General features: G+C 54.2%; 3 protein-coding genes across 19 annotated transcripts; 2 read left to right on the forward strand and 1 right to left on the reverse strand.

Moving 5' to 3' along the window:
- The first annotated feature begins 9,831 nt into the window (after window positions 1–9,831).
- On the forward strand, window positions 9,832–45,900 carry MLPH (melanophilin). 6 transcript variants are annotated; one of them, XM_036319573.1, is made up of 16 exons: window positions 9,843–10,579; window positions 11,851–12,029; window positions 14,812–14,945; window positions 24,184–24,405; window positions 24,558–24,670; window positions 27,190–27,293; window positions 28,469–28,603; window positions 29,924–30,128; window positions 33,355–33,494; window positions 39,019–39,201; window positions 39,455–39,610; window positions 40,289–40,381; window positions 41,194–41,271; window positions 41,682–41,739; window positions 42,250–42,350; window positions 42,743–45,900. In XM_036319573.1, the coding sequence occupies exons 3-16, from the start codon at window positions 14,836–14,838 to the stop codon at window positions 42,767–42,769; spliced, it is 1,725 nt and encodes a 574-aa protein (XP_036175466.1). In that variant the 5' UTR covers window positions 9,843–10,579; window positions 11,851–12,029; window positions 14,812–14,835; the 3' UTR covers window positions 42,770–45,900. The 6 variants fall into 6 exon arrangements, with proteins under 6 accessions (XP_036175467.1, XP_036175469.1, XP_036175466.1 ...); XM_036319574.1 differs by lacking the exon at window positions 11,851–12,029 and having other exon boundaries at window positions 9,832–9,971; XM_036319575.1 differs by lacking the exon at window positions 11,851–12,029 and having other exon boundaries at window positions 9,844–10,579; window positions 42,837–45,900.
- Window positions 45,901–46,719: 819 nt separating this feature from the next.
- PRLH (prolactin releasing hormone) lies at window positions 46,720–49,176 on the forward strand. The gene is given in 4 exon segments (XM_036320513.1): window positions 46,720–46,821; window positions 48,335–48,493; window positions 48,996–49,090; window positions 49,093–49,176. Coding segments are annotated over 4 exon segments (333 nt in total). The 5' UTR covers window positions 46,720–46,808; the 3' UTR covers window positions 49,159–49,176.
- A 6,273-nt stretch (window positions 49,177–55,449) lies between these two features.
- Window positions 55,450–68,596, reverse strand: RAB17 (RAB17, member RAS oncogene family). Of its 12 annotated transcripts, none has more exons than XM_036320335.1 (8): window positions 67,990–68,596; window positions 65,235–65,312; window positions 63,085–63,090; window positions 61,142–61,295; window positions 58,039–58,190; window positions 57,058–57,183; window positions 56,265–56,358; window positions 55,450–55,792 (listed from the first exon to the last, which is right to left on the reverse strand). In XM_036320335.1, the coding sequence occupies exons 4-8, from the start codon at window positions 61,290–61,292 to the stop codon at window positions 55,464–55,466; spliced, it is 852 nt and encodes a 283-aa protein (XP_036176228.1). In that variant the 5' UTR covers window positions 61,293–61,295; window positions 63,085–63,090; window positions 65,235–65,312; window positions 67,990–68,596; the 3' UTR covers window positions 55,450–55,463. The 12 variants fall into 12 exon arrangements, with proteins under 12 accessions (XP_036176228.1, XP_036176224.1, XP_036176223.1 ...); XM_036320331.1 differs by having other exon boundaries at window positions 63,085–63,145; window positions 67,990–68,595; XM_036320330.1 differs by having other exon boundaries at window positions 63,085–63,145; window positions 65,124–65,312; window positions 67,990–68,595.
- Window positions 68,597–69,121: the final 525 nt, after the last annotated feature.

The following is a 69,121-nucleotide window of genomic DNA, read 5'->3' on the forward strand; positions in this document are numbered from 1 at the left end:
CAGAGAGGCAGAGCCCCTGGGGACAGGACTGAGAGCCGCCATAACTGCTCTCTCCGGCCCACCCTGTTGATCCTGTGTGACCCGCCCCGCCCAAGCCCTGCACAGAGGCATTTGCCGGATAGCCTCAGGCAAAGGCTAGATTAGCACCTCCCTAGAGGACAGAAGTTCTCTCACAGCTGACACAGCTGATTCTCATAGCCACTTGGCCTGGAGGTCAAACCCTCCCTGGAATTAGCTACAACAATCAAGATTTAACTATAAGACTGCGAACAAAGACCACTAGGGGGTGCACCAAGGAAGCATAACAAAATGTGGAGACAAAGAAACAGGACAAATTGTCAATGGAAGATATAGAGTTCAGAACCACACTTTTAAGGTCTCTCAAGAACTGTTTAGAAGCCGCCGATAAACTTAATGAGATCTACAAGAAAACTAATGAGACCCTCGATCTTATATTGGGGAACCAACTAGAAATTAAGCATACACGGACTGAAATAACGAATATTATACAGACTCCCGACAGCAGACCAGAGGAGCGCAAGAATCAAGTCAATGATTTGAAATGCGAGGAAGCAAAAAACACCCAACCGGAAAAGCAAAATGAAAAAAGAATCCAAAAATGCGAGCATAGTGTAAGGAGCCTCTGGGACACCTTCAAGCGTACCAACATCAGAATTATAGGGGTGCCAGAAGATGAGAGAGAGCAAGATATTGAAAACCTATTTGAAGAAATAATGACAGAAAACTTCCCCCACCTGGTGAAAGAAATGGACTTACAGGTCCAAGAAGCGCGGAGAACCCCAAACAAAAGGAATCCAAAGAGGACCACACCAAGACACATCATAATTAAAATGCCAAGAGCAAAAGATAAAGAGAGAATCTTAAAAGCAGCAAGAGAAAGAAACTCAGTTACCTACAAGGGAGTACCCATACAACTGTCAGCCGATTTCTCAACAGAAACTTTGCAGGCCAGAAGGGAGTGGCAAGAAATATTCAAAGTGATGAATACCAAGAACCTACAACCAAGATTACTTTATCCAGCAAAGCTATCATTCAGAATTGAAGGTCAGATAAAGAGCTTCACAGATAAGGAAAAGCTAAAGGAGTTCATCACCACCAAACCAGGATTATATGAAATGCTGAAAGGTATCCTTTAAGAAGAGGAAGAGGAAGAAAAAGGTAAAGATACAAATTATGAACAACAAATATGCATCTATCAACAAGTGAATCTAAGAATCAAGTGAATAAATAATCTGATGAACAGAATGAACTGTTGATTATAATAGAATCAGGGACATAGAAAGGGAATGGACTGACTATTCCTGGGGGGGAAAGGGGTGTGGGAGATTCGGGAAGAGACTGGACAAAAATCGTGCACCTATAGATGAGGACAGTGGGTGGGGAGTGAGGGCGGAGGGTGGGGCGGGAACTGGGAGGAGGGGAGTTATGGGGGGAAAAAAAAGAGGAACAAATGTAATAATCTGAACAATAAAGATTTAATTAAAAAAAAAAAACACCGAGTGGTGCAATCACAGAGCCAGGTATTGAGGGCATGTTGAGTTTTGTAGGAAACTGCCATGCTCTTTTCCAGAGGGACTATCCCTTCTATATTTCTACCAGCAAATGCTTTCCCTCATTTTTGCCATTCTTATAAGCAATATCTCATTGTGGTTTTGTTTGCATTTACCTAATGACTGATGATATTGAACATCTTTCCAGGTGTTTTTACCATCTGTGTGTCCTCTTTGGGGGAAAAAAAAAAAAAAAAAAAAGCAAGCCTGTTCATTGTGTCTTTAGCCCATTTTCTAATTAGATGTTTGGGGTATGTTTTACTGTTGAGTTTAAGAGTTCATTATATATCCCTTAGATACTAACCCCTTGTTGGATGTGTAGTTTGCAAATATGTTCTCCTGTTTGTAGCTTTTCTTTTCACCCTCTTAATCTTTCACAGAGCAAGAGATTTTAGCTTTCATGCAGTCCAATTTATCCATATTTTTGCTTTTATGAACGGTGCTTTTGGTCAAATCAGGCAACTAACTCCTTGGTCCAAAATATTTTCTCCTATTTTCCTAAAAGTTTAGTGGTTTTATATTTTAAGTCTGTGATACGTTTTGAGTTGGTTTTAGTTTAATGTGTAAAGTTTAAGTCAAGGTTCATTTCTTTGTCCACAGATGTCCAAGGGCTCCAACACTATTTGTAGAAAAGGCTCTGTTTCCCTCATTGGGCTGCTCTTACACCTTTGTCAAGTATCAGTTGGGCATTTTTGTGTTCTATTTCTGATTTCTCTATTTTCTTCCATTGATTTTTGTGTCTACCCATCTGTCAATATGATACAGTCTTGATTATGGTAGATACATCATAACCCATTCTTTTTTAAGAAAACAAAATAAATTGAACTAAATGCCTATGTAACTCTCCTCATATCCTTTGAAGATCCCACCAGAGCTGGGACATAAGTTGGAGACAAGAGAGTGGCAAGTATAGTCCTGAGCCCAGTCACACCTGGAGAACAAAGGGTGGGTGCAATCCTTGGGCAGGGGCATGGGAAAGGCTCGCGAGCCACATGCGGCTCTTTGGCCCCTTGAGTGTGGCTCTTCCTAAGCCTTAGGAGTACCCTAATTAAGTGGGTGGGAGTGGGGTAGGGCTCTAGGCCCAGGGAACTGGAGCTCTGGCAACCAGGGCAGGACATTTCGGCAGAGGCCCTGGCCAGTGGGCCTCAGGGACACCGAGCACAGGAGGAACTACAGGGGAGGGATGTCATCAGTGCCATCCCTCTAGCATTTATCTCTGGCTATGCTACTTACTGGTAACCCAAGACTTTATACCTGAGGCATCTTCCCCGCTGGTAGGAGCCTCCTCCCTGATGGACAGGGAGTTGGTGGGTAAAATCCCAGCTCCCTCAACTCAGGCTGGGATAACTCCCAGGCAGGGCTCAAGTTGCCCACCGTGGTAACTGGCTTCATAATACTATACTTTATCACCTCAGTTCCCTGGGCTAATTCCCCTGTCCCTCATAGGGGCTCCCCTGGGGTCTCCTCCAAAAATAAAGTATTTGCACCAAATGTGCTCAGGGACACAAACCGAGACAGGGCCCCAGAGCTGACGTGGGGCTGGTTGCCCTTGACCTGCAGTCCGCTTGACACATGGAGCCTTCACTGCTAGCCTGGATTCTTGCACACCGGGTGCTCCCAGCAGGTCAGACTCTCACCTGGGGAAACCGCCTGTCTCAGCCAACAGCTTTGGCATGTTTACCTGAAGGGTGGGGAAGGGCTATTATTAGAACGCTGTGTTTTATTCTTATCTTATAACAGATGAGTAGTGTTGATAACTGAATGCTGCATGTGTGTCCCCAAAATTCATGTTGAACCCTAACCCTCAGAGGGACTGTATTTGGAGACAGGACTTATCAGGATGTACATAAAGTTTAATGAGGCCTCAAGTGAGGGGCCCTGATCCGATAAGAGGAGGGAGAGGGACCACAAATCCTTCTGCAGGCAGACTCCCCGAGGAGAGGCCATGTGAGGGCACAGCGGGAAGGCGGCCATCTCCGTCAGGAAGAAAGTGATGGGAACCTTGACCTTGGATATCTAACCTCTAAAACTGAGGAAATGAAGTTCTGTTGTTTAAGCCACCCAGTCTGCAGCCCAAGTGACTAATACAAGTAGTAATAGAAAAGAAGAAAGTGGGGGGAGGAAGGAAGGAAGGAAGTTAGTTCATACTAGTGATAAGTCTTTTTAACTCGATGCAGCTGAGCCCATGATGGCAATCTTTAGAAAGACTAGCAGCCGGAGTCCTTAGCTTTGATAACACTCATAGGACCGAAAGAAAAGAACCAAATTAAACAACAGGGTGGGATACTAGACCTACTTCAGTTAAGATGGAATTGTAGAGAGGCACGGCCATCGTCTTCCCTAGGTCTTTTGCAACAAACTCTCAACAAGTGAGCTGCTCAACTTGGAAACAAGCGCCTTGTCTGAGAGAGGGAGAGAGGGAGGCGTGGGAGCGAGGCTCAGCGCCCGGGAACAGCTGGCTGGACGCAGGGACACCCACGCACCTGGCGGGCACTGACACCTGCCTTGAGAAGCCCCAGGAGGAGTGCTTTCCAGCCCAACAATCGTCCATTCCCGATTTGACACGAGGGACGTTTTGGCAGAAGTGCTGACTCCAGCAACCAGACATCTGAGATCATTCTGCCTGTGAAATCAACCATAGACCATCAAGCTGAAACCAGACACCTAGAGACGTGGCAAGCCCTCCAGCGTAAGCATAAGAATAAAAACATTAAAGCGCTCAGGCCACCACATAGGTCTGCTCAATGACAGAGGCATCTGCCATTGTAGGTGCTGCAGACACTAATGGAGATCAGATGGCGCTGCCTCCTGACAGCCACCCAAGCACCTCGCGGTGGGCGCGGGCAGGGCTGCGTGGGCTCAATGCGGGCTCCAGGTCAGGGTGGGCGGACAAGTCAGTAGACACAAGTCTGTGGTGGCTGCTCTTCCTGAATGCGCCCCTGGGCTGCAGGGCCAGCCGCAGTCACCCCCTCTGGCCAGGAGAGGGCACCAGAGGGCAGCGGGGCTGAGCTGATAGCACAGTGAGTCAGGCTGGCCTGGGGGGTCTGTCATTAAAGGAGGGGCTGAGTGTGCCCAGGCTCAGCAGGAAGCTCTCCCAGGAACCTGGTGAAGCAGCTGGACACACAGAGGCCAGCAGACTCATCGGGCTCCTGCAGACTGCCCTCTGGGACAATGGTTCTTCCCTCAGTTCCCAGATGAGCCCCGCACCCCCACCTCCACCCCCGCCCGGTAGGCACAGATTTCAAGGTCAGGCCTGTGACCCCAGGACTCGAGGGGAGCTCCCAGGGTAACTGTCTGCTACACTCCAAGGTCAAAGGAGGCACAGAGGGATCCTGCACTAGGATCCCTAGAGAAGGTGGAAGGGGGTCAGGTCATGGAGTCCTAGAGAGAAGAGTGACTCAGAGAGTATGTTTCTTACAGCTGAGGACAGTGGAATGAAGGAAGGGCTTAGAATAGAAGAAGCAACAGGAGAGAGCCCAGGCGAGCTGCTTTGGCCCCTACAAGGCCAGGACAAGAGTGTGGGCTTTGTTCTCAACTGGGAGCCCCTCACTTCACTGTGGGGCTAACAGTGTCCCACTGGGTGGGGCTGGAGCACAGGACAGACCAGATGCATACAATCCAGGTGTAAGGCAGAGGTCCCAGAGCTGCCTAGGCCCCCACCCCCGCCCCACCCCTACTCCTACCCCCCACCCCCCACCCCCACCCCCTGGCGAGCCCCTCAGTCATAGGTTCTGGGTGTGAACAGACAATGAGGAGAGCTTCTCGAAATACTTCTCTACAGAGCCCTCACTCAATCGCCTAGAACCCAGGGCACATGTTCCCACAGCCATAGCACAGGCCCCACGCCAGAAACCACACAACCCACGGATGATTCAGCCGTCAACACAGCCAGTTTCCCATTGTTTCCTAGGAAATAGCAGACCCAGGTCCCAGCCATCTGCCTCCAAGACCTAGAAACGATGTCTGGCCCCCTCCCCTACCAGGCCCCCCTGGCCCACCCTGCCCCTGCCCTGCATCTGTGGCCTAAGTGAGTCTGCCTTCTGCTCTGGCCCAAGGAAGAGACTGGGCCACCTGTGTTCAGGCCAGAAGGGAAGGAGCTGGGAGTCAGAAGGATTTCCCAGCAGTAGCTGCTCATTGGGGGTGGGGAGGGAGAGGGCAGCCTGGCCTGGCCTCAGACCCAGTGGCTGTGGGGACGGCTATGGGAGCATCCCTGGAGGCCCCCCGGACGCCTCTGCATCCTCCTGGCCCTAGGGCTGCGATGGGCTACAAGCCAGGATCTTGACTCTGGGATGGGCTGGAGGGAAGGCCCAGCGCTCCTGACTCCCCCTCCCTGGGAAGTTCAAGGGCTCCCTTAGGGGAACTCCAGGAGCAGAAAGTCAGGATGCAAAGCACTGATGTGGCTCCCAGTAGTCCTGAGTAACAACCCTGCCGGGGCATGAGTTCCTAAGAGACCCTGCATACCGGGACTTGGGCCACCAACAAACCAGGCAGGGACACCAAGAAATGAGAGCTTTTTGTAAAATTTGCTATTAAAAACAGTCTCAAAATAAGCATTCAAATAACTACTGTGGATAAAAGCTCTTATGGAGGGCTGGACTTCCCTAACATCCTTCTGGCTCGGTCTGGTTTCATTCGGAATCAAACACGGGGAGGGAGAAAGAACAGGTCACCTGATGTATGCAGAGGTCCGGGGTTAAAGGCCCAGGTTTCTACTGGCTCAGGTAGCAGCGCGGTTTTTCCTGAGGGTCTCCTCGTGAAAGGGCTGGGGGCTCAGAGGCCCAAGAAGGAGTTTAATGCAGCCGGGTGGGTGTCAAGGGGCCCCTAAGGGTCCTGAGTAAGAAGGACTGGGGGGCTGAGGGCCTGGATCCCAGGTCTTCCTGCAGCCACACTGGCTCCTCCTGGGGTGGGGGCCCTGGTCCAGCCCCACCCCACGGGTCAGACGCGGAGGCGGGGCGCCTGCATGCTTGTGAGGGACTCACCGCCAGCAAAAACCGCATCCCTGCCTTTAATTATGCGTTTGAGTTAAGCTCTTTGGCCACAAACGGAAAGCCTTTGAGTCCAGATCCAGGCTCAGATGGGGCGGTGGGTGGACTCAGGGGGAGGCGTGGAGGACGGAGACCCGCTTGTGAGGGGGTGAAAGGCGACCTCCGATATTATTCGCGCTGGACCGAGACCTCGCCTTGCATGGAGATCTCATTCCCGTTTTGCATGGAGACCTCACCCGCACTACACTGCACTTCACCAAAGGCTCGCCTTGTCTTAGGAGCTCAGACCTCAGAGCTCAGGAAGGGGCCCCGTGTTCAGGGTGGGAAACTGAGACCTCCCAGAAGAGACCGGGCTCCAGGGTCCGCCTCGGGGGTTAAACGCCTGGCCCTGCGCCCCTTTAGAGCAGGACGTTGGGCACGGCGCGCCCTGAGAGCCTCCCGCTATCTGCCTCTTTCGCCCTCTGTCGGTGCGGAGGAGTCACGGCAGAAAATGACCAGAAGTGGCTTGAGGCTGTCCTGGCCATAAGGCGCTGTCCTGACCATAGGCTTCGTCCTGCAGGGTCCACTCTGCCCATTCTCAAGCCGATATCCAGGGCCGGATGTCCAGAGGAACAAGACATCAGTTTGGAGGCCGCCAGCCCTGGTGATGTCAGGGACCAGCCCTGGAGGATGCCTCTGACCTTCATCCTTTGCTGTATCCTCAGCAAAGGTAGACGGGGGTCAGCATGCAGGAAAGAGGGAAGAAAAGAGAGGAAGTTTCGCTGTCCTAAGGACAGAGGCCCACGGCCACAGCACACTGTTCGCTCAGCGTCCCTTCTTTAGTAGACGGCCTCTGGTGAGCGCTGACATGAGATGCAAGACTCACACATGATTCCCACTCCCGAGGTCCCACACGTGCCTCAGTCTCCAGTCTTCCCATCCTGGGCAGAACCCTCCCACGCTCCGAGCCTCATGCCCACCTATCAGCCTTCCAGGTCACTTGCTCAGGGGCTGGTGAGGGGAGGGTCCTCTGGGCCCTCAGGGAACAGAGTCCTGGTGGAGTGTCTGGTCTTACGTAATACATCCGTTCTCTCACTCCTGCCCCATAAGCCTGCTAAGCTCTTACTCCATGCTCTAGCAAGGCAGCAGCATCTGCACCTCTTTTCCATTGCGCCCACACTTGCAGAGCTATCTCAGCAATGTACTGGGATAATTTCCAAGTGTCCTGGCCAGGGAAACAAGTCTTGAGATAAGGAGATTTCTCCCAAATCAGTAAACTCAATGCAGTATCTTCGAGGTCTATCTGTACACATTTCCCCTGTGTTTGGTGATACTCGAGGTCTATCTGTACACATTTCCCCTGTGTTTGGTGATACACAGTATCCAGGACCATGATTTTGTCAGTGAAAATGCCATTTATTCCCAGAGCAGGAACTTTATTCTCCCACCTGGGCTTTGCTGAGACCTGGCCCTAGTCGTTGTTCTAGAGGAAATAAGGAGAGATGGGGACAGGTCTTGGGAACAAACATCCTATTGTAAGGCGTCCTTCTCAGGGGAGGTGTTCGCACAGTGTCTGGGCACCAGCACCTCTGGGAAGAGGAAAGGGGCTGCTCCGTGCCCAGAGGAGTCTGGGTAATCAAGGGGTTCAAACTCAGACTCGTCCACCCAAATGTCCCCATCCCAGGGCACAGGGCTCCACCTATCAGGACGTTGACTTTGGCATAGGAAACCTTTTCAGGGTGTTCCCGTTACAACTCTGGGGTCTATACAAGATTCCCAATTCAATTTGAATTTCAGAAAAATAAATTATATTTTTTATAAATAAGTATACCCCATGAAATATTTAGAATGCACTTATACTAAAAAACAAAACAAAACAACTCTGTTCATTGTTTCTGTAAAATTCAAGTTTAACTGGACAGCCTGTTTTTTCTTATTATCTGGAAAACCTACACTGGCACCCTTACCATTAAACTCTGGGACTGGGCATCAGCACCACCTGCCCTGAAGGGGCAGGAGAGCAGATTTCTGTAAACACAGCCAGGATAACACACCCAGCCCTGCGTCTAATGCTTGCAGTTGCTTGGCGAGCCCACATGCTTAACCACACACACACAAACTGCAGAAGGAAACACAGACAGTATTCATCAAGATTGCCTCTGAGGAATAGGAATAAGCAAACCTGACTTTTCATTTAGACTGTTTATATTCTTTACCATATATCTTTATCATATATTACCACATATCCATTTTATAGATCTTGAAAACATGCTAATTTAAATAAATAAATACTAAAGTATAAAAAAAAATTTTTTTAAATCTACCATTAAGGCCCTAGCAGGTTTGGCTCAGTGGTTACAGCGTTGGCCCTTGGACTGAAGGGTCACGGGTTTGATTCATGTCAAGGGCACATGCTTCGGTTGCAGGCTCCAACCCCTGCCTGTTTGGGGCGAGTGTGGGAGGCAACCAATCTGCCTCTCGCACATCAATGTTTCTCTCTCTCTCTCTCTCTCTCTCTCTCTCTCTCTCTCTCTCTCTCTGTGTGTGTGTGTGTGTGTGTGTGTCTCCCCCCCCCTTCCACTCTCTCTAAAAAAAAAAGCAAACAACAAAAATAAAACATATCCTCAGGAGAGGATTAACAACAACAATAAAAATCTACCATTAAGGAACTTACAGTTCCAATACCCACTTTGGGAAGACGCTATTAATTTTGCAAGCATTGTGAAGTGTATGGTAAGGAAATGAAAGACCTAAGAACCACTCACAGGGGTTGTGGAAACGGGTGTAAGTTGCTCCCACCTCCAGGGTCTGCACAGACGGGTTGACGGTGTTTGGTTCGTGCCTCCATCCTAATGTGGTCCTGGGGCCTAAAATACCCAAGTTCACCTCCAGTGCTCCCGCCTGCACAACTGTCCTAGGAGGTTTAGTTTCCTCTCATAACAACTGTTCACCTAACAGCACTGGATTTCTTTGTATTCCTGTCCCCATGGTGCAGACATGGAAACTGAGCTTCAAAAGTAGTTCCAGGGGAAAGCATGTGCTTTTTGTTTAATTTTTAATTTTATTTTAATGGTAAGTGAGTGGAAGAAGAAAGAGTGCTCTTCTGCGCCCAAGTCCGGAGGAGAGAGAGAAGATGGGATTTGGAAGGCGGTGCAAGCCCTGTGAGCTGCAGAGGGTGGCTGCACCTGAGAAGGGCTGGGTGTGAAGCGCCCAGGAGCCAAGGCAGGGCTCGGAGGAGGCCCAGCCCAGCCCAGGCGCGCGTCCCCGAGTGCGCCCCGCCCCGTCTGCGCGCGGAGCCTGACTCCGCCCAGAGCGCGACTCTGACTTGCAGGACCTTTCTTGGTGGGCAAGACTGGGTGCCCTCTCCGCGGAGGGGCTCCCGGCGCTGTGGGCTCCCGGTCCAGGGGCGTCCTGATGCCAGGCAGGATGGAAGGCGGTGAGAGGCGCGGGATCTGCGCGAGGAAACCCTGGGCGCAAAGTCCCACTTCCCAGCTAGTGTTCCCACTTAGTTCTTGTCTTTGTCTAAGGCTCTTTCCAAGCCTCCGTTTCCCCATCTGTAGAGCCGGAGTAAATAGCGTCCTCCCAGCAGAGTTGGGATGGGAATTAAACGAGGTGCCGCGCGCTCCGCGGAACGTTCGGGCAAGCAGGAGTCCTCGCACTGAGGGCAGGACCCCGCGGCCGCATCGCCGGCAAAGTCACGCGACTCGCCAGCTGTGGGCTCAACCCCGCTTCCTGCCGCCGCCTTTCTCCCCGAAGCTGGCTTGGGGCGAGGAGCGAGAGGCCCTGCACGGGCGCCTCCCGCGCGGGCACTGGGGTTGCTCGGCCCTCCGCCCGGTCCAGCACCCCGAGGTGCCCGCGCTCCCGGAGCTGGGCGGGGCGCAGCCCACGTGACCCAGCGGGCAGCACCCGGACCTCCCCGCTGCCCTCCAGGCCCAGGCAATCCAGAGCTCCTGCCCTGTGCCTTGCGCCCTGCTGCCCCCGTGCGCCCCGACCAGACGCCCAGGTTCGTCCAAAGCAGGGCCCGCACGGCCAGGGAAAGAGTCGGTGAGTGCGAGGAAAAGAGGGAACGGTTGGGCACCAGTGCCCAGGACTGGTGGCCCAGGCTCCGGGAGGGTCCGCGGAGAAGTGTGCAGCTATAATGGTGTGGAAAGGCCCCCAGTGATCCCCTGGCCTCGCTCCAGGCTGGTGAGGAAATCCTGCTCAGCCCCCGGAACCCCAAACCTCACCCGGATACTCTGGTCAGCAGGCCATTTTGAGGAAAACTGTGCTTTTAATTACAAACCCTATTGGGGGTGAGGGGGGCGGACTGAGCTGGGGCTGGGACCTGAGAGGATTGGCACTGGGCTGGATGCCCAGGGGCCCAAGGCTGCTTGGGTAAATACTTCCTCCTGGGCTGCTGCCCTGCACTGCAGATCTTGGGGTCAGGGCCCTGGGGGTGTCCTGGCAGGGGAGGATGCGCCCTGACCTCCAGAAGCCCCGGGTTTATCCAAATCCTCTTTCGTTTGCTGCCAGGCTCCATCCCAGCCCATCCACCCTGTTGTAGAGATAGGGGGAGAGTCTGTGAGCGATACCCTCCTTATAAATCCCCAAAGATTTCATAGGCTCAGACCTTAACCAAATTTAAAAACCCGCTTCCTTTTCAGTTGGATTGGGGCCATTAGATCTTTTTTGTCTTTTTTGTGTTTTAATCTTATATACATATTTCTTTCTCAGAGGTTGGAGTGATAATGGGGGGAAGGGAGGCCCCCAGTAGCCCACTAGCCGCAAAGGCTGACCCTGCCCATGGAGGTGAAATCCAGGGAGAGAGCCAGAGCCTGCGGACCATGGGAGCTGAGCCGAGACATTGGCCCGCAGGCGAGGACAGGGCCAGGCACCCAGATGAGCAGGCGGGGATCTTACTGATTAAGGCATTAGTGACGGGAAATTACCAGCAGCTGAGTGGGTCTGGCGGGAGATTGGGGGTTAAAGGAGGCAGGTGGGAAAGGTGGCTCTGGTGGCCCTGGATGAGACTGCAGTGCTGCTCCTGTGGTTGGGTCAGTCTGCTAGGTCTGACTGTCTCATTCTTTTAGAAGCAACCTCTGGACCAAGAGCTCTCCCCTTCCTCCCTCCTCTTACCCGCCACCCCCCTTCTATTCTAACATCCGGGCATCATACAGGGCTGGAGAGGGCCAGAGCGGTCCGGGAGCCCGACCGTTGTCCATGGTACAGATGGGAAAGCTGAGACCCAGGAACTTGTCCCAGGTCACAGGGCCGGCTGGTGCCTGAACTGGGATGGGAAGCCAGCTCCTGACTCTCAGCCCCCCATCGTCCTGCAGCCTCAGCCTGGGACCCATCCTTGCTGAGGACACTGGAGCTGAGGCCTTCGCTACAAACGCAGGACCTGTTGTCCGTGTATAAATGAGGAACCTGGGAGGGCAGAGGGAATGGGCAGGCTGCAGAGTGCCCACCCAGTGTCAGTGCTGGAGTGACCTCAGAGCCTCTTCTTGTACCCCAGGTATGCCGGTGACCTGCAGGGAGGAGGGACTTCCCCTGGGAATGTGCTCATTTTGCAGCTGATGAGGGCTGGGGGATTGGGTCCTACCAATGGGCGGCAGGCCCAGCTCTGGGGGCAGCATTTGGGAAACAGCTACAAAGGTGAATGCAGAGATCCCACAACTGGCACCTGTGCGTTCCTTCAGGCGTGTCCCTGCACCTTTATCAGCAAGAACAGCACCTCACACCTGGATTCTGAGTCAGCGAGCATTCCTGCCACTCTTAGCTGGGCATTCAGCGAGGGACGTTGACTGGCTCCCTGGTTTTATTTGCTCAGGCGGTGATGGCTCATAATCACCATTGCGCCAAGGCTTAGGGAGCAGCCGCCCAAGATGTGGTGGAGCCTAGTGTCATGAAGGAGGAACCCCCGCCCCATCTCCCTTTAATTCAGCCAAAGGATGAACTCAAACCTTTAACAATAAAGACGACACACCACTGAGATTCTGTATTCTGGGTCCAGGATATTCATTTTATAAAACCAGTTCCGCTGTGTCTTTCCAGCGCTTTCCCCTCTATGTCAGCCCCTCTTCTCTGCATTGTAACTATTCAGTCTCAAAGATGAAAAGTGTGATTAGCTCTGAGCAGTGGGAACAGGCGCAAACTGAAAGTGTTTTCTTCAGGAACCTCATGACTCAGAGTTATCTCCACCGAAATGGGGCGGAGGACAGATAGAGCCTGGGGGTTGGAGCTGCCCTCCCAACACGTGCATCCTGGGAGGTTCCCTGCAGGCCAGGCGCCACAGCAGCCCTGCACCCTCCGTGGGCTGCCCTTGACTGTTGTGGGTCAGGGGTACCAGCTGGAGATCGGGCCTGGGTGAGCAAGGAAGCAGGGAGTGATGGGCTGAAAGGCTGTCCCCTCCCTGAGCCCACATAGGCCCCGGGGCAAGGCTGTGCCTGGCAGAGGGGCTGGCTCTTCCACGTACTGCAATGTCCCTGTCCATGTCCCAACCTGAGGCAAGCCAGAGGGCGTACTAACAGCACTTCCCCTAAATGCCAGTGAATTGGGGTGTGTGTATTTTAGATGCTGAAGTCAAACATATTCTTCATTCAATTTAAGATTATTTTCTAAACATAGGGTTTTTTTTAAGCTTTAAGCATTTTGTGAATCTGCTAAATGGGAGGATAAGGTCACAATATATAAAGAACATGTCGAGGACCGTTGGCCCTCAACCCCGGCTGTCCTAGGAACCGCGCCCTCGAAGCATCGCCTCCCTGCCGCATGGCACAGGAACCTGGAGTCCCTCTCCCTCCAGTCCTCTCCCTGCCCCTGCTGCTCACCCTGGAGTTGGGCCAGAACCAAAAATAAGCACTTGGGTAAAAATGTTTCAGGTTCTGTCTAACCCATGAAGTAGCAACAGTCTGGTCATGGGTTAACTATGTGGGATGCATGTTTCAAAATGCATATTCCACATCACTGTTTTATTACACAGAGTGCCGTGGACACATGTCGCTTTCCTTAAGAACTCAGGCTCATTGTCGGAGCCTTCAAGGTGGTATTAGGCCGTAATGCCACGGTTCCCGTGGGCGCGGGTGCGGCTGTGTGCCCCATCTGCTGTGGCCGCCCGGTCACGTCTCAGCATGTTCCTGGCAGGCCTCGCTCTCGGCAGCCAGGAGCCAGCGTGGGCCTCATCCCCAGGAGGGGGATGTCACTGCTCAGCTGATGGTCACGCACTCTCCTCTGCTCTGAAATTAGGATTTCAAAGAATGAGCTTCTTAGGATACAACATTTTTTTTCAAAAGTGGTAAAAAAAACAGAACTGAATACATCCCAGTCATCCATCAAATAACTTTTTGTTCCAATTTTTTTAAACCCAGAAACTGTGTGCTCCGGAAAGCATCAAAAATCTGTTTTGTTTTCATGTTTTCTGATCCAGAATCTAAGTTCAACTCTACTGAGGACAGTTTGGATGATCCTGGCACTCAGGGCCCCTCCCCAGGGGGTTCACAGTCAGACTGCGCTTGAGGGTGGAGACCCAGAGGGGTCGGGCAGAAAATGGAAGTTGCTTTCCATCAAGTTTAAGGCACAAGCCAGGGGACATTCTAGTCGACAGCATGGGATCTCTGTGGAAATTTTCATCTCAAGTGTACCCAAGTGCTGCTTGGCACATGTTACTTTTCATAATTAACCTCTTACGCAAGAAAAGGAAGTCTGTTCCCACAGTGAGCACTTCCATGGTCAGCAGCCTGAGGGAGATGCTCCCCGTGTTCAGCAGCCGGTGGAATCTTCCCTTTGACTTGAAGGCCCCCCAGGAGAGCAGACGGTTGGTCCCTTCTCGGACATTCCCGGGAGGATGGATTTCAGGCCCCAGGGATGTCCTGCTGATGTCACAGGTGGTTTACAAACGGTCACCACAGCGGAACCTCATCCAACAAATCATACCCCAGAGCAGGGCTGTTCCGGCTCCCAGGACCCCTAAGGCGAGACCCCGGGATCACACCTGGGGTCCCATCACAAAGCACGGCATAGGACGGGGGAAGGAGGTGTCCCTTGGCATCATGACACTTACTCCACAGTGAAAAGAGAATTAGGAACTCGGGTCTACAGGTGTGAGGGTCAGGAGGCGGAAGTCGATCCCTTTTAAAAGCAGGGTGTGGGAATGCTACACAGGTTTGTTTCGTTGCCTGTTTAGCCCAGGTACCCACAGGCTGCCTGGGAACCCGGACTCTGGGTGCTGCCTGGTGCTCCGTGAGTCAGCCAGCATCGCGGGCTTCCTGGGCTGACGCTATGATCCTGTGATTTTCCAGGTGTGAGCCTGACGAGGAGCCACGATGGGGAAAAAGCTGGACCTTTCCAAGCTCACGGATGAAGAGGCCAAGCACGTCTGGGAAGTGGTGCAGCGGGACTTTGAGCTGAGGCGGAAAGAAGAGGAGAGACTGGAGTAAGTGCGTGGGGCTGAGCCCACGGAGCCCGAGTCCGCCACACCCCGGGCTCACTGGGTGGGTGAGCGGCATCGACGGAAGCCAGGTGCTGGGAAACGCTCCTTCTGGCCTCGGTTTCCTCATAATTAAAACGAGGGCCCTGACTCTGCAACCTGACTTTTAGGTGTGCCTTAAGCAGTTTTATTTCAGCTTGATCCAGCTTCCAGGGTAACGTTGTCCCCAAACTGGGTGATGCAGGGTCCACCAAAGTGCAAGAATGAACAGTGACAAAGGGGTAATGACTGGATCCATTCTGAAACGCCCAAATGTTGCGATGGAGGGGTTGGCAGTCGAGGCTGACTTTCCACCTTCCTTTCTGATCGCGTTGGTGGCCCCCATCCAACTGAGCGAAAGCCCACAAGCATTATTAACGCCCTCCTACCTTGCATGTTCCTCCCAACCTCTAACGCTTGGCTTCCACTGAGCTCCTTGTTATCTCCTCTGGGTATTTTGGGGGGTTGGTAGGCCTACTGAGAAGGAGACATTTGAGCAAATACTCGAGGAGGTGAGGGAGTAGCCAAGAGAATGCTTCCAAGGGCTCCAGGCAGCGCAGGGAGAGGAGGTCATGGTGGCATCATGTGGGCTCCATGGACCTTTACAGGCCCTGGGTCTTTCTCTCAGGCCTCTGCTGACCTGGAGGCGTGTGAGCAGGGGACCAGCAGGACCAGACCTCTGCTCTACAGGCTGTGCGTTACTGAGCCGCAGTCACTTGTATTTTGAAGGGAGAGCCAGCAAATTTGCCTTCAGATTGGATGTGGGGTGGAGAGTATGGGAGGAGCCCAAGGTAACGCCAAGGTCATGGCCTGAGGAACTGAGAGGATGGAGTTGTCTCCTCACCTGGGGAAGGCACCGTTAGACCAGGTCTGGGGGAAAGCAGGAAACAGAGCACAGTAATTAGGGGGGGAATTGTGAAACCAAGAAGCAAACATGCCCGTTCTTTGGAGATCACGTCCCTGTCCGGTGTCTATAGACACAGCATGTGGGCTCAAGGTCAGTTCACCAAGAGCAAATTGGCCAAAAGGCAACTTGCTAAACAGACAACTCACCAAGTTTACCAACTGAAAACAATCAAAGAACAAAAGAAGTGTTTCCTTTTATATTTACAGAGTTAACAGAAATGAGTATTAGGTGGGTTTCTCTCCAAATAGGAGCGTCGGTCCCCTGGAAAGGATGTTGGGCAGGTTTGGGAAAGACCCGGCACCTCCCCTGCAGGGTCAGACCAGCGGACCTCCCGGCACTGACAAATGAGCTTGCCCAGGTCCCTGACATTGGCAAGGATGGAAGGCCATGGGGCTGTGAGACCAGTTTTACTAACCCCTGTATGACCAGACTATTCCCAAGACACAAAGCCTCCGACCCCTCGGCCAGGCCTCAGGCTCCCCAGGCTGTGCCAAAGACGTTCAAAGTCCCCCTGGGGACACAGAGGCGTGAGGCCTTGGCCCCTCTCCACCGTGTACCTCCTAAATGGCTTTCCAAAGAGAATGTGTTTTTATTCCAGGGAACAGGGTTGCCAACAGCACTGACCTTGCGTGCGCCTTTCCTCTGAGCTGCCAGGAAGGAATTTCCCTTGGGGTCTGGCTCCTGAGCGGCAGGCCCCCTGGCAGGCAGCTTCAGGAAGTGGAGGAGAAGGAAGTGGGAGGCCACCTCGCCTTTCACTTAGCCCAGGCAGATAAAATCTCTCCCTGAAGTTGGCGTGTTCGACCAGGGACTTGGGAGTGGGGTGTTTACTGTACAGGGTGTGATGTTATTCCTGGCTTCCCATCAGGTTACAGTGCTGAGCACCAAAGAATCAAAAATTCAAAGTTGTACAAAATTTGGACATTAACAACGTTGGCATCAGAAGGATTTAGGATGGAGTCTGGGCAGGGCATTGCCATGGGGACGTGGGTCTTAACTGTGGATGAACTTTGAGCCTTGAACAGGATTGACATTTGTGTGAGAGAACGGACATCCTGATCCCAAGTCTGTTGACCAGTGCAGGGCTTGGGCTGTGAGCCATAGGTGCGGCCACTTCCCTGTGTGGAGAGGGACGGTGACAACAGAGGCTTTGCTCAAAGGGGCTCCTCCGTCTTTGATGTTCCAGTGGCATTGGCCTTCACTGTCCTCGAGGCCCCCCTGCGGGTGTATGATGTGCTGGAAGGAAGCAGAGAGGGAGGGAGGACGACAAGTGAGGCTCCTGGGAGGTGATTCCAGCCTCTGGTGCAAGAAACCAGCTACTGAGAGCAGAAGGCCCTTTGGGAAAGCAACATTCCTGCTGCTCATGTTCTCTTTAAATCCTTCCTTCCCCCGTGGGGTTTAGTTCTTGTGGAGAATATCAGCTAATCTGGGATGAAGAAACCTTGAGAAAAAACAAAGTGGGAGGAAGCACGCTCACTGGTTTCAAAATGTACCACAAAACTACAATAATCAAAACAGCATCGCACCGGCATGAGCAGGTGTATAGACCAATGGGATAGAACAGTGGTCGGCAAACTCATTAGTCAACAGAGCCAAATATCAACAGTACAACGATTGAAATTTCTTTTGAGAGCCAAATTTTTTAAACTTAAACTATATAAGTAGGTACATTGTTATTAACTTAATTAGGGTACTCCTAAGGCTTAGGAAGAGCCACACTCAAAGGGCCAAAGAGCCGCATGTGCCTCGCGAGCTGCAGTTTGCCAGCCACGGGGATAGAATAAGGAGCCCAGAAATAAGTCTGCACACATGGTCAATAAATCTATGACAAAAGAGGCAAAACTGGACCACCCTCTGACACCACATACAAGAATAAACTCAAAATGGATTAAAGACTTAAATGTAAGACTTGAAGTCATAAAACTCCTAGAAGAAAAACATAGGCAGTAAGTTCTTTGATTTTGGTCTTAGTAATATCTTTTTGGATACATCTCCTCTGGCAAGGGAAACAAACGAAAAAATAAGCAAATGGGACGACATCTAACTAAAAAGGTTTTTGCCCAACAAAGGAAAATATCAACAAAGCAAAAAAAAAAAAAAAAAGAACAACCTAATAAATGGGAGAAGGCATTTGCCAATAATACATCTGCTGAGGGGTTAATATTTAAAACATATAAAGAACTTGTAAAACTTAACACCAAATTAAAAAAACAATCCAATAAAAAAAATGGGCAGAGGACCTGAATAGACACTTCTCCAAAGAGGACATACAGGTGGACAATAAACATATGAAAAGATGCTCAACATCACTAATCATCAGAGAAATGCAAATTAAAACCACAATGAGATATCACCTCACACCTGTCAGAATGGCTGTCATCAATAAATGAACAAACGACAAGTGTCAGTGAGGATGTGGAGAAAAGGGGGCCCTCATGCACCGTTGGTAGGAATGCAGACTGATACAGCCACTGTAGAAAACTGTATGGAGATTCCTCAAAAAATTGAAAATTGAGTTGCCATTCAACCCAGTAATAACACTTCTGGGTATTTATTCAAAGAAAAAAAAAACACTAATTTGAAAACATATATGCACCCCTATATGTTCATATGTTCATTGCAGCATTATTTACAGGTGCCAAGATATAGAAGCAACCTAGGTGCCCATCAATAGACACGGACAAAGAAGATGTGCTACATACATACAATGGACTGTTACTCTGCCATGAAGAAGAATGAAATCTTACCACTTACGACCGAATGGATGGACCTAAAGGGTATTATGCTCAGTGAAATAAGTCAGAGAAAGACAAATATCATAGGATTTCACTTACATGTGAATTTTTTTTAAAAAATGAATAAACAAAACAGATACAGAGAGCATGCTGATGGTTACCAAAGGGAGGGCAGAGGGGGATGGATGAAAGAAAAAAATAATAAAATAAAACAGCCACCACACCTCACAACACCTCATTTACTGCTCAGGCAACACCACAGTGTGACTGCTGTGTTCTCCCCAGTCACAGATGAGGACACTGAGGACCAGGCAGTCCCCGGCTCTAAAGAGTATCAGGAATTGCTAACAGTGGGAATGTGGGTGGGGCCCTGGCTGCATACTGCTTTGTATTATTTATCTTGTAAGTGTTCTGCAGTCATTCATGGTAACTGGGTATTAAAAAGGCTTTAACTACACATAGATGATCATGCTTCGTGTTTAATGGCACATAAACTAAACACAAAGGAGCACCAGGGTAAGCTTCTTGAGGGGAGCATCCAGTCGGTCGTCCCAGCTTCTTCACTCCCTCTCTCGGGAAGACGCAGAGCCCCGCGGTGGCCCGCCAGCCTGGGGCAGAAGCAGGCCTCCACCTGGTGCGCTGGGGCCCACGTACTCACAGCTGACCTGCGCCCTGCCTTCTCTCTGCTCATCTGAGGTCCTCTCAGTCACGCTCCCTGCGCTATCGAGGGGCCTCTAAACTGTGTTTAGAATTACTGGGTTTTCCTAAACCCAGAGAATGACACTGCAGAGCCGGAGTTGGGGACTCACGCCCCTGGGTGAGGATGGCAGCTTACCTAACCGATGCCTTTTTCAGGGGCCGGCCCACAAGTCAAATATTAGGCCTGGGAGTCTGCCCTGGAAAGGCAAACAGCTGGTGACAGGCATCTGTAACGTCTGCAAACAGGCCTGCATTCCTGAGATAATCATGCAACATTGCCCAGCCTGAGGCATGGCAGACCAAGGCTCACCTTAAAAACAAATAACAACAACAACGACAACAGTAGGAATTTGAAGTCACCACCAGGCGGGCCACTTGGCACCCAGACAGACTCCAGGGCTGAATAGACAGAGGCTGGAGCAGGGAGAGAGCAGGCAGCAGGGCCCGGAGTTTGGGTGCGAGATCGCTCAGGAGGTTCGGGGGCTCTCTCGGTGCCTCGTTCACCACCACTGTTCCCTTTATCATTGTTGTCGCCATCGGTCATTCTCTTCAGAGGACCTCAGAGAGCGCCAACAAGTTCCATTTCCCACACTAATTCCCGACGTCTGCTCGGATGCCAGGGGCTTAGCTTCCCATCCCTGCTGTCTGATATTCACTGCACCAGGTCTGCCTCCTTCAGCGGCGACCTCTAACAGGCAGGTTTACTGTGGTCACCTTACTTTTAATAACTCTGTCTCTTCTCTGTGACTTGGTTCTCTGGCTATAGCCCCTCCTTGGGGTCAGACTTGCCCCTGGCTTCCAGCCTCTGGAGGACACACACCTCAGGCTGCTCTCAGGAGGGGCCGCCTGTGGGTTTTATATTTGGGAATCTCTCGGCTGGGAGCGAGGCCTCACTTTCTTTCCCCTCAGCACTGTGGAAGAATAATAAGCCCCCCAACACATCCACATCCAGGTCCCCCCAGCCTGTGAAAATGTTAGGTTACACGGCAAAAGGGAATTAAGGCTGCGGGTGCCATTAAGGCTGCTGAACAGCTGACCTGGACGTGGGAGGTGACCCTGGACCTGGACATGGGGAGGTGACCCTGGACCTGGACATGGGGGGTGACCCTGGACCTGGACATGGGGGGTGACCCTGGACCTGGACGTGGGGGGTGACCCTGGACCTGGACGTGGGGGGTGACCCTGGACCTGGACATGGGGAGGTGACCCTGGACCTGGACGTGGAGACAGGTGGGAGAAAGGAGGAGGCTGGAGCACAGGAGAGCCATAGAGAGTCCCTGTGAGAAGAACTCAGCCACCACAGCCAGCTCTGTAGACCGAGGAAGGGCCAGACAGAGGATACAGGCGCCCTGGCAGCTGGGAAGAAAGGGGACAGGTCCCAGAGCCTCCAAGAAGGATCACAGTCCTGCCCACAACTCCATCTCAGCCCAGGAACACCAGGTCAGACCTCTGATCTCAGAACTGTAAGGTCATAAACTGGTGTTGCTTCAAGCCACTACCTTTGTGGAAATGTGTTAGAGCAGCCACAGGAACCTGCTGCCCAGCCTGGCAGCAAAGCCATGAGCCAGCCTGACTTGGTTCCATTAGACGTAGCCGGCTCAGAACTCGCTGCCTCCTGTAACTGCATGGCTGTGTCCAGGTGTGTGTGGCCAACAAGAATCCGAAGGTCCGGCTCCTCTTGTGTCCTGGTCGGTGAGCGTTAGTGTGTTCTCAGGTGATTGCTGTTCTGTGGCAGGGCCAAGACTCACTCCCACCCAGACAAGCTGTGCAGAGAACAGCCAGCTCATTTGTTACCTACCTCACCTCACCCATGGGTCCCCGCCCTCAGTCAGCAAGAACTTGTAAGCTTGTGGGTTCCATATCCCAGACGCTGCTCTGACCTCTTCTCTGGGTACAGTCTTCTCTTTAGAGCACCTCTACCCACCCCTGCTTTTGGCTAAGTCTGCGTGGGTGACCGGCAGGAGCCCATGGCCCTCAAGGTGACAGAGTTGATGGGGTCTTGGCTCCACACACTGTCCATTGGCTCCTGACTGGTCCCTGATGCAGAGTGGAGGGTCGAGTCTGCTTCCAGGGTGGGGACCATCGCCCGTGAGTGAATGGTCGTGGCTGGCACCCACACTGAGATCCTGACCCCCATCATCTACCCTGCATGCTATGGCCTCTTCGTACCAACCCCCAGACCCTGCCCGCCCCCTGGTCCTCTCAGCACTGTCCTGCTGGGGCACGGTCTCAGGGTAGGGATTCACCCCAATAGCCAGCACAAGTGCTGGAGAGCAGAAGTCCTGGCCGGGCTGGCCGGGCTGGCTGGGCTGGCCTGGGAGCTACAGCCACCACGCGGTCCTCCCCAGCTCCGTCCGCAGGGGTGTGCCACCAACCCCTAATGTCCTGGTCTGTCCCCAGTACTCTTGCACGTTTTCACCACACTCCCCACTGGATTCAACCCCAAGAGGGGCAGAATGAGGACATGGGGGTGTGACATCTCCATGGCCCTCTAGCCTTCTCCCTCCACATCCTATCACTTCCTCCTCCTGTCTTGAAAGGGAAATGCTTGCATCAAATCACTTGCCCTCAGAGGACAGCAACCCCTTGACACTACCTCCTTCCATCTCAGCCTGGCTCTTTATCTCCTGCTCCTTCATCTCTCGCCCCAATTAGCACACCAGGCAGACTCCTTTCAAGTCTTCCTTGGTTTCTGACAGTGAATCCCATTTGAGGTGTCTTCTATTCCAGAAGGTGGCTCTCACTTGTAGCTGCATGTTGGGCTTTTGCCTGCTGTACTGCAGTGACATCTGGTCAACTGGTGTCGGCGTGTGGTGGCTCTGGCCCCACTCACCTCCTCCCGATCTGAAGCTCCAGGTGGGGTTGGTATGCCCTGCGCTGCAGGCATCACCTGGGGTTCCTCTGCTGCACCCCCACCGGGCCTCCTCTTCCGTCCCCTCCTGCTCTCCAGCTCTGAAGAAGGGGTGTTATGCTTGAAAGAGTCTGAGTGGAATATAATTACCCTTTCCCCCAATTCTGCATCCGAAACGTATCAGTCTCCAGCCACCCCCAGGCCTCTACTGGGCTCTTATTTAAGAGGACTTCACATTCTGTGATGCAGGGTGCCTCCACATGCCCTCGTCTTTCTTCCTGCTGGGAGGGGCCCGAGGTACAGCTCTGCCTCGAAGGAGAAGGGGGTAAGCCAGGCTGGGTAAGGCCCCATCAGCAAAGGGTGGCCTCTAGGTTTTCTGGCTGATGCAGATACAGCAAGAGTGGAAATGGAGGCCACCGGATCCTTCCCCCTGGCTCCAGGGGCCTTGTGGTCTTCTGTTTGAGGCAAAGACTTGGCCTTGTCCGTGCGGCTTTATCAAGACTGTGGTCAGTGGATGACAGCATCCCCCTAGATTTTACAACCACTTGGCCTTTGTGTGAGTGGTGTGTGTGTGTGTGTGTGTGTGTGTGTGTGTGTGTGTTGCATATGGTTTCAAAGCTGAGACAAGAGTCTTATTGTTGTGTCTAACTTGGTGAGTATTTTCATAACCGTTGGGAGAGGGAAATAGGTGAGGTGCGGTCAACCCTGCCTGATCCAGCGCTGGTCTCCGGAGCTCCTCGGAATCCCTCCATTGCCCGCAGCCTCACCAACCTCTGGGGCCCCGCCACTGTGCAGCCTTCTCAGAGGACAATGGCACCTGTGTCTGTCCAATTGTGTCACTAAGAACAGATTAATTTGATCTCATCTGAAACTAAAATATTACATCTGGCAGACGTTCTCTGAGATAGAACAAAGGGGACATGTTCATTATCTGGGGGCACGTTTCCCAGGCAGTTTGAGCTGGCGGGTTCACCAGGAAGCTGTTACTGCAGCCCCGATGGTCTAGGACTGTGGTCCTCCTGGGACTCTGGGGTCGGGCCTGCTCTGGACACCCTTCAAGGGACCCATCCTAACCATGCTCTACAAGGACAAAGGTGGGAGTCAGCTCAGCCTGCTCCCCTGCTGGGAGAGACCCAAACCACTTACTGAGGAAATGCCCGCTGGCTTTGCCCTCGGGACTCTGTGACCACAGCAGCTCAGTGACCCATCGGCGTTCTCCGCAGGGTGCCAGCCTGACGTGCACCCAGTGGGAATTGTCCTCAGCTCAGGGCCATTAGCTCAGGTCAGTGTGGCAGAGTGGACGTGACTGGCCGGGGCCTCACAGGGCACAGGGTCGGCCTCACCCGCCATCTAATGAGCCTTTTCTCTGCATTCTCTGTGACTTCCGCTCTGTCCAGCTCATCGGCCACTTGCGTCTTTCTCTTCTCTAACCTCCTCTTCCATAATTACACTAGGAACAGATGAGTTCTGGAGAACCATGTGGCCTGACCAGAACCACCAGCCTGATCCACCAACCCACCCATCTCAGGCAGACTAGACACCAGACGCTCACTCAGCCAACCAGGACACTCAGCTCGGCCCCCCAGCTCTGAGCTCTGCGTCAGCAAGCTCAGGGCTCCAGCTCAGAGCTGGAGAAGGAATGTGGGCCCAGGACCTTCAACCTGAACGTGGGCCGGGACCCCTGACCGCCTCTTTCTGTTATGCTGAGCTACATGAGGTGGTGCAGGCAACGGTGGGACCTGTCCCAGCCTGTGACTCGGGACCTTTGTGGTTTGTGGCTGCTTTGACAACGCATAAAAGTCATGCATGTGCATCCTGGGAAAATACACAATTGTGAACAGTCACAGAAAGGTTTAAATGCCATTTCATGTCTATAAAAATAAGTTCCCACCTACCCATATGCACGTTTGAATCCAGCGTGTTGGTGTGTGAGAAGGATCCTGTGTGTGCTCACACATTCAGAGACTGTTGCAACGAGATGTCCACCGTGCTCCTTGTTTCTGATGTTTCCCTCAGGGGCCTGAAGGGCAAGGTGAAGAAGGAGAGCTCCCAGAGGGAGCTGGTTTCCGACGCGGCCCTCCTGAGCGACACCCACTGTGCCCACTGCCTGCAGCCCTACCGGCTCCTGGAGGCCCCCAAACGGCAGTGCCTGGACTGCCGCCTCTTCACTTGCCAAGGCTGCAGCCACGCCCACCCCGAGGAGGAGGGCTGGCTCTGCCACCCCTGTCACCTGGCCAGGTGAGCAGGGTCCGGAGATCCAGGGACCCTGATGGTTTTGAGGGATGGCTTGTCCCTTTGGTGGGGTGAGGAGCTGTCTGAAGAATGGTGGGCACATGTGCGTGGTGGTTGGGCACAGCAGTGCTGCAGGCCTGAGTTCCATCTCTCTGCAGAGTCGTGAAGATGGGCTCCCTGGAGTGGTACTATGGGCATGTGAGGGCCCGCTTCAAGCGCTTCGGAAGTGCCAAAGTGATCCGGTCCCTCTGCGGGCGGCTGCCAGGAGGAGGTGAGGAGTGGGTGGAGGGAAGGGTGGGATCTGGGAACCCATTTTGCTCCCAGGCATGTTTTACTGTTTCAGGACCAAGCAGATTCCTTTGGCACCTGCGTCTGCGCACCTGTCAGTCCCTGTGCCTGGTGTTTTGATGGGGTTGGCTGCTTGCTGAGTGATGTGCAGCCTTTTGCACCCTGGCCGGACCTGGCCCTGGGAAGTCCTGCATGTTGACATCCCCACCCTCTGAAATCGTGTTTTCTCAGAGCTCTGTAGCAAGTGGAGAACTCACAGCCAAGGTTCTCAAACTCGGCAGCTGATGGAATAGCCGGGCCTCGTTCGTGCTTTGTGTCCCCAGGTCCTCCCTCCCTGGGTGGAGTACTTGGAGGGCGACACATTGATAAATCTCCAAACCAGGACATTTTTAAGAGTGAGAGAGGCCTCCTGACAACCATGCTGAGACCACAGACGTGACTAGGAGGGCCCCAGCAACACGGGAGGGACTGTCTCCCCATTCTTGGGGGTTCTTTCTCCTTTCTTCCTCAAGCTGCTTCTTCCGGGCTAATAGCTTTGTCTCAGGCTGGAGCCCAAAAAAGTCCCACCTCCCATGCCTGCTCCGCCAGCCAGGAGCCAGTGAAGGGTCTCCCTGCAGCCGAAGGAGCTTGGCTGGGCCCTCGGCAGGTCACAGGGGCAGGAGCCACAGGCAGCACAGGAAGAGCCACACTGCAAAGCGTCTGAAATCTCACCCCCAAAGTCGGCTGCGCGTGGCAGGAAACCACAGGCCACATCAGAGCCCTGAGGACCTGGGCCCCGCCATGGGTGGTGCTGATTGCCAGGGACCTGGGTGGGCTCAGGAATCTGGATGACGTAGAACAGTGGTTCTCAACCTTCCTAATGCCGTGACCCTTTAGTACAGTTCCTCATGTTGTGGTGACCCATTTCATTGTTACAAATTGAACATAATTAAAGCATAGTGATTAATCACAAAAACAATATGAAATTATATATGTGTTTTCCGATGGTCTTAGGCGACCCCTGTGACAGGGTCGTTCGACCCCCAAAGGGGTCGCGACCCACAGGTTGAGAACTCTGACGTAGAAGGTCACAGGGTCCAGAGCTCAATGAGTGAGTCAAAGTGGCCAGGAGCCTGCCAGTTTCAAAACTGTCACCGAGAGCCAGGAGGTGGCGCTGTGGGGCCGCAGGAACCCTGCTTCCAACCACAGCAGAGGCTCCTGGCACCGGGGAGGCAGGTCTCAGGTCCCTACAGTGACCTCCCCCAGGACTGTCTCCCTGCTGGGGGCCCCAAAACACAATCCCCTGAGAAAGGTGCAGGGAAGGAGCACAAGGCTGGGGAAGCCGTATGGCTAATGAAAGTAGACAGACAATGGCAGTCCCAGCCAGGACCTGCTGCAGGCCCTGTGCAGCTGTGGGGCGCCCTGGGCCAGCCGAGCGGCGGTTTCCCAGCAGCCCCAGGACTGGATGGCAGGAGCTGCAGGAAGCAGTGTGGGTGGAGGTGGATGGGAGGAGCCGCCTCTCTCCTGTCCTTGAGCTCACAGCTCCCCGCAGGGCGTCTTTCTTCTCAGCCCCTCCTCTTTAGTTGTAGGTTTGTCTGACAGAGCACATAGCTCACCCGATGTCCACGTAAGTCCTTCTTGCTCAGATGCTCTTATCTTCATTTCCACCTCCCCACCAAGAAATCTCTGCTCCATGTCAGGAACATGGGAAATCCTTTGGGTTTCTTTACCCATGACTCAACAGCCAGAGGTGGGTTCATATCAAACCCTTGTTCCAGGTTTAGAGGGTTATGTAAGGGGCTGATAACCAAAGGGTCGTGGAGATCCTGCTCATTTCGAGCAGAGGGGCAGGGACACCACCCTGACCAGTCACACACACCTGGGCCTTTGGAAACCCATGTCCACATTCCCTCGATGCAGACAGAGTCCACGTCACAATGCCCTCGGTCTGGCTGTTTGATGTGAGTTTCAAGACTGTCACTCTTCAGAGAGGGGCCCCCAGTTGGCTGGCTGGTGCTCACGTCTGGGGGCAGAGGAGGGGCAGAGAAAGGAAGAAGAGGGCCCCGGGGCTGAGCCTCACTCCCTCCCAGCTGTGCCTGAGTCCAGGCCTGCTGATAAGAAACTGGGAGAAGTGGTTTCTTGGGGAAAAACAAGACTTAGCTCTAAGCCTCCTTCAAGGGGTCAGTAACTGTGGGGTGAATACCTGCAGGTGTGACCCTGATAAAATTGATGCAGAGCACTGGTTTTCTGCTGTGATGAGAACCAGCTTTAACTGATGCTCGGATAGGTCATTGTAAGGTCAGCAGAGGGTCTTGCCTGGATGTTTTTCGATGGATGGATGGTGAGTGGAAAATGGATGGATGGTGGATGGTGGATGGATGGATGATGATGGATGAGGAACGGATGGATGAGTGGGTGGGAGGGTGAGTGGATGGAAGGATAGGTGCGGGGGTTTGGGGGAGACAAAGGGTTTGCCTCCAATCTATTTCTCCCTAAATGGAGTCATGCAGGTGTCTGTTGCAGGTGGGCCTGAGCCAAGCCCAGGAGAGAGAAGTAAAGACAGTGAGCATTCCGATACGGATGGAGAGCTGGACACAGGGGCTCAGACCCATCCCCTTGGCAGCAAAGTAAGTCTTCCCCAACCACTCCCACCACTCCCGGGGCTGCAGCCTTGGGTTCTGACTTCCTAAAAGTCTCAGTGCTCCCATGGCTCCACTATAGCCTGAGCGCTAAGGCTCTGCCTCCCTTTGCCACGCCCGGACCATCTCTGCGGACGATTCGCACCAGAGAGAAGAATACTTTCAGCACAAGGTCACTGGCACCTGAGAAAGCCCTAGCAAGCTGTGGGTGGGCAGAGGCTGCAGAGAAGGCTGCCTAGACCCGCAGACTGCCTGGCCCTCGGCCTCGGCCTCGGCCGCTGGAGCACGGTTGGGAGGGCAGGGGCCAGGGGGCACACTAGTGTCATCCTAAGGTGGCCTTTGCACCTTACAGGGACATAAATCCCTCGGACTCTGCGAGCTTTTTTGCTTTTTTCTAGGACAAAACATGAGCCTTGTTTTTATTGGTGTTTGTTTCTGTTTTCACTTATTTTTAATTTATTTATGGTGATAAAGACACGCAAAGTAACCCCTAGGGTTTCTGGGTAGGATGATGGAAGGGGAGCAGTTGAAGGGGAGCAGGCTGGAGGGGAGCAGGTTGAAGGGAGGGGTGGGTCAGGCGATGGTGAGTATAGATGGAGCCACTTGGAGAGAGACGCAATGCTGGCCAGGTCGAGCTGGCTGCTCTGGGGGGCGGGGGAGGAGGGAATATATGCATCTGTTTATGACAAAAGTTTGTTTGTGCCACTTCCTAAGCTTCCAGAACACTCCCCAGTGTCTGCACTCTTCCCTACACATCCATCTGAAGGACAGAAACCGTCAGGGGGTCAGAGCTAACCTCTGACCTTGCATCTAATGTGCACAAGTTCTCCTTCCCCCGTCTGCCTCCCCAGCGGGCTCCCCTCTTTTGCCTAAAACCCCAAGGGCGGGGAACCCGAAGCCTACCTACCCCCAAGGCTGCCGCCTTCCGGGGCCTGTGTCCTGGGCATGTGTGGGCAGCCGCGTGTCCATCAGCAGCTTCTGCTCGTCTCTGTAAGGGGTGCTGGGCATGCAGACCCTGTGAGGGGTGGGTGGGCTCTGGGCAGACTTTTGGTGCAGCTTCCGAGCTGGGGCTCATCTGATTGGTTTCGAGGGCCCACCCCACGTCCGGGGTGAGGGGCGTCTGGTCCTCCCTGTCCACTGACCCTGACTCTCTTCTTGCCCAGCTTGTGCCTGCCAAGAAAAAGCGCCTCCTCCCCATTCACAGCCTGGACTTCGAGGCCGACTCTGACGACTCCGCGGGGTGTTGCAGTCACCCCCCGAGCCTGTCCCCAGTCCCAGCGGCCCCGGACAGCCTGCAGGTGAGTGGGCTCTCCTGCCCCACCCGCCTGGGAGCCTCAGGTCAGCGGCAGGATCCAGAAGCGTCACACCCTCCAAGGACTAGGCTCTCTGAAAGGCTGGGCTGGCAGCGTGGCTGTGTGGGGTGCAGGGCAGTGGAGTGAGGGGCATGGAGGGTTCAGGGTGGATGCTGGTCGCGGAAGTAAGGCAGAGCCCCGTCACTTGGGAAGGCAGATGGAGGACCAGCGTCTGCCCCGGAGTTGGACGTGTCTGGACCTCCATGTTATTCGCGGGGGTCACAGGCTTTATTGCCCAAACTAGGAGAGCCCTGCAGTGGAAGAGGCTGCTGTTAATAATCACAGCAGCAGTGTGGCATCCGCAGGGCCCACCCAGAAGCCAGGACACGTGGTCACTCTACTCCTTAGGTTTGTGACCTTGGCCTGGGGACCCTCCGTGAGGCTCCAGTCCCCACCAGGGGTCACTCTCAGGACCAGTGGCTGTGCCCTTCACCCACAGGGCACATGCAGCTTGGGCACAAGACCCAGAGTGACGCCCAGCTTCAGCCCAGCTCTGGGGGTCCGCTGGGCCCAGGCAGTGCCCGGCCACAGCTGGGGCAAGGCTGGGCCTGCCCAGGCTGATTGGCAGACCTCTGTTGAGGTTAGCGGGGCAGGGAGCCAGCACCCAAGAGGCCTTGGGCCATGGGTCCTGCTCCAGCTGCAAATCTGGGGGGTGCAGTCTCCCTTTTGTTTGGCCTCAAGGGCCTGGGACGACTTCCTTCCTGCCCCCAGCCCCAGCACAGCCAAGCTGGAAAGGAGTGGGGGCATGTGGCTCCCTGACGTCCTCAGCACCCCCTTTCCTTGGGGACTGAGGGCACAGTAGAGGGAACCTTCTCCAGGCCCCAGGAAGGGTGGAGGAGGGGTATGGGGCTCACAGCCAAGGGGCTGCCCCACCCCCACCCACTCTTGCCTCTCTGGCCTTCACATACACACACACACACACACACACACACACACACACTTCCTGCCCACTTGCTCGGGGCTTTGATCTCTGGGTTTGGTCTATGCCCCGAGGCTGTCGGAAGTGTTTCTGTTGTCTTGTGTGATACCTGGCCCAGGGGTCAGGCCCCAACCTCCTTCTCTGGAGACAGGATGCAGAATAGGCCATGAAAGCTCGGTTTCTGAAACTGAAGGGAACTGCGATGTAAGGGCCGGAGGGCAGGTGTGTGGTGCTCGGTCAGCAGATGACGCCTGGAAGCCCTCCGGATGTGGATGAGACAGGCCCACACGCCAAGGAGCTGCCCCAAGGCCAAACCCTCCAGTGGTTGACAGGCCCCATGTGCTCAGTCCCTCACAGGTGAGCCCTGCGCGGAGGAGGCCGCCTCCCAGGGGGCCATGGTCCTGCATGAGGCTGATGCCAGGGCCTCTGGGTGCCACCCCCACCCAGAAGAGCAGACAGACAGCCTCTCCCCTGCTGGACGGGATGCCCGCGCTGAGCTCTGCCTGCCAGGAGAGTCCTGCCCAGCAGCCCCGGGGATCGCTGCCACTCCTGGTAGGTGCCCTTGGTTGCTGTCTTCCAACTGGGTTCTACATGGTGGAGGGGTTTCTGGAAACCCTGCCCACCACCCCAATTTGGGCAGATACACTGACTGATTTAAAGGAGCCTATTCCTTCCCTGTGATTGGCGGGCATGTGCAGTCCCGACAAACCTCATGGCACCTGCTTCCCCCGGGCTCCGTGTGCCCCTTGCAGCACTCAGGTAACCAGCATTGACCCCTGACCTGACCACACAGCTGCTGCCACCTTTAGTTATTTTTTTTTTTGTTTTTTAGTTATTTTTTAATCCTCATCCAAGGACATTATTATATTGACTAGGGGCCCGGTGCACGAAATTCATGCACGGGGGCAGGGGGTCCCTCAGCCTGGCCTGCACCCTCTCCAATCTGGGATCCCTCTCGCAATCCAGAACCACTAGCTCCTCAGTGCTCACCTGCCTTCCTACCTGATGCCCCTATCTGCTCTCCCCTCCTGGCCTGATCCCCCTAACTGCCAAACTGCTGTCCCCTGCCAGCCTGATCCCCCTAACTGCTCTCCCCTCCTTGTCTGATCCCCCTAACTGCCAAACTGCTGTCCCCTGCCAGCCTGATCCCCTTAACTGCTCTCCCCTCTTTGCCTGATCCCCCTAACTGCTCTCCCTTCCTTGTCTGATCCCCCTAACTGCCCATCTGCACTCCCCTCCTGGTCTAAACCCCCTAACTGCCCATCTGTTCTCCCTTTCTCTCCATGTCTTCAAACCCCGGCGCAGAAGTGCTGAGAGCTCTCCACCGAGGCCCCGGCCCCGTCCTGATGCCCCATCCGGGGCGGGTGACACTGCAGGCCTGCGCACACCTCCGCTGGCGGGGAAGGGAGGGGGGGGCGGGGGCACCCCGGGCAGCAGCCTCATGTCCCAGTGGTGCAAGTCCCCACCCCCATCCCTGCCCACCAGCTCCTGTGCGTGCACAGCCTGTTGAACGGTGTGACTGGGACACCGTTAGGACCAATTAGCATATTACCTCTTTACATATATATATATAGATTTTTAGAGAGAGAGGAAAGGAGAGGGAGAGATGGAGAGAGAGAAACGACTGGTTGCCTCCTGCATGCACTCCGACCAGGGCTAGGGCTCCAGCCTGCAACTGAGGTATGTGCCCTTGACCAGAATCGAACCTGGGACCCTTCAGTCTTTGGGCTAATGCTCTATCCACTGAGCCAAACCCCCAGGGCTCGCTGCCACCTTTACAGAGGACATTGTTGCAGGGTAGGGACATGCAGGTCTTCCTGAAATGACAGACTGATGGTCACTGGACCAACTGTCCTGACCGGGACAGGGCATCTCCACAGCTGAGGACTCAGGGTGCCGCTGGGGACCCCTGGTGCAGTTCCATGGGGGTGCCACCTGCCTGGTCCCCCATGAATGGGGAGGTCTGTAGGTGCTGAGAACCCAGATTTGCTCCATTGAATTTGTTGCCAGACAAATGAAATCCCGAAGTGTTGTCTGTGCCTGTGGGGGTACGTGTGCGGCCAGAGTCAGACTCCCTGCTGACGTGGGCAAATAAGATCACACATGCAGCACAAGCATCCACAAATGCAGCTGCGAAATGTGGTTAAGACACTATCCACTTTCCATTCTCCCTTTTCATTCTATTAAAGAGACCATAATCTCATGATCCACACACCCACTAGGACCCTGGAGGCGTTGGGTGGGGGAGGCGGGTTTTACCTCCCCTGATTAACAATGAATAAGTGAATCTACATCGACTGAGCATGCAGACTGGACACACTCATCCCCTCCCGTGGTCCCTAATCACCCAGGTTGCGGGCTCGGTGGTAAGGTGGGGCTGGGGACAAGGTGGGGGAGGCACAAAGACGGTATCATGCTGAGAAAAGGCTCTTGGGAAGCCTGCCGTTCTGAGTCAAGCCCAGGCTGCAGACCCACTACCCTGCCTCACTGATGCCAAGACACATTCCCCCATCTTTTTTTTTATTATTATTGATTTTTTACAGAGAGGAAGGGAGAGGGATAGAGAGTTAGAAACATCGATGAGAGAGAAACATCGATCAGCTGCCTCCTGCACACTCCCCATTGGGGATGTGCCCACAACCAAGGTACATGACCTTGACCGGAATCGAACCTGGCACCTTTCAGTCCCCAGGCCGACGCTCTATCCACTGAGCCAAACTGGTTAGGGCACATTCCCCCATCTTTACCCTAGGAGCACGTCACAGGGAGTGTGGTAAGAAAGGCATGTGTGGGAGTGTGATGGGCAATATTATTGCTTTCCTAAATAGAGCATCAAACAACTGCACGGGCTGGGATTTGATGGAATATGGCGTGCTGCTCGACCAAGCCGCTCAGCCCCTGTGCCTCAGTGTCCTGGTTATGAAAAGGGTTACAATGCCTAAGTCAGCCCACCCTTGTAGATATTAAGTGAGAAGGTCGTACCTGTTAACTATTGCTGGTAACAAATTACACAAACGTATCAGCTTAAAACAACACACAGTCAGTATCTCACTGTGGCCAGCTGTCCAGGCTTCATTAGGTCCTCAGCACAGGGTCTCGAGGCTGAAACCAGTGTCAGCGGGGCTGGCGCACCCCCCCTGCCGTAGCCCCCCTGCACCTGGGCCACAAGCTCATTCAGATTGTCAGCGGAACTCACACGGCTGCCCACAGCAGGTGCAGACATGACTCCTGCACACATGACTTTCCCGTGCAGTGTTGTATGCGAGGTGCCCTCAACTGAGGGTCAGCCCTGAGGGCCCCGCCTTCACCCATCTCCAGGCGGCTCTGTGGGGGCCGGTACTTTTTGGTGAAGAGGTGGAGATAGTGAGCTCTCCCACCTGGGGCCCAGGATCCGCATTTCCAGCCACACCCCAGGTAACCCATGCCCCGAGCATCTGCCCATCACTCTTCTGGCAAAAAGACTTCCTAAAGTCACCTCCACTCCTGGAAAACTTCTGGGACCCACACCCCACACGTGGAGCTCGGTGTGGTGCAATCACAGGGCATTTGCTTTGGCACCGTGGCTTTCACACCATCTGGGGCGTGGTGAGCGCCAGGCCACCTCTGTGTCCTGAAGTTCCTTGCTGGAGCTTACTCTGATTGAAGGGTCTCAGCCCCATAACGTCAAGAATATAATCACGTCTACAGCTGCTCCAATCTCTCATTTTTGCAGTAGAAACATGTCCATTGGCTTTCAGTCTCTCACCCCAAACAATCCAAACCCACTGTCCCTCCCCAGGGGCGAGCATCGTCAGGAACGAGCAGCTCCCCTCACAGTGCCTGGCCGACGTGGACACCTCGGATAAAGACAGCGTGCGGGCCCGCAGGGCAGCCTCCCACCTCTCCACTCAGAGCGGCCGGACCTCACCTGCGAGCCAGGTACGGGGCGTGGGAAGACTCCTGGTAGCTTCTTTGAGGGGAGCCCTTTCATCTTAACACCAAGTCATATCAGAGAAATTACAGCGTTCCATACATTAAAGCTATAAGATTGCACAAGCCTACTTAACAGAGAGGAGTGATGTCATCAAAACACATGTGTGTGTCCCCATGGTGGAGGGGTTACAGGAAACCCTGCCCACCACCCCAACTTGGGCAGCCACCCCCGGTCCCCTCCCCAACCCCAGCCACCACCCACCTGCCTTCCGTCTCTGTGGATTTACCTGTCCTGGATCTCTCATCCAAAATGACTCTGGAATCATACAATACAGGACCCTTTGTGACTGGCTGCCTGCTGTTTCTGAGGTTCATTCACATTGTAGCAAGGGTCAGAACTTCATTCCTTTAAGAGAATTCAACTTAGCCCTCGCTGGTTTGGCTCAGTGTCTAGAGCGTCACCTGTTGCCGGGGTCCAACCCCAGCGGGTCCAGGGGTTCCCAAAGGTGTGGACGGAGTCGGCGAAGAAGGAATGACACAGAGACAGTGTTCAGTTGATCAGCAGCCTAGCCAGGATCTCCAGCCAAGTTCTGGTCTGGATCTCCAGAGAGGTTCTGCTTAGGATCTCCAGCCAGGTTCTGTGTCCATATTCTCTTGCTAGGTTCTCCAGGTTCTCCAGCCAGGTTCTGTAGCCATGTTCCCCACTAGGTTCTCCAGCCAGGTTCTGTCCAGGTTCTCCAGCCAGGTTCAGTCACCAGGTTCTAGTCAGGTTCTCTTGCCAATTTCTGTAGTCAGGTTCAGTCCAGGATCTTTTGCCATGTTCTCTCGCTAGGTTCTGTCTCTAGGTTCTGAGGCCAGTTTCTGTCCAGGATCTTTTGCCATGTTCTCTCCAGCGAAGTTCTTCTGTCTCTAGAGAATGTTCTGTGTAGGTTCTGTGCCTAGGTTCTGTCTCTAAGTTCTGTGTGTAGGTTCTGTGTTCTAAGTTCTGTATTCTAAGTTCTGACTCTTGCTGTCTTGTTACATCTGTATTTATACCAGTTGATTCAATCCTATCAATCTCTATTCCAAAGGTTAGGGCATTTCTTATCTCCATTCCAGGGAGTAAAGATTATGTAGCTTAAGCATGATTGTTCATAGTTAAAGTGATTAATTACCGGCCTGGCACTTAGTTAAGAGGTTTTATTCCCTCCCTAACTTCAGGGGAAAATCCCTACCTGGGGAAACAACCTTTCTCAGAGACCTTGGTTAAAACACATAGTGCCAAGAAGGTGAGCAAACATATTAAGAACAGTATGCCATATATGCCAGGTCCCTTGAAACAGCAAGCATGGACCGGCTCCCGGCAACCTGTGGACCAAAGGGTCCCGGGTGAGATTCCATTCAAGGGCACGCACCTTGGTTGCAGGCTCCTCCCAGGGTCGCATGCAGGAGGCAACCAATCAATGTGTTTCTCTCACATCAGTGTTTCTCTGTCTTTCCCTCTGTCGTCCACTCTCTCTAAAAGATCAATGGAAAAATATCCTCGGGTGAGGGTTAACCAAAAAAAAAGAAAAGAAAAGAAAATTCAACTTAAAGTACTTAAGTCCTAAGTTAGTGAGAACGGCTCACATAGAAACACTGATTTATGACATAGCTCATCACAAGATTCCTTTGGGTACCACGGGTTCTTTTCACTGAAATTAAATCACAAGCCCGTTTACAGTCAACTGATTAGAACAGGCAAGTACATTTTATTGGGGGAAAGGCAATCCTGTTTTAGACGAGAACATGGTAACCTACGAGGTTGATTCCGACTCACCAGAGTCTGTGGTGGAGCCCTGACTCCTATGGATAAAATTGCAGGATTGGGGCCGTTTTGTAACTGATGACTCTCGAAGCATGGATCCCAGACGGGGTGCATGGGCCCTGCTCTGGATGGAGAATCCTGAGCCATAGCTGGCCTGAGGCTGGTCTCACGCACATCTGCAGGAGCCTGGGTTAGTGTAGGTCCAGCTTCCTCTGCACGCTGGTGCCTGGCACAGGGCCTCCCGCCCCCGGGGCCCCTCCTGGGAGATCTGGAGGGTGCATTTGTGGAGCTCCCCTCCTGGGACCCATAGGCCAAGCTCTGGGCTGTCATGTGGAGAGGCTGGTCATTTGTTCAGCAGGATAGAGTCCTCCCCTGGGACAGAGACCTCCATGGGATAGAGACCTTCCCCAGAACAGAGACCTCCCTCCAGGATAGAGCAGTCTTTCCAACCCCAAGACTCACAGACATGGCCTGAGTTCTCCAGAGCAATGTTTTATTGGGGCAAATCCTCCTCTGATTGGTCACCTGTCTCTGCTTTGTACCCATGGTTAGGACTTTCTGGGTGAGGAACTGTCAGGAAAGACTCCCAAGAGGAGGCCAAAGATGGCACAGCGTGCCGCACGCAGGACACTTCCACGGGGCTGAGGTGGCGGGGGCAGGAAACGGAGCCCCGGCACTTAACCCTCACCACAGTGGGGAGTGAGCCCCCCACTCCCGAGAGCCGGCCCCGGGACATCAAAGCCGTGCTCAGGTTGCAGACACGGACTCGGTTTCCCCACAGGAGCCTCGCCAGTCCCAAATTATGGCTGTTCCTTTTAAGCATGGCCTGTGTCTGTGTTGTGCTTGCAAGTTATAAATGTTGGTTTTGTTGCCCACAAGCTGAAGGCACCCGTTCATACTTGACGTCCGTACAAGTCTAGTAACATGATAACCCTGACAGTTGGGGCTCACACAGGGGAAGAGGCCACCGCCAAAGCCATGGCCATTTGGGGGGCCGAGGGGGAAGGCTCAGCAGCTGCATGGAGGTGGCTCCTGGTACCTGAGAAGCAGGTGTTGCATGGGCATGTCTGATGGCCCCAGTGGCTCTCAGTACCAGATAGAAACCCGGGGCTGTTCTGTCTGTGGTGGGCATGCTGTCCCGGAGGCCTCCCCTCCCCTGAGAGGCCTGGGTGCCAACCTGGCCTTGCTCAAAGTGCCACCCCCACCCCCGGCTCCTTTGCCAGCCTGCTGCCTTTCCATGGCTCTGTGCTATCCCCACTTCCTGCTCACCTCCCCCAACCCGAAGTGAGAATGGTCCCAGTTGTCATCGTGGGAAGTTTATCTTTCTTAAGTGACATCTCACAATGACACTGCTGGCACTGGTGGGTCCGGGCCCTCCTCTCCAGGCCTCAAGTGGCAGCCAAGCATCCTGACGCCTCAGGGGCACAGGCTGTCTGCTGGGCTCTCTGCTCCTTGGTATTGACTGCTGAGTGCTGTCTCTTAGACTCTGAGTGCAACCAGAGGTGGGCTCAGTTACCAGGGCCACTCCAGGCCACTCCAGAGCGAAACCCTCGAGGTGACATTTCTCAGCTTGGCTCTTCCACGGGCGGCTCTGCCCGCTCAGGGCTCTCGGTGCTGTGACGACCAAACTAATTACCTTCCGAACAATGCAGAGGACCTTTCCACTGGAAGGACCATTGCCCTCTGCTAAACCCAGGTGAGCCTCGAGAGAGATAATGGCAGGAAGGCTGCGTCCGCTGGGCCTGGAGAAAACAGAACAAGCATTGATTTTCTCATGTCCCCGTCTGGGGACTAATAGCTTCTGGTGACTCAAGAGCCTGGTGATTCAAGGGATAAGGAAGTTGTATGTTTAGTCGCTTGAAGTTGTCTCCTGGCCCACCAGTGACCCGCAGCTCCTTCCAGATAATGAGTTTTCGTTTGATCGGCCTGGCCTCGTTAGTTCGCGCCTTCCTGTGCTGCTCGGGACAGTAGCTGCCCCCGGGAACGATCCCCGTCGGCCTTTCAGGTCCAGCTCCCTAGACTGGGTGAACCTGTCACCCCTCCTGCCTTGTTCATCTCCCCAGAGTGCACCCCCAGCTTTTGCTGGGTGTCCCAGAGCCCTTGGTGTGGGAAGATGGGTATCTTGGTCACCCTCCCCGGGTCATGGCCTGGGTGACGGCCTCAGGGTTCCATCCACGGTCTGGGAGTTTGGTGCTTCCCAGGGGGCGGGTGCTGGGTCTTGCTGGTGGGAGTGGGCTGTGTCCTGGCCACTGTTTCTGTTCCTCGGCTGCAGGGTTTTGGAATGAGTAAGCGCACGTCAGTGGTGGGATGTCTGCTGACCCACCTGGAGATAGGGCCCCGGAGCCCCTTTGTTAAAGGCGGTTTTGTTGTTAACAAAAGGGCCCGGAAGCCCCTTTGTTAAAAGCACAAACTAAGAAAATAATTAGTAAAGATCTATGCACCCCTCGTTCACTGCAGCGTTATTTAGAATAGGCAAGATATGGAAGCAACCCAGGCACCCAGCAATGGATGAGTGAATAAAGAACAGGTGATACATATATACAATGGGCAATGGCTCAGCTGAAAAAAAAAAAAGAATGAAATCTTGCAATTTATGACAACATGGGTGAAATAAGTTGTACAGAAAGTGTTGGCCAGTGTGGTTCAGTTGGTTAGGCATCGTCCGGTGCACAGAAAGGTCACGGGTTCAATTCCCAGTCAGGGCACTGCCTGGGTTTCAGGCTTGATCCCCAGGAGGGGATGTGCGGGAGGCAGCTGATACCATGTCATTTCTCACATTGATGTTTCTCTCTCTTCCTCTCCCTTCCTCTCTCTCTGAAAATCAGTAAAAATATTTTTTAAAAAATAAGTCGTACTGACACCTGGTCTATGCGCTCAATGTCTAGAGTGACAGCCCACACACCAAGGAGTCTCAGCTCCAATTCCCAGTCAAGGGATGCAGGTTTGATCCCTGGTCCTGCTCGGGGCATGTGAAGGGGACAATCAGTCCATGTATCTCTCTCTCATGGAGCTATTTCTCTCTCTCTCTCTCTCTCTCTCTCTCTCTCTCTCTCTCTCTCTCTCTCCCCATCTCTCCCACCTTTCCACTCTCTCAAAAAACAATGGAAACAAATAGCCTTGGGTGAGGATTAACAAAACAATAATAATAAGTCATACAGAGAAAGACAAATCCCACATGATTTCACTCATATGTGGAATCTAAGAAAAGAAAACAATGAACAAAATAAAACAGAAACAAACTCATACAGAGAACAAAGAGATGGTTGCCAGAGGGGAGGGGAGGGAGGGGCTGAGCAGAAAAGGGGGAGAGAAGAGGTACAACTCCCAGCTGTAACATGAGTCTCGGGGTGTCATGTACAGGACAGGGAGCAGAGCCAGTAGCAGCCTCCACACCACGCACGCTGACAGATGTGCTAGCCCCGTTGTGGGGGTGGCTTCGTCAGGTGTATTCATGGAAAATCACTCTGCTGTCCACAGGGAACTAATACAATATGGCATGTAAACTACAATTAAAAATAAATGTGTAATAGATAAATGGTGGGTCTTCGGTGGCCTGGTGGCATCAGGATCACCAGGAGGGGCTGGAACTGGGCCCAGCACGGGGACTTTTGCAAGCTCACGTGGAGAGTGGACGGAGACACGGCTCAGCGGGAGCTCAGGTGTGCGACCCCTCTCAGAACCCCACCTCTAAGTACGATGCGCACAGATGCCCCCTGAGCCAGACCCGCTCGCTGCTCATTTCAGGGTCCCGGTGCCGGCGAGCCCACGGAGGCGGATGTGGAGGAGGAGACCCTGAAGAGAAAGCTGGAGGAGCTGACCAGCAATGTCAGCGACCAGGGGGCCTCGTCCGAGGAGGAGGGCAAGGACAAAGGGGCGGAGCTGGACAGGAGCACTTCCTTGGAGGACCTCCCCCGGATGACCCCAGAGGTAAGGCCGCCCCCCGCGGTCTCCAGAGGACACGGGCAGAGGTAGGGCCAGGGGTCAACAGTCTGTAGACAACCCAGCAGCCCAGCCCAGGGCAGACAGCTGACCCCTGGAGGTCAGTGAGGGGGCCTGACAAGGGCCGCAGAGTGCCCAGCCCCTGGCTGACCGTCTGCCCGCCCAGCTCCAGGAGTGAAGAGAAAAGAGGATGGTAGGATGAGGTTCTTGTTGGTGAAGCCTGCAGTCTCTCCTGTCCTAGGTGTGCACGTCTGCAGGCCAAACACACAGATGGGAAAAGAGCCCCCCTGGCCCCCAGGGCCCCATGCAGACCGCCAGGACCCCGGACGAGGCGCTGTCGCAGCTGGAGGACAGGGTGGCCGTGACGGCCTCTGAGGTTCAGCAGACGGAGAGCGAGGTAGCCCACAGCCTCGGGAGCAGATGGCTCCCCTAGACAGATAGCGGTGGGGCCCTGACGGTGTGACAGCAGGGGAGGGGCTCCCCAACGGCTCATGCAGAAGAGCCCCTTCAGCTTCAGAACAGGAGCTTGGGGGTCCCTGTGGGAATCACACCCCACCCCCTCTCACCTCACTCCGTCCCTTCCCCTTTGCTGTAGAGAGGGGCGGGCGGGGTTTGTAGCCACTGGAGGAAGATGCGGGCACTCCCCCTGCCCCACCCCATGGAGGGGCTTCTCTAGAAGCAGTTAAGATTTTAGGACAGCCCAGGGCTCAGGACCACATTCTGACCCGAGGAGCGTGGGCCCAGAGCTTCGGTGTAAGGGCAGAGGTGTCGGTGGTGACAAAGGTCAGAGGACAGAGCAGGCCTCCCAGGGGCAGTCACAGTGACTGGGACCTGCTCAGCCAGCCCCCTAGGGACCCACAGAGAAGAGAGGGCCAGTCCCTCAGACTCTGCTCCCAACTGGGGGTGACCCAGCCCCTCCCCGACACCCATGGCACCTGCATGGAATGGGACCCCAGAAAGTACATCTGGGTGGGAAACACAGTAAAATCAGTGAATGAGGGCAGCTGCTCTTCCAGGACTGTGACCGGAGGTGGGGCTCCTGAGTGACGTCTGTCTGTTTTCACTGATCCTCTAGGTGTCGGAAATCGAGGCCAGGATCGCAGCCTTGCGGGCTGCAGGGCTCACGGTGAAGCCCTCAGGAAAGCCCCGGAGGAAGTCTAAGCTCCCGGTGAGTGGACGCTGCGGTGCCCGGGGCCTGGGTGCCCAACTCGTGGCCAGCCCCACAGGGCCCGCCCAGGGCGTGAAACCGAGAGCCCCGGGCCAGCCGTCTCCCCTCCGTGAACTGCCGCCTCAGTGTCCTAGCAGCCATCCCGAGCTGTGCCTGTGGGGGCTCTTTTTCATTTGTTACTTGTTTTCTAACTGGAGAAAGTACTTTATGAGGGACCCTCAGCTCCCATGAGGATTTGAAAGACACCAGGGGCACGGTTCAGAGTGCAGAAGCAGCCCCTGAAGGATGCCACCCGTGTGGGCATCTTAACACACTGCCACTGACATGGTGTGCCTAGAACAGGGGGTGGGGAGGGCAGCAGGGCCCCCACGACATCTCTCCTGGGTCAGGTCGGGGATGTTCAGGCAAAATCACATGGTGAGGACACCTGGCCGAGAATGAAAGACGTTCCCGGGAGAGTCCCAGACGGGACTGCCAGGTAAAACACAGGACGCCGGTTAAAGCTCGATGTCACATATACGACGAATCATCTTCCCGTGTGAGTGTAGCCCGTGCGTACTGGGACATGCACTAAGAAATGACCTGCTGTTTCTCTGGAATTCAGAGCAGACTGGGCGTTCTGTGTTTTAATTTGCTAAACCTGGCCGTGCCCCAGTCCCAGAGCACTGAGTGGCCTATCTGGCAGGGCCAGCGTGCCTCCCCCGCATTCCTGAACGAGTGCTGAAGGAGCACGCCGCCCCGTGTCCAGCTGGCCCGTGGCTGGAGGGGACACAGGGCAGCGATCATGTACAGGCTTCTTCCTTGTCCTCCAGGTATTTCTGCCCCGACTTGCTGGGAAATTGGGCCAGAGTCCCGAGGACCCACCTGCAGGCCCTTCCGATGGGGCTGAGGTGCGTGCTTCCCTCCCACCCCTAAAGGCCAGACTAAGAGTGAAAGGACAGCCCAGGGCTCAGGACCACATTCTACACCTTCTCCAGAGCATGGCAGGTCCAGGGGGTGGTGGAGAACTGGCAAGCCTCGCAGGCTGGTGGCCTCAGACGCACTGAGCCGAGGGTGGGTGCGGGAGGAGCCCTCACAGCCCACGCCTCCCGATGTCGGCAGCTCCCTTTTATATTCTGGCACCGGGTGCTTACATGATTGACGGCATGCATTTTAATTGGTTAACGGTTCCAATACTGCCAAAGAGCAGAAGCAGTCCACCCGGTTACTTAGAATCTGGAAGAATGACAGGTCCCAAGTTGGCCCCCAGTGTTTCTAAGTTCCAGTCGAGTGAAGCCCAGATGTGTCTCCTTCCTTCCAGGTGATGGCGGGGCCCTATCTTCTGAGGGGGAAGTTCAGCAATTCCCCTGAAAGTCAAGGTAAGAGTCGCCTGCGTCCCTCCTCCCCGCAGGCAGGGATGGGCTCCGGGGCGTGGAAGCAGGGCTCTGAATTTCCACATCATCTGTGGGACGCAGCAGCTCACGCCCTGCACCTGCAGGACCCTCTGTTGTGATGGATTTCACAACCAAGGCCCTGAGGAGACACCCTCTCCTGAGGACAGGCCCACCCCCTCAGGCCGGCTGTCACATCACAAAAGGAAAGGAAAGGAGTGGCAGACCGCACACCAGTGCAAGGACCTTTCTATTGTTTTGCCCCCGGTGAACATTTTGGGCCCAGGGAGTAGGGTTTTCATGCCTGCTCCAAAGAGAGCGCTCCTTTGCACAGTTGCTAAGATGTGGGTGCTTTGCTGAAACTATTGAGTGCTGAGAAAACTTCTCCAAGGGGGGAATGTCCATTTTTCTGCTACTTGGTTCATTTCTTGGGAGGCAACGACACTTGTTTGGGGTGAGTGTGTGATTAATAAGCCCGCCCCCGTGTTTTCCCCAAAGGCAAAGATGACGAGTCCTTTGATCGGAAATCTGTGTACCGCGGCTCCCTGACACAGAGAAACCCCAACGGCAGGAGGGGCACTGCCCACCACAGCTTTTCGGTAAGGATTCATCTGGTTCTCCGAGGTGTCTTCGAAATTCTGTGACCTGTCAGGTTACTTATTGGTATTAAGTCCTCGGAGTGAAGAAAATTGGGGTAAAGTAACATGTAAACTTGGCAAAAGATTTAAACAAAAATCTTATGTGTGCATGTGTGTGCATACTCACCTGTGCATGCTTATTGTGCATGTGCATGCATCTGTGTGCAGACCCATCTGTGCATGCTTATATGTGCATGTGTGTGCATACCCATCTCCACATGCTTATTGTACGTGTGTGCATATGTGTGCATGCTTGTGTGTGTGTGTGCATACCCATCTGTGCATGCTTATGTGTGCATGTGTGTGCATGCCCATCTGTGCATGCTTATTGTGCATGTGTTTGTGCGTTGCAGAAACCTGTAATGACCCACCAGCCCTAAGCGGGAGAGGTTCTTGGGAACAGGACAGAGCAACAGAGCAGCCCGCCTTGCTTTCCCTCCCCCACAGCCATGATGTCCCCGCATCGGCCCTGCACTCTCCATTCTACACCATCCAGTGGAGAAACAGGAAGACACACCGTCCCTGATGGAACCCCACCTATGAAATGACTATGGTCCTCAGACCTGCAGCTGCTCACCCCCATTCAATGACCACTTCCCAGGCCACGAAGCCAGCCTGTTCTGATCCATGAGAGACATCTAAGCTACATGTTTCCTTCAGGACAATGTTGTTTAAATTTTTTGAAGGACACACAGAAAACCTATTCAGCAAGAACTTTCACCCCATTCACTGCTGCCTTTCTTATGTCGATTTCATGAATGGAACAGAAAGGAATGGCAGTGTGCATCAGAGTGTGGGCCCGGTGTGTGTGTATTCTGTGTGGATGTAATTGGAGAAGGAAATTGGGCATCAATACAAGGAAGGAACTGAACCCATGATCAGCTGAATAATGAGAGAGGAATAGAGCCCCTGACACCCCCACACATATATACCTATTCTGCAAGTTCATCTGTGGGTCACAGACTGGGAGACATTACCCTCTGGTCAAGGGCAGAGCATACACATGGTAGGAGTGGCATATGATCAGTGCCCAGACACAGACCTAGAGGACCTGTGGGGAGAGGCGGTGATGGCAATGTACATGGGGCAGCAGCCCGGGGCCCAGAGGGCCAGGACCAGTGAGTGGTGCCCGCCGGCCTCTTGCCATAAGCTCCATAGATGAGCCCTAAGTTCACCACCTCAGACAGGCTAGGATTCAGGGCTACGTCTGGGTGTCTGGGTGGCTCTTTCAGTTGTAAGAGGAGCCCACTGTGGGCCTCCAGAGCTGCCTTTGAGCACAGAAACTAACCACGTCGCCCCATCCCACGCCTGGCTGTGGTTTTGTAGGCTCCCTGGTTTATTTAAACTTCAGGTCAAATTTAAGCCTGTTTTGCAGAGGGGGACATGGAGCCCTTGGTGCGAGGCAGTGCCCTGGAGCTGCTGCTGTGATTTCTATACTCTTGCAGTGATGCTGGGTGAGCTTCAACCTGGCACTCTCAATGGGTGTCTTGTCCAGTTCACATGGTACCCAAAAGAGGAAGATGGAGAAGTGATGCCCAAGGGCCTTTGATGATGAGACTTCTGACCTGACTGTGGGCAAGTCCCACCCACAGCTGCACAGATTCCACCCTGAGCCATTGTCAGGTCACCACAGGGGTTGCGTCCAGGACAGCTCCCGGTGCAAAGGCAGCCTCCAGGGGACGGAATGAGCCAGCCTCAGGCTATGCTGGGATTGGTGGAAAAGGTGGACCTGTGGCCCCTTCTCAGAACGGAGGCTGGTTAAAGGGTGTTGCTCCCAAGTCAATGCTACAAATGATTAAAAGGTTCCTGTAAGTGAAGGGAGGCCAGTTTTTTATGGACACCCGTCCTTATTCACAAAGTAAACTAATGTCAAAGTGAGCTCCTAGGAGTCAAAGAAGAGGCAGTTCTGGCTGCCCTCCATGTCCCTGCATGTTCCTACAACAGGACAGGGGGTGCTGTGCCCCAGAACCTGCTCACGGCCACCTGTGCTCTGTTCACACTGTGTTTGGTCCATGACCAAGGTCTCCCTAAGGAGCTACTAATGCAAAGAGCAATCACACAGTCATCCCTCCAGCTGCTCCAACACCTGCCACCACGGAACTCATCCATTCTCCCATCCACAGAGCTCCCATCCGAGCCACCCAGCCCTGGAGCCAGAAACCCCAGGCCCCAGACCCCAACCCTGCCCCTCCCTGCCCCTCATCAGACCACACTCTATCCTCTGTGTCTCCCAGACCACTCCAGACTTCTCAGCTCCCCTCAGTCACCTCATGACTTTTTCCAACCGGAACAATCTCTTGCTTTCCTGGGATAAACCTTACTTGGTCAAGATAATTAGGTTTTTAGTACATTGCTGAATTTATTTCTTTAATATTTTATTTAAAGGGGGTGGGGGAGGTAGAAGAGGGTAAAGAGAATAAATGGTGATAGAAGAAAAAATATTTTATTTAGGGTTTTTTACCTCAACTGATACCTTTAATTTTTCATCTCCCACTGCCTACAGACACCCACTGGTGAAGGCCCAAAGTGGTAGGGCACCAATGCCACTCTGTGACAAAGCTACTTTGCTGAAAGGGGTTACTGTCCCCCTACGCACACAGGCACACGTGTATGTACACACAGGCATATGTGTGCCCACACACTTGTACTGGCACACGTGCACACATACACATGTGCACACACATGCTCCTCCAGGTGGCCCTGACTGTGCACACATCTGTGGGGACCACCCAGAGGGCCCGCCTCCAAGACAGGAGCACATCTCCGGACAGCGGTCCTTCGCCACGATTCGTAAGAAACACCCCTGAGCACTTGGCCACCACTACCGCTGAGACACCCCCAGTTCTGAGGGAATCCACCCCCAGTGACCTCACCTTGCAGCCACCATCACAGCCCTACACCCACCCTCCACTGCCCAGGCCCCAGTCACTTGCCCCCTCACCAGTGCTCACAGACCCCAGGTCCGCAGGGAGCCTGCTGGCCACCAGGAATGGGCAGCCAATTCCCGGAGGGGCAGGTACAGCCCTGAAGAATTTCTGAGAAGTGATGGTCACATGACATGTCCTATCACAAGCCTACATGCCTGAGGGGGCCACCCAGGTCTCCTCCCCCAGGACAGGCTCCCTGACACTACACTCAACAGCACTTAGGGACCTTTGACATAATCTAGTCCGAATACAAATGAGTTAAGTGTCTAGGTCCAAGTTAAATGGTAGAATATTGTCAGTTATTTCAACTCGAGGACATAACTGTTAAATGAGAAGAATGAGACTCAAAAACATATAAATATGATGAACTGACCCAGAAAAGATGTGGGAAACCAATAGAAGGAAGCACATCACCTGTGAAAACGATCCGCTTCTTTGAGTTTTATTGTGCTTTTTCTCTGTGTGTGTTTTCCTATTTTTCTACATGTGTTCATTTCTTTCCAGAGGTGTATAAATTGCTTTTACAATCAAATTCAACATATTTGTTTCCTGATATTAATAAACTTGCCCATTGAAAACATTAATGATGAAGACTTGTAAAAGCCTAGAGAGGACCCGATCTTAAGCAACGAAATGGACGAGAGTAGTTTGTGCATGAGAATGTCGCCACGGAAAGCCACAGACTGAGGAGGCTCGCGGAGACGTAACACCTCTCACCATGTGTCCGGCGTGGCGACTTCTCCTCTCACCATGTGTCCGGCGTGGCGACTTCTCCTCTCACCATGTGTCCGGCGTGGCGACTTCTCCTCTCACCATGTGTCCGGCGTGGCGACTTCTCCGTTCACCATGTGTCCGGCGTGGCGACTTCTCCGTTCACCATGTGTCTGGCGTGGTGACTTCTCCTCTCACCATGTGTCCGGCGTGGCGACTTCTCCTCTCACCATGTGTCCGGCGTGGCGACTTCTCCGTTCACCATGTGTCTGGCGTGGTGACTTCTCCTCTCACCATGTGTCCGGCGTGGCGACTTCTCCTCTCACCATGTGTCCGGCGTGGCGACTTCTCCTCTCACCATGTGTCCGGCGTGGCGACTTCTCCGTTCACCATGATTTGGAGGAGATGAAGGAGTGGCCGCATGGTCGCCTTTCTGTGTGGGAGGCAGTGGCTCACGCGCTACCCAGACTGTTGGCACTTGACTTTGCTGTGTCCCCAAGGCCGGCGTGAAGAAGGAAGGCTAATGTGTTTTAAAACCACTTGGCCCAAATGAAATTATATAACCCAGGAAGGGACAAATCACATCGCTGATGAGAGTTTAAAAAAAAAAAAATAGAGGAAAAGAAAATAGACAAAGACTCTGATGTCCCCTTGTGAGGGGGGCGGGGACCAAGGGGAGAGGGGGCGTCAGGGGGCTGGGCTGCTTCCTCCGGGGGCTATAAAAGGGTAGGCTGGCTCCCGCTGAGTCACACTCAGGACACTGGCCACGCTCGGCACCATCATGGGAAACAGTGGTGAGTAGCCCAGGGGACTGTCACTCTGCAAATCTCCCTCTGGGTCCGGGCTCTATGAAGGCCACGCTGGCTCTTCCGGCGGCGAGGCTGGCCAGCACGGGGTGGGAGAGGCAGGGACAGGCAGGGGCAGCCACCCCACGGTTTATGTGTCTGAGGGAGGGCCACTCCTGCCTGCCCAGGGCCCCTAGGACTCAAGTGCTGTCCATGGTAAAGGCAAAGGGGGGAGGCCACCCCTGCACCCCACTGAGAATGCAGACAGGGAATCCCCCTGGGGATTAGGAGCCAGGCGCTGCTAACATTCTCCTGAGGTGCCCTCCATCCAGCATGAACCCCAGCCCCTGGGGAGGAGAAAGCAGCATCTCTTTACACTCTGTTCTCAGGGTGGCACCTCCATTTTCTGGTAGGGGTCCCCCACCCCCTGTGTGACACCCAAAAAAGAAAAGGGTGGCATTTTAAATCACCCAGGTGGACAGCACTTTCTGCATGGCTCAGGGACAGGCTCGAAAGTCAAGGTGAGCAGAGGGGTCCTCGCTGAGACAGACAGGGTGGGGAACCTGACAGAGGACCCAGCATGAGGAATTGCTGGACGGACCAGTTCAGGCAGGTCACTGCCTCCGCCCACAGGACAAAATGCATTTTCTGGCCCCTCTGCTGCCCGCAGTGCCCCTGTCTGTAGGGGGATGCCCTGTGGCTGGTGGCAGGTCCCAGGGGTCATGGGGACGGGGGTGTTCTTGGTACGGACATAGGACGCTGACCCTCCTACAATGCCCAGCTGTCCACTCACATTCTCCAATGGGTCTGGGGGCGGGACTGGACAGGTGGCAGGAGGTCCTGGGCAGAATGAGGGAAAGAACCCTGCACTGGGGTCCTAGCCCCTAAGCCTGGTCCATGCCTAGTCCCCAACCCGCAGCATTAACTCAGGCTTGGCTCCCTCCACCCCTGCAGCTCCTCTGGGCTCCTCTGGGCAGCTCCCCACAAACCTGCTCACCTCTACCCTTCCTGCCCAGGCCTGGTGCACAGCACACAGCCATGCAGAGGCCTCTCACACACCCCCAGCTCCCTAACACAGACAGACTGACAGACCGAGCTGTTCCAGACAGCCTGCCTCTCTGCACCCACAGCTTACATACCTCCCGGTTCCTTCTGATGACACAGGGTCAGTGCCCCCATGACGGAGCCACAGAGGCTGACACACAGGACCACCTCACTGAACACTCATTGTGCAGAGGACAGAATGGGGTCCTGAGGAGGCGTGGGACTTTGCCAGGCGGTCTGGCAAAGCTACTTCTGTGTTCATGCCCACCCAGCCCGGAGCAGAGAATTCACACACACACTCCCAGGAACACACATCCTCCCACCTGCACACACAAGCTCATGCCTGCACATACCCCTCACATATCTGTGCACACACACTCTCTCACGCACACACGGCACTCACATTCCCTGAGGCTCCCGCTTTGTACACAGGCGCCCTCACGCGTGTTTAACGTTGCTCCTGCCCCCTCTGCCCCAGGCCGAGCCCTCCCGTGTGGGATCCCACCTCGAGCAGGGCCTCGGCGAGGAGCCAGGGGGCTGAAGGTGCTGCAGGCCTGGCTCCTGTGCCTGCTGCTGCTGGGCCTGGCCCTGCGAGGGGCAACGTGTCCAGCCCACCAGCACTCCATGGAGACCCGCAGTGAGTGCTCACCCAACCAGATGTCAGCCTCCCTCACCCACCCCTGCACCCCAGAGCCACCTCCTAACCTGGGGCACATCCTTACTAAGTGCCCAGCTCTGGAGGTTTGGCCTGTGTTCAGCAGTCCTCAACCCAGAGTGGCCCTGTCACCCGCTTCCCAGGGTCCCTGTCTGGCACACGTTCCAGGGTTCGCTTCCCACCACCAAGGTGGCCGGGGCTCCAGTATGCTTGGTCCCCTGCTGACACAGAATGGTGGGGGTGAGGAGGGGACTAGTCCTTGGTCCTGGTGTGAGTTTGAATTTCTGTTTCCCAAAGCCACCCCACACCACCCAGAAAAGGTGCCACCTGATCCTCCGGGTGCCCCTCCCTTGTGGGTGGGTCCCAGCCTGGCCTGTGAGCTCAGAGCCCCATGGGGAGGAGGCAGTTGCACCCAACACCACCCGGCAGGGCACTGAGCATACCAGGGAACACAGATTGCGACTGACTCGCCTTTTCTCTCCAGCCCCGGATATCGACCCTGCCTGGTACACGGGCCGCAGAATCAGGCCTGTGGGCCGCTTCGGACGGAGGAGAGTGGCCCTGAGGAATGCCCCGGAGCTGATCCCGTGGCACCAGCGGTCGGCTTCCCCCTGGAAGGAGGCGCTGAGCCCTCCCAGGGTGGGTGACAACCCAGTGCAGAAGGAGTAACCCCGGCGCCTCCCCCAAACCCCGGCCCCTCCGCCAGGGACTACTTTCCCTTCAATCCTAATAAAAGCAGCTGCCTCATCTACACGCGTCTGTGTGGTGACAAACCTGGAGGACACTCAGAGCCCAGTAGGGAATAAAGGAGCTGGAACCTTCTTAGTCCCCTCCAGCCCCCTGCCCTCCACTCAAGCCGCCCAAAGGTGGCTCAGGCTGCGCTCTGCTCCAGCCCAGAGGAGGGCAGCATAGCCCTTTCAGCTCCTGCCCCTCTATCAGGCCCCGCCCCTCTATCATCCAAGCCCCTCTCTCAGCCCTGCCCCTCTCTCAGGACCCAACCCTCTCTCAGGACCCGCCCCTTTCTCAGCCCTGCCCCCTCTCAGGCCCCGCCCCTCTCTCAAGCCCCGCCCCTCTCAGCCCTGCCCCTCTCTCAGGCCCTGCCCCTCTCTCAGGTCCCGACGCCCCTCTCTCAAGCCCCGCCCCTCTCAGCCCCGCCCCTCTCTCAGGCCCTGCCCCTCTCAGGCCACGCCCTCTCAAAGCCCCGCCCCTCTTTCATGCCCTGCCCCTCTCTCAGGCCCCGCCCCTCGCTCAGTCCCTGCCCCTCTCTCATGCCCTGCCCTTCTCTCAGGCCCCGCCCCTCTCTCAGTCCCTGCACCTCTCTCATGCCCTGCCCTTCTCTCAGGCCCCGCCCCTCTCTCAGGCCCTGCCCCTCTCAGGCCCCGCCCCTCTCAGCCCCTGCCCCTCAGGCCCCGCCCCTCTCTCGCCCCGCCCTCTCTCAGGCCCTCCCTTGTCCTCTTTACCTCCCTTGTTGGTACTCCGGAGGAGAAAAAGCATTATGAATTGCTTGTTTCCAATCAGCAGCAGGGAGACCGAACCTAGATCGCTTCCTGCCCACACTGTGTCCCTTTGCTACTTGTTTCAGATCGCATGGTGTCCCTGTCCTGCCTCAGATGTAACTGGCTTTGGGAGAGGGGAGACTCAGCCCCTTAACCTTCCTGAGCCCCAATTTCCACATCTGAATACCCCAAGACAGTACTACCCACCTCGTTTCTGAGCTCGGTGGGCACAGGTGCTGCTGCTGGCATGGATGGGTGCTCAGTGAGTGTGAACCTCACACCCCTAGGCCCTGCTTCCTATCCAGGGCTGGGGAGCAGGTTTAACCACTTATTTCCAACAGGAAGCTCTGCCTGCACCCTGCTGGCAGGACCGTCAGAGCCCACCCTGACCACAGGACTCCTGCTCACCTAAGCTCAGTAGGACCCAGAGTCCAGGACCCAGAGCAGGACCCCACACCCAGCTGTCCCAGCTCCATTTGCAGAAGGCGGTCCACGACTCACCAGCCAGTGAGAGGAGGCAGAGCTGGCCCAGACCACCCAGATGGGGCTGTGCCAGGGGCAGCAGCTGGGGGCAGGGGGGTGCTCTTCTTATCAGGTGGAGCAGTGACAGGGTCACTGGTGGTGACCTGCCGGCAAGAGGGCCTGAGGGAAGGACCTTCCCAAGGTGAATAGGATGTGGCTCAAGCCTGGCTCTGCCTCTAGCCCACCAGCAGGGGCAGCACTCAGCACCTCTGGGCTGGACACCAGACAATTGCAGGTTGTGGCCTTCTGTGATGGGCTGACCTGTATCCCCAGAGTACGTATGTGGAAGTCCTAACCCCAGGACCTCTTATGTGTCCTTACTTGGAAACAGGATTATTGCCATAAATCCTTAAGATGAGGTTGTACTGGAATAAGGGGGGGAGGGGGGGTGTTGGGATTCCTGTGAAAGGGGGAATCGGGACACAGACAGAGTATGGAGGCAGAGATGGTGATGTCCCACACGCCAAGGAGCACCGAGATTGCAGGAAACCACCAGAAGCCGGAGAGGCCAGGGGCAGCTTCTCTCCGGCCCCGGGGGAACCAGCCCTGCCCTTGCCTCACCTCAGGCCTCCAGGCTCCAGACCGTGGGACATGTCTGTTGTTTGACACTTTGTTAGGGCAGCCCTGAAACTCAACGTCTTCTGTCCCTAGAGAGATGAAGACGCAGACGATTTTATGTTTTCTATGTCTCCTCATTATGAACGTTTTCAAACATATGAGAACGTTTGAAAGTGATTACAGTGACCCTCACATGCCCGTCCCTTCGCTCCCACAGTAATTACTGTGTTCACTCTCACCCCCTTCTCTCTGCCCTTGGGAAGGAAGCTGCGGACAGACATCACGACTTCCCCCTACATAGCTCAGCACATTTCTCCCCCAGATAAGAACCATCTCCCATGTAATCACAAGATGACAAATCACAAGATGCAAATTTTAATAGTTCCGTAATATCATCTAGTGTGTAGTCAAAGATCCCCAAGGTTGCCAGGAAGTCTTCGTCATCTTTTTTTGTAGGCTCCAGTCTACAGCCACACTTGCAGTTCGTTATTTCTCTGTAGTGCCTGCTCTTTTTATTGGTTGTGACATTGACTTTCCGTCTTGTAGAAAGATCCACGCAGGTGATGGTTCCCTGTGGTGTTGTTATCCTGTCCCGTGTTCCCCACGCTAAGAGGGTGGATTCAGCCACTCCCTGTGGGCACGGGTGCTCCCCAGGCTTTCTGAGGCATCGTGTCTGATGGAGGGGCCTGGGCCACTCTGACAAATGCCAGGTCCGACTGTTTTTTTGCGGAAGATCTTCCAATTATAAGGGTTTTCTGTGCAACCACAGCGGTCCCTAGCCCAGTTTCCCAAAGAGCTCAGCCCCTGTCCCTCTCTGAGCCCCCAGTAATGTGAGCACCGCTAACATTCTCACCAGTGGCAGCAATTACATTATGGGCGGCACGTGGTGACTCTCCAATGCCTTCAACACGTGCTCACCAGAGTCTTCAAGAGGAGAAATTTCTTTCTTTTCTTTTTTTTCAACACCTTACAGATACTTTTTTAAAATATGTTTTTATTTAATTCAGTGAGAGAGGCAGGAAGAGAGAGAGAGAGAGAGAGAGAGAGAGAGAGAGAGAGAGAGAGAGAAACATCTATGAGAGAGAAGCATGGATTGACTGCCTCCTGAATACCCCCTACTGAGCATGGAGCCTGCAACCCAGGCATGTGCCCTGACTGGGAATCGAACATGCAGCCTCTCAGTGCATGGGGCAATGCTCAACCAACTGAGCCACATTGGCCTGGGCTGGGCCAGATAATTTTTGATTCTCAAATTGTCCTAAGTGTAGGTAGTAAATAAATTTTATAAGAAGTATGGGTCCCTGGGTCACCCCTCTGGGAAAAGGGGGCTCTTCCAGGGGAGTCTGAGGAGACACAGTCAATAGAAACAGGTCAGCAGGGTTGCTCCGAGGTGCCACTTACCAACCTCTCTGCATCTCCTGCCTCCACCACATGTGTGCGCGTGTGCACACACACACACACCAGCTCTGAGAGAACCCAGGTCCACACCCAGGCTAAGAAGGGTTGGAGCAGCTTCCTGGGCTGCGTGCAGTCAGTGGGCTCACACACTGGCCTCCTGGGACCCAGTGAAGTTCTGGAACCGTTTGTCCTGAAGCATCTGAGCAACAAATGCCTGCCCGCCCCATCGCCACCCTCTGCCCCCCCCCCCCTTTGTGCTCCAGGACCACTGCCCGCCCACCCCCCCACCCCCACCCCGACTCCACAATTTCTGGGAAGGGCTGAGCTGAGGTGGGTGAGCACTGGCACAGAGAGCCTTCCGTAATTGTGTCAGCCATAGTGGAGGCTGCTTCTGGCCTTTTTCTTTAGATTTCGGAGGCAGGGGAGAGGGAGGGAATAGTTCCTATCCTTTTGTTGGACACACATTTGTTGAGCACCTAGTGTGTGTCAGACACTGTACCAGGCACTGGACACCCCTGAGAAGGAAGGACAGACAGAACCTCTGCCCTCACAGCAGTCCTCACCCATGCCCGAATAGTGGGTTCACCAGGGAGGCCTCAAAGCAGAGCTGCAAACCAATTTCACGAAAGCCTCAGTTGGGCAAGGGGTGCTGCTTGCCGGGCTGCCAGGTGATCCCAATGCAGGGTTGAGTCCCACCTGCCTCTTGAGGAACAGGACAGGGAAAGGGAAGATCACATCCCAGGTGATAGAGAACCCGGGCCCCAGACCACAATGCATCCAGCCACTGGCAGGGGGTGTCTTGGTGGAAATGAGTCCAGGGGCGTTTTAATAATAGATTCTAGCACAGCAATGCTAGTTTGACAAGACGGGAGTAAAATAGACATCAATGTAAGGGCATCCTATCAACGTCATCCTTACTTCCATACTTCTGTCCCATCTATCAAAGCATCAGAAATTCCTCTGAACGCCTTGCATTTAGGAGTGAAGACTCAGGACCTGGGAGCAGCCTGGTTGGTCTTAACACATTGCAGACGGATCATGAGAATTCGCGTGGTTTCTGTTCTAAGGCTTGTGGCCAACCACGAGAATTCTTTTAAAAGATATTAGTTTGTAAGAACGTGTAATAAATAACTTCAAAATGCAATGGGTATTTAATTTTAAATCGTGCCTTTAACATTTATGTAAAACGTGTTTTGTACTCATTCTATAGAAACTTATCTGGCCACTGGGTAAAGCTAAAACTACTGGTCTGTTAAGTGATGGTAGATCGCCATCTAGTGGCCAGGGGAGCAGAGGGAATAATCTTGTGAAAAACTGTCCAACTTTACTACATACAGTTAGAAACTGCAACACATATTGGAATAAGTCGTCAGATTTCACCTGTGAAATTATCTTTAAAAAACATTGTCTAAGGTAGCCCTGGCCAGTGTTGCTTGGTGGTTGAGTGTCGACCCAAGAGGTCTACCGGTCAGGGCACATGCCCAGGTTGTGGGCTTGATCCCCCCACAATAGGCAACCAGTCGATATTGTGGATGTTTCTCTCTCATCAATGTCTCTCTCTCTCTCTCATCAATGTCTCTCTTTCGCTCTCAAAATCAATAAAAACATATTTAAAAACAAACCACCAAGGTATTAGGCCCTTTTCTTTATCTATCCCTTAGCTTTTCTCAAAGGTCATGACAAGAAAGCGCCTTGGGACATCTGCTCTGGTTTTGTCTAGAAAGGTCCCATGGAATGTCTGTTAGAATAAGCACCAGGGCAGTCTGAATGGCGGGACGCCTGGGCTGTTTCCATCTCCCCAGGACAGAAGCTGGGTCTGCCAGGAGCCCACTCTCTGCCATTAGGATAACGCCTGCCCAGGTGTGATGATGCAGAGAGACTCAGGCACCTGGCTGATGGGTGAGCGAAGGAGCAGCAGCCAGAACTTAGGAGGGAGGCTGTGACCTTTGGCAGGGACACAGCCATGCTGTGGTGACCTCCCTGAGATGGAGCCTAGGCAATGCCAGGCCTCCGTGGCGTGATCAGCCCCCTAGACCAGTGATGGCAAACCTTTTGAGCTCGGCGTGTCAGCATTTTGAAAAACCCTAACTTAACTCTGGTGCCATGTCACATATAGAAATTTTTTGATATTTGCAACCATAGTAAAACAAAGCCTTATATTTTTGATATTTATTTTATATATTTAAATGCCATTTAACAAAGAAAAATCAACCAAAAAAATGAGTTCGCGTATCACCTCTGACACGCGTGTCATAGGTTCGCCACCACTGCCCTAGACAATGCCAGGCCTCCATGGCGTGATCAGCCCCCTAGACAATGCCAGGCCTCCATGGCGTGATCAGTCCCCTAGACAATGCCAGGCCTCCATGGCATGATCAGCCCCCTAGACAATGCCAGCCTTCATGGCGTGATCAGCCCCCTGCCAGGGCCCATCACCAGCCGAGCCCCACATGCGACCCAGGCCCAGGGGCCAGGCCGATGTCCCCATAAAGGGTGGATGAGAGCAGAGAGCAGACAGGAGGGGCCCCTAGAAATGCTGGTGCCCTTTAAATGCCAGGAAGTTCAAAGCCAATGGGATCAGAAGTTTTCCATGTGTCCCTCTGTCCATTCTTACCATCAATGTAGCAAAGTCACCCTTTTCAGATGGTAACAACATCCTGTTTAAGATTCCAAACCTGCTTATCCTAGTCCCAGAGGCAAGGATGAAAACCAACATCAACCCCCCAAAACAGCCCCTCTGACAACTCCCCCTGCCACTGGGGCTCACCTCCCACAGCGACTTCCTGGCCTCTGTGAAGGGGACAGGCAGTGACGAGGCTGGTGTACCTGTGTCACCATCGGAGAGATGTCCTGTGCCACCTTTGTCACTGCCTGCTGCCTGACCTGCCTCCTGAGTCCCTCACCACAAGCCCCCTAGGATGTGTGCGGCAAAATCCCCACCCTGCAAATGCACCAGAGACAAGGTTATAGAAAGCAGTTTAATTTTTTTTAGAAAACTGCCACTCCATTTCCCCTGGCACTGCCACCTCCCGCTGCGCCTGCTCCGTCCTGTCCCCACTCCCAGAAGCAGGTGGGCCTTGCCCAGCACCAGGTCCCTGTTCCCTCTGACCCGTTTCATTCCTCGGAGGCGGGAGCAGCAGGGTGGATGAGCAGCCAGGCTGGGCAGGTGCACCCGGCCTGGGCACTGGGACTCTGTGTCTGGGTGCAGGTGGTGAGGCCATGGACACCGGTCCTCTCCTGAATGACTCCCACGGGCTTTCGGAAGTGGTTCTTCGGAGAGATGCCAGCTTCCGGGCACCCCCAGGAACTAGCCAGTGCGAATGGAGAATCAGAGTCAAGTACCACCGTCCACGTGGCGCTTGGGTCAGGCTGGGGGGCTCCTCCCCGAGACCCTCCTGGAGTGGCTGTGGCTGCCTCTAGCGGGAACAGCACTTGGCCCGCCCCGTGGGCCCCTGGTTTAGGGCCAGCCGGGCACCTCCCCGCCGTGTCTGGTCCTCCTTCCTCTCCGCCCTCTGCAGCAGCTCTCGAGCTGTGAGCACAGACAGAGAGGGTGGTGGGATGAGGGAGCCCCCAGCTCTGCACAGCCCTGCACATCACAGTCCTGGGGCCCCACCCCTCGCTGACATTCACCTGGAGCCATGAAGCTCGGGCCCCGACTCTCCCGCTCACCTTCCAGTCCCTAGTGACATCCTGTTGGGTCCAGGATGCCAGAAAAGAAGGCCCGATGAGGCGGAACCCGTGATGGCCCCACCCCCGGGCTCCCTGGGGCCCTCACTCACCAATGGCGCTGAAGGCCTCGGTCACCTGGTGGTTGAGTCTGGCCGAGGTCTCCATGAACAGCAAGCTCTGGCTCTCTGCAAACTCCTTGCCTTCCTGAGGAAAACAGCCACAAACCCGCAGCGCTCGCTCACAAAGCGTCCCTAAGACGCTTAGTCGACACCTTTCTCTTCACCTATTCAACACCACACGTGGCTCGGTCACCATTGCCATTTGGGGGGTTTGGTTTGGTTTTGTCTCCAGCTTGTGTGAGCCCTAAGTGAGCCTCCTAGCAGCAAGCCCCACCAGCAGGCGCAGCCCTGGAGCGGACTCAGTGCTGTGCATTGGTGCTCCTGGACGGGGCCCGCCCAGGACTCGGGTCACGAGGGCTGGGGGCTCCCCATACAGGCCCCTGCCCACATCTCCCACAGCTCTTACTCCTCCATGGCGGGTGCTTTTAGAAGAACGACAGCTGTTTAAACTTTCTATCCTTGCTCAGTTCCTAGCAAAGAAAATTGACTTCTTCATTTGAGCCTTCTTCACGAATGTATTAGACACAAGGAAAAATTCTGAAAACCCACATCTCTCAGCGTGGGTGGGTGTGGGGGTGTGGGTGTGCCCGTGAGTGGGTGCTTGGGTGTGTGCAGGCAAACACGTGTGTATGTGTGAATGTGTGCGTGTGTGTACCTGTGGATGTACCTGTGAGAATGTGTGTGTGCATACGTGTGGGTGGCTGTGCATGTGAGTGCTGGGGGTGGGGGGATTCAGGGTCACTCCTTTCTCCTCCTGGACATAATGACCCGTCCCCAGTGTTACCTCGAAGGTCACCTCCCGCTCCTCGCTGAGGTCCGTCTTGTTGCCGACCAGCATCACCACGACTTCTCCAGGGAGGAACTCCCGCTCCAGGTCCTTCAGCCACTGCTGAGCCTTGCGGAAGGAGTCCTCAAAAAGGAAAAAAGAACCTCAGACAAATCTTATGGGCAGTCTTCATCAGCTATCCCAGGAAAGGAAAGCAGGTGTCCATGCCACATTGTATAAAGCATGCTATGATCCTATGGGCCATATGACAGATAGCCCCACCCCACCCTCGCACCCAACCCTACCCCACCCAGCCTGACCCATGAGGAGGACATCTGCTCGGTCTGGGCCACAGGGACCTCTTCCCCCACCAACAGTCCCAGGAGGCTAGACAGTGCCCTGCGGACCAGGTAGTGGGGCTTCTGCCCCGGGCCCCACGTAGCCCCTTCCCTCCCTGAGCAGGCCCACCTGCTTCCCAGCACTGCCTTCCCTTCCTGCTCACCTGCCCCGCCACCTCCCTGCCCCCACCCACCCAGCAGGGCTATCCCTGCTCTTCCCTCCACATTCTGCTAGAACCTTCCTGCAGGAAGCCCCCATGACTCCCCCCGCGCCCCACCCTTCCAGTCTCCTGCTCTAGGTGTCTGCTCACTGGTATTTAGCATCTGCCCTGATGATATTCCATGTGGGGGATGTGCAGCCAGGGCTGTGCCTCCGTTTCTTTAACGCCCCCCCCCCCCCCATCATCAGTGGGAGTCCTGAATAGTGGTGCAGGGTGTTCTGGGAGGACCAGCCATGCCCTCCTAACCAATAACACCCCTAACCAATGACATCCGCAAAGACCCTTTTCCCAAATAAGGCCACACTCACAGGCTCTGGAGGCTAAGATTTGGACATAGCTTTTGGGAAACACAACTCCGCCCACTGCAGACACAGGGCAGGGCGAACACAGGCAGATGCCTTGCGAAAGGCGTGGAGACACACCGGGCAGGTGAGCCTTACCTTGCTGGTGATGTCGTACACCAACAGTGCAGCGTTGGCGCCCCTGAAGTAGAGGTGGCAGACGCTGTGGTACTTTTCCTGGCCAGCCGTGTCCCAGATCTCAAACTTCAGAGACGTGTCACCCAACTCCACCACCTTCGTGAAGAACGCACCTGGAACCGGAGGCCCAGGGCAGCTTTATCTGGAGGACCCGGCCTCCACCCACCGTTCAGGCCCGGCCGGCGCGAGGCCTGGGCTCAGCGAACCATCGGGGACACGTGCTTCCTGCCACCCACAGCCGGGAAGGCTGAGCAAACACCTCTTCTGGAAGGTGGCAGTTTCCATCAAAAGCCAAGTGTCAAAAATAACTGCTGCAGACACTTCATAGACGCACGGAGGCTTTGGGTGGGGACATAGGCTCCAGGGCCCTAACTCACAAATCTGAGCTTTGCTTGCCAAGGTGATTGACTTTCACATAGTTGTTGGTGGCACCAACCAGAGTGTGTGGGGTGTGTCATACACAGAACAAGACAGAGGTGGGGAGGGGGCAGGAGAGGGACTGGGGAGGAGCCGGCAGAAGGGGATGGGGGCTCCAGTCAAAGCTGCTGCCCTGTGCCCACCCAGACCCTGTGTGGAGTTTGAAGCCTGTTAGGAGATTCTTGAAATTAAAACTTTCACTGCAAGGCAGAGAGTTAGCTTCTAGGGCTGCTGTAACCAATTACCACAAACTGGGCAGCTTAAAACAGAAATATATTGCTTCCATTCTGGAGACCAGAGGTCAGAAATCAAGGCATCATGGGGTACGTCCCCCCCGAAGCTCTGAGAATCCTTTCCATGCCGTCTCCTGGCTTTGGTGGCTGCCGGCCCCATCCGCATTCCTGTGCTTGTAGACACATCACTCCCGTGTCTTCCTCCGGGTTCACATGACCTTCTCCCCGCGTCTCCGAGTTCCAATGAGGTCCCAGTCAGTGGACTCAGGGTCCACCTGCAACCCAGCACGATCTCATCTCAATACCCTTAACCAATGACATCCGCAAAGACCCTTTTCCAAATAAGGCCACACTCACAGGCTCTGGAGGCTAAGATTTGGACTTGGCTTTTGGGAAACACAATTCCACCCACTGCAGACCGAGGGCAGGGCGGGGCTGGGTTAGGATTTCAGCACAGAGCTGGTCACATCATGACTCTCTCATGAGACTCCCGTGGGGTAGACCGCCAACCAGGTCCTCGCCGGCACGTCCCACATTTTCCTGCTTGTCCAGGAGCTTGAATCAGATAAACTCCCTATGTGTCTGGACCGAATGTTTGTGTCCTCGCAAAATTCACAGGTTGAAGCCTAATGATGCCCAGTGTGAGGGTATGAAGAGGTGGGGCCTTTGGGAGGTGATTAGGGTTAGATGAGGTCCTGAGGGTGAGGCCCCTGTAATGGGATTAGTGCCCTTATGGGGAGAGACTCAGAGAGCCCCCTCTCTCTCCTCTCCCTCCCCCATGCAGGCAAAAAGAAGAGGCCACGGTGAGTGCAGTTAGCTGGCCACCACCTACACACCAGCAGAAGGGCCTCAGGAAGAAACCTACCTTGCAGGCACCTTGATCTCGACTTCCAGCCCCAAAACGGTGGTGCTTGCAGGCAGCCAGAGCAGACTGACTGGGTCAAACAAAGCCACAGTCTCTGTCTCAACGTGGGGACACGGATGGCTCCCCGCTCACGCGGGCTCATGGTCAGGAGGGAAATGGCCACAACGCAGCAGGTGTTCCGTGGGACTGATATCCTGAGGGTGCAGGCCGCGAACGGGCCTCGGAGGGGCTCTGTCAGCTGCATGAACTTGGCCCCCTCGCTTCAACCTTCTAAAGCTCGGCCCCCTCTTCACCATGGGCCAAGGGCGCCCTCTGCCCAGGTGGCTGTCTGCTGCCACACGAAGCCCCCTGCCTGCCCTCTGCTCTCCCGAATGAGTTGGGAATGTCAGCCATTAATCCACATCCTTCATTCGTTTTCCACCACGTCGAGTCCCATTTCTGAATCTGATGTTGGTTGTACCTTAAAAGTCGTCACTGCCAGGTTGCATGTGGGCATCTCATCCATTCAATAGCCAAGCTTCCGACATTTCCCTTTTTCATCTGAAAATGATGACAGCAGCTCCGCTTCAATCAATAGAAAGTCCCGACGAATTTTCAAGGGGTTTGGGGTTTTCAGTGCAAGTGGTGATGAGGCAGGAGTGACTGAGTAGGCACAGAAGACAGAAGCTTGTCTTCCCTGGAGAGAAACACAGGCCCTCACGTGGGCCCTGGGCGGGACTGAGGCGACCTTTAACCCCTACCCCGTAGACTCCTTGTCTCCAACTCGGAAAAGAGCCCTCGTTTATTATCTTCATTTTCAGAAACCCACTGATACCCGCTATATTAGTGAACGAATGAATGAGTGAGTGAGTGAATGAGTGAACTCAGAGAAACAGATGGCTTGTCCATGGCAGAGGCCAAATTTGAAACCACAGCTCTGATTCTGAGGTGGCTTTCCACCCCGCCCGCGGCCTCCCGGGAGGACAGGCGTAAAGAACATGCTGGGTTTCCTTATTTTGGGTGGGGATCGGGGTTTTCACTGCAGGTGGGATGTGAAGGAGGCCAACAGCCCAGCAGATCACATAGACCTTGACCTCCGGGAGCCCTATCCTAGAGTCTCTTTCAGAAGAGCAGTGAGAGGGTCGGCCCTACTTCCCCCGCCCCCCACCCCCTCACCCCCTGAATCCAGGCCGGGCTGGTAAATAGTCCAGGCAGAAAGGGGACTGCTCACAGGTAACCTGCCCAGGGCAGTGCTTAGCAGAGGGAGACTGGGCAGGGTGGCTGAGCAGCAGAGCCTGGAGGGCTGCTCCCTGGCTCCTCCCAACCCCCACTCGGACACAATCCCCACACCCAACCCCTGGGGCCAGAGGCCCTGACCTTAAGGCTCCACCCTGCAGACTCCGATGAGCTCTGGAGGCTGCTGTGCCTCCCCACCGGGACCTCACCTCCTCCCTGCCCGGGCCCATGATGCCCGAGGCACCAGACAATATCTGCCCCGTGTGCCTCTCCCTGGGTCACGCCCTGGCTTCTCCCCTTGGAGACTAAGAAAGGGTGTCGGTCCGTCACTTACACCCCACGGTTGGCAGGATGCTCTTGAAGTCGTTCTTCACGTATCGGAGAGCCAGGCTGGACTTGCCCACAGAGCCGCTTCCCAGGAGGACCAGCTTGAACACGTAGGGCTGCCCCGCCCCGGGCTGGGGGCGCCCGTCTGCCTGCGCCATGGCCTGTGGGGACACATAACGTCTGCCACCAAATAACCTCAGCACCTTCACCCTGCAGCACTGCCTCCCAGCGGAGGGCAGACAGTCTGGGATGGATGAACAGACGGAGGAACTGATGGAGCTCCAGGTCACTGCTCCGCTCTGCACCCCAACTCCTCATCTGGAAAGTGGGGGACTGAGCTCAGTGGTTAGAGCATTGACCAGCTGTGAGGAATGTGAGCAGCTGTGTGTAGAAAGCGCGTCAGCGGTGCCCAGCAGAGACCATTGTACAATAAAGGGCTGCAGGCCCTGGGCCAGTTATCATATGGGCCGACTGTCCTCATTCCACTAATCCTCCCTTTTAAAAAATCTACTACTTTTTCCAAAAAGTGTCTGAAACATCTGGGAGGTAAAGTACTCTCTCTGTTCAGGGTGAACGGATTCAAAAAAAAAGAAAATCTAGCCATTGCTGGCTTGTTTGGTGGTTAGAGAGTTGACCAGCTCACCAAAGAGCTGCAGATTCGATCCAGCCATGATCAGGGAGTATGCAGAAGGCAATATCTCTCTCTCTGTCTCTCTCTCTCTCTCTCTCTCTCTCTCTCTCTCTCTCTCTCTCCTGCCCCCACTCCCACCCCATCTATCATTCCACTCTCTTTTTTTTTTAATTAAATCTTTATTGTTCAGATTATTACATTTGTTCCTCTTTTTCCCCCCCCATAACTCCCCTCCTCCCAGTTCCCGCCCTCACTCCCCACCCACTGTACTCATCCATAGGTGCACGATTTTTGTCCAGTCTCTTCCCGCATCTCCCACACCCCTTTCCCCCCCCAAGAATAGTCAGTCCATTCCCTTTCTATGTCCCTGATTCTATTATAATCACCAGTTCATTCTGTTCATCAGATTATTTATTCACTTGATTCTTAGATTCACTTGTTGATAGATGCATATTTGTTGTTCATAATTTGTATCTTTACCTTTTTCTTCCTCTTCCTCTTCTTAAAGGATACCTTTCAGCATTTCATATAATCCTGGTTTGGTATCATTCCACTCTCTTTTTAAAACAATCAATGGAAATATATACTCGGGTGAGGATTTTTAAAAAAAAAAAAACTACCTAAAAGGGTTGGTGTTTCAAAAATATCTGTCTAAAAAATGTTGGTGTTTCAAGGATCTCAAGACACGTTACCTTCCTGTGGTTCGGGAGACCCCGAACCCACCCTGAGGTGCCCTGCAGGAAAACAGCTCTTCGGGCAAAATAAGTTTGGGCAAACCCTGCATATGTGTTCACTGTGGAAACTTCCAGACACAGAGCACATGGAGGGAAAGGATACCATTCTATGGACCTCATGCAGGGTCACCCCCATCCACCACGGCCAGCCGAGCGCATCTCACCCACATCCCAGATCCCCCACCACAGAGATTAGTCTGAAGCAAGTCCCCGACATGCTATTATTCCATCTGCAGCTCTCAGTCTATATGCACGCACCCTTATTTCCTTTACAGTGTGTCTGTGGAGAAGGCAGAGCATCCCATGGCTTCCTAGCCTGACTTGCTGATTGTATCCCTAGGTCGCCACTGACTGTGTTCCTTCGAGCCCTGTCTTTTCCATAGTGTGGTGGTTCAAAACAGAAACCTGGTCAGATCACAGGCTATTTTTTGGCGAGAAAGTTTCGTGAGTGTGGTGGGCATTTCCCAGGAGGCAAATGGTGCGCGGAAGTCTCCTTGTGATGCTGTGACCACTGACGACCATTATCAGAGCCTATTGTTAGGGGGCTGCAAAACGATGGCATTTTTAAAAATTTTTAATCCTCACCTGAGGCTGTGTTTTTATTGATTGTAGGGAGAGAGGAAGGGAGCCAAAGAGAGAAACATTGCTGCAAGAGAGAAGCATCCATCAGTTGTCTCCTGTACTCATTCCAAGCAGGGATCGAACCCGCAGCCTCTTTGGTGTACGGGTCAACGCTCAACCAACTGAGCCACCTGGCCAGGGCAATAGTGGCATTTTAACACCATTTGTCTTTGTTTATTACATGGATTGCTTCCAGAAAGAAGGACTTCCCTAAAAAATATCCATACCCTCCATAGGCAGGCACCTGGGTGGAAAAGAGGGAGGCCCCCACCCAGGGTCGGGTGGGAAGAAGGAAGGGGAGGAAGTTTGGAGAGGAAAGCGGAGGTGGGGCGGGAAGGGGGGTGGGGGAGCAGTGAGAAGAGGACCAAGCTCCCCGGCGGTCCCAACAAGCAGCCACGGCCACAGACTGCCCTGGTGGCCCGCCAGGACAGACGAGAAGAGAGTTTGGTATGGAAATCTCAAAACAAACAGGACTGAGTCCTCGATTCCAACAAAGCTGTCCTAAATAGAACGTGACCGGAGCGTGGCGGGCCCAGCAGAGCAGGGGCACGGGCCCTCCCACGCCCGGGGAAGCGGGGTCAAGTGGCAGGTCTGGAACCCCCTCAAAGGTACACTCTGGGGTTTCACCATCCAGGGTGATGCCTCGTGGTACCAACGCATGACGTTTCAGAGAGGGGTTAGGGAGATAAAAGTGCTTACATAAAAGTTTTCCATCCATGTTTCTCTAAAGCTCCCCATTATCTGCTGTGGAGACTAAAAAATAGATTACTGCTTTTTCCTCCCACCTTCTCAGTTCTTCTGGCTCAGCTACTCATCCAATTAACAGAGACAGATTAACAGGAGAAAATCAAAGTTGTTAACACACGTGCAATTTACATAGACATGAAAACCCCAGACACTGAGGCAACATCAGGGATATGAGACATTTTTGGACAAAGGAGTGAGAATGGGCGATTTACAGGTAGTTGAGGAAGAGTAGAACACACACACACACACACACACACACACACACACACACACGGCAGGAAAGCCCCAGGGACATTGGTTTCCAGCGAGCAGGCCTGGAGTCTTCCCGACTAGAGTGAGGGCAAAGGTTCTTAAGGTCGTGAAGCCAAGCCTCCCTTCCTGAAGCAGGTTTGTCTAAACCTCTTCAGGGTCAAAAGTTCTTTCTGAGTCTTTTCTTTCTTAATAAACAGCTTGAAATCCATATCCCAAAAGGTAGCTTCAAGATGGCAAAACCCTGCTTCCCTTCACTAATGAGGCTGAGGACACGGCTATGATTTCGTCCATTTTCTTCACAGAAGTTACAGTGCCTCCAATAACTAATGGAGGGAGCCCAGCCGCATGGCTCAGTGGTTGGGCGTCAGCCTATGAACCAGGAGGTCACGGTTCAATTCCCATGCCTGGGTTGTGGGCTCAGTCCGCAGTGGCGGGCATGCAGGAGGAAGCTGATCAATGATTCCTTCTCATCATTGATGTTCCTATCTCTCTCTCCCTCTCCCTTCCTCTCTGAAATCAATAAAAATATATTTTATAAATAAATAACAGAGGGAGGGGAGCGAGGAAGAAAGGGAGGGAGGGAGGGAAGAAAACACAGGGTACTATGGAAAACAGGAAAAGGCAAATAATCCATCAAAACACCAATGTTTTGAAACATTTGCCTGAACTGAGAAATTTCTTGGAGCCTGAGGCAGAAGAGGAGTGACTTGGGAGGGAGCAGGGTCTCCGCTGAGAATTAGCAGGAGGCAAGCTTTAGGAGCAATCTGGTCTAGACCTGCCCGGGTCTGCCTGGTCCTGTTGGGGTGTCGGAGGGCTGAGCGCCCAGGACTCCTGAATCCCACAGACCCACCGGCACACAGTGAGGGTGCTGGAGGAGCATTCTGCTCTCGGAGAGCCCACCCACCCGTGCAGAACTCCAAGCAATTCATTCACAGATTCTGACACCTGGTAGGTAGAAAATGAAACCCAAAGGCAATGTACACAACCTGAAAGTGGGAAAGCACCTGAAAAGCCAGCTGGCTTCCGGGAATGAAATTTACAGCCCTGGGGATTCAGCAAGTCCAGACGCCCCGAAGCCCGGAGAGAGATAACAAGAGGTCAGAGTTCAACATCACCAGAGAGTTTCCAACTGCTCTCCGTCAAATACACCGGGACGGCCTCCGGGGAAGGGCTGTTGATCTGTTTGCTTCTCTCTGTTGGGGGTGATACAAATCTCCCTCAGCTTGCAGCCTCCTCTCTGGTCCTGCAGCTGCCAGCCTGGCCCCGATCATGTGTCCAGTCCCCATAAATAGCATTTTATAAAACAGACTTCATGGGGCCCAGGTCCTGCTCCTCTTCTCCAGTGAAATTATCTCAGTTTCAACTCTACCTTAATTCGTAGAACTAATTTTTTAATGACTTATCACTCTTGTTGGGCTATAACCTCTAATGAGATTTAATTTATATAATTATTTTGTTAATATCTGCTCCCTCCCACTGGGCTGCAGCCACTCAAGAGTGCACGGACTGTATTCCTGGGGCACACAGTAGGTGTTCCATAAATATCTCAGAAACCCACATGGACTCACTTAGCAAGAAGCCCTCATTGGACAGACGTGCTGTTTCCGGAGCATGGTTTGCACAGCCAGTCACACCAGGCAGCCCGGCACGTGGTGAGCTGGTACAGGCAAAGCGGGGAGCAGAAGGGCCTCCAGCCGCTCAGCTCCCAGTGGCCAAGAAAAGCAGCAAGTGACTCACTCCAAGGCCACCCCGTGAGGGTGCGAGGGTGAGGAGCGGAGCTTATTGAGCCGGGCTGCCCTGAGCCTCCTATGGAGCTGAGCGGGAGGCCTCTGGGGCGTTACCCCGCCTTACTGAGAGCCAGCAGCTCCTCTAAGACAAACAGGCAGAATTAGGAGCCCGACGGCGGCCTTCACATCCACACGAGGTGCACCGGGCCCTGGCGTGACTTCAGCCCGTCGGGAAAGTGCAGGGCTCGCTCCTGCATCCAGTCAGCGGTGCAATCCTCCTGCCGGGAACCGCCTACTGGCCTGGACTCATCGGCCAAAGACCGGCACCTCAGTAGCAAGTCCTAACTTACAAACTGCTCTTCCCCTGAACTCAGAGAAGCAGGGAGTAGAGCGATGGGTACCAGAGGCTGGGAGAAATGGGGAGAGTGGGCAAACAGTACAAACATCCGGTTATACGATGAGTAAATTCTGGGGTCTAAGGTACAGCATGGAGTTTACAGCTAACAGTACTGTATCTTATACCTCGAAGTTGCTGGGACAGTAGCTCGTCAATTCTCACCAAAGAGCAGTACTTCAGTGACGGGCTGGAGATGTTACCTGACGTGATGGTGGCCATCGTGTTGCAATAGTGAATGCAACATGTCACGCCTCTTAACTTACACTGTCTCATACATCAGTTACACTGGACAGAGCCGGGAAGGGGGACCCTTTTCAAAATGGAATCCTCAGGCTTTCTTTGCCTCCCGGGCTCGTACGTTGTTTCTGGCTGGAAGTTCTTAAGGCACCTGCTTAGGAGCAGATGGTCCATTGACTGGTGCTGTAATTTTACACGGAAAGTCCTGACACACCTGCAGCGATGCGTTCTCACACATCGATCGCCCTCAAGTTCTCCTTGCTGCCTTTGTGTACCCGTTAATAACATTCTTCTTGAGTCAAGAAAATCTTTAGCCCAAAACATGTTTTAATTAACCAAAGTAGGTGGACTATGAATGCATAGACCATTTCTGAAATTCCAGGTGCCTGTGTCTTACTCCTTTGGCAATGATACATCTTTGTTGGAAAATATTATTTTGCTAGCAGTATAAATACATCATGAATATGAAAAAATCAAATTACTCATAATCCCATGCCCTTAGTACAACCAGCAATAGCATTTTGCTTACTTTCTTCTAGTTTGTTTAATGAATCATAAAAACAAACAAACCAAAACCCATAGTTTTAACATATACTTTTGTATCCTACCTTTCAAACAACGACAGCATCTATCAAAGGCAGTTTTGCACATTGCTACATGTTATGTATGTTCAATGACGATGTAACATTCCTACAACTATTCTAATTTAATGAGCCATTTTCCTACCACTGGAGCATCACTAGGTTTTAATTCTTTTCTCTGTAATGAATCAGCCTCAGTGAGCATTTTTATGTATAATTTTTGTGTGATTACAGTTGTAAGCTTTCACTAATCAGAGGTTGAAGCCCTCTGTTCAGAGTGAAAATTGAAAACTCCAGGCCTGACCCCACCTCCAGATCTTAATCAAGGTGGGTCTTTGAAGTCTCTGTAAGGGAGAAGCTCCAGGAATGCGGACTGGGGAGCAGGGCTGATAGATACCCTCTCTAGCATCTCCGTTTGGGGCCTTTCATTCCTTACAAGCCCCCCTCCTGTCCACCACAGCAACAGGAAGGGCTGCAAGCCTACCTAGTCGGGGAGGACATTCCAGGGCGGGGCTGGCTCGCTGAGTCTCCCGTCAGGCGTCCCTCGAGTGACCCTCCCAGCACGGAAAGAACTGAGATTACTGTGAGGTTCCCGTACTGACTGCGCACCTGGATCCTCCTCGCTGCGAGCACTTTACCCGGAAGGCCTGTCACTGCAATTTAAGCAGGAATCTCCTGCCAGGACCCCGACCTCCCTGACCCAGGTCCTACACGGCACCGTGGCCCTCAGTCCCACAGACCCCTTCCCCTCACTGTGCCCTTGTGATCATTCATGTGTGGGTACACAGACAGACACACACAGACACAGACATACACAGACACAATTATCCACATACAGAGACACACACACACATAGAGACAGACACAAACACACATACACACACACGCAGACACTGCCAAGTATATAGACGTTTAAACAATGACTCACGTGTTCCCAGGCCTGGTCACTTCCCAGGAGCCTGGCAGGCCATCATCACCGGGCCTGCGGGCCCCTACCTGCCTCCCTCTGCCCTGGGGAAAGGTCGGCTTCCCTCACCAGGTAGCCGGCTGAGCGGTGGCCAGGGCAGCTGGGTGGGTGGAGGCTGGGCTCCAGCAGAGATGGGGGAGAAGCAGCCCAGCCCCCGCCCCCCGGCTCCTAAGACAAGCCACTTCCTTCTGCCAGGCTCCCAGGGCAAGGTCCTCTGGTCACGTGGCCACCTAGGCGGAGGCTGGACCTGAGAGCGGGCCCAGCAGCAGCACCTGGGCGCCCAGCCGGAAGTGAGCCTCCTGTCAGGGGTTTGTGTCACCCAATGCCCTCAGTTCCTGAGCCTCCTGGGGGCCTCATTTCAGCTCCTTCCTCGGGCTCCTGGCAGCTTTGCCCACTCGGCAAAGGAGAGAAAGCAGTGAACTCGGTCCTTCCACAGACAGCAGGAGCCAGCTCCTAGGGACCTGCACCTGGAATCAGACGCCAGCCAGGCGGGCTGGGCCGTGTCAGATGACAGCTCCTGGCCGGGTGCCACCTGGGGACAGGGTGCTGTGCGTCTCTAATGCCATCTGCCAGCTTTGTCACCCTCCAACCTGACTGTGTTCCTCTGTGGAACCAGGATCTTGGGAGCCATTGCAGAAGCCCGCCTACCCCAGTGCCCGAGCCAAAGCGCCTAGGGAAGGCGTGCCACGCCCAGGTGACACACAGGGAACCAACACCTAGGGCCTCGGGCTCAGGCTCAGGCTGAACCCAAACAACCTACTGGCCCCTCCCCTCCTCGAGAGGCCCAGGGGCACCAACGAACACTGAGCTCAGATACCCAGGAGGCTGGGCTCCTCGCTGCTGTGGTCTCAGGGGTGCCCAACCTGCAGTCTGGGCAGCGGTTCCCTGAAACCTGCAGGGCCCTCCCACAGGCACTCAGCACGTCACTGCCCCTCTGTTCCCTCACCTCCCAGGCGAGGGCGCTGGGCCAGAGGCTCCCTGTGGCCACCGTGATCGGATCTCAGCACCAGAGCCACCAGGAGAGAGAATCTGAGACCTCACCTTTCAGTCAGAAGACCCTTCCCTTGCAGACATGCCAACGGGGAGGGGAGAC

The sequence above is a fragment of the Myotis myotis genome, unplaced genomic scaffold, assembly GCF_014108235.1.
Source record: "Myotis myotis isolate mMyoMyo1 unplaced genomic scaffold, mMyoMyo1.p scaffold_m19_p_8, whole genome shotgun sequence".
Classification (NCBI taxonomy): Eukaryota; Metazoa; Chordata; class Mammalia; order Chiroptera; family Vespertilionidae; genus Myotis; species Myotis myotis.

Bases quoted from the DNA above. Each gene is read 5' to 3' on its own strand.
- RAB17 (XM_036320329.1), bottom strand. From the start codon at position 59,836: ATGCAGCTGACAGAGCCCCTCCGAGGCCCGTTCGCGGCCTGCACCCTC. The intron at 58,191-59,592 runs GTAGGTTTCTTC...CTCCGGTTCCAG, and splicing joins GAGATCAAGGTGCCTGCAAG to GTGCGTTCTTCACGAAGGTG. The intron at 56,359-57,057 runs GTAACACTGGGG...TGTTTTCCTCAG, and splicing joins AGCGGGAGGTGACCTTCGAG to GAAGGCAAGGAGTTTGCAGA.
- MLPH (XM_036319574.1), top strand. From the start codon at position 14,836: ATGGGGAAAAAGCTGGACCTTTCCAAGCTCACGGATGAAGAGGCCAAG. The intron at 14,946-24,183 runs GTAAGTGCGTGG...TGTTTCCCTCAG, and splicing joins AAAGAAGAGGAGAGACTGGA to GGGCCTGAAGGGCAAGGTGA. The intron at 30,129-33,354 runs GTAGGTGCCCTT...GTCCCTCCCCAG, and splicing joins GGGGATCGCTGCCACTCCTG to GGGCGAGCATCGTCAGGAAC.